Consider the following 72089-nt stretch of genomic DNA (forward strand, 5'->3'; position numbering starts at 1 on the left):
AGATTATCTAGCTGAAACATGGAGAAGAACATTTCTTGACCAAGAAGTGAGGATCATAAATGAGTTATTGTTATCTCTTTAGCCAAAAGACCTCTCTCAAGTCAACCCGTTTGATGATGATCCAATTCTTCATAGAGAGGAGGAAAAGATGCCTTCAGATGAAACTCCTTGTGCTGAGTTTCTTCTTGATGGCTTTCGACATAGTGATGTCTCAGCTAGTATGTTAAAGGACACTCTTCTTAATGAGGAAGAAGAAATTATAGACACATTCCCATCCTCACTCAGACCAGATCATCTCTTCGATGATAAATCAAGTATCCATTCAAATCATATTGAGAATGAAACATTCATTGATAATTGTTCTTTTCATTCTTCTTTGTATGGTTTTGCTGATTTGGATTGTGGGAGAAGTGCTAAAACATATGATGGCACTTTGAAAAGAGAAAAGGATGGAATCTGTAACATCTTTGATGACAGTTTGGTTCTTGAAAGAGATGAAGAAGACAGATACTCAAGGCTTGATCCCATATTGGATGAGGCATCTCTATGGCTACAAGTTGACCATGCCATTAAGGACCATGTGCAAGGATTGAATCTTGATGACAACATTTCTGGGTATTGTGCACCATCTCTTGGTGAGGTTTTAGTATTTTATTTTTTTAAGCTTGAAGTGGAATCTGACCCTATGGATATGAAAGATCAATTCTCGCATGAAGAAGAATGCTATGATGAGCTATGGCTATTCAGAAAGGAATGTTGGATCAGCATATGCATGTGCACTTTTAGTTTGAAGTGTGGCAGTGAAAGAGTTGTCATAAAGCAGTGGTATGGAGCTGCTCTATTAAGACATGGTTTGCTGATATGGAAAGGCTCCTACGTTTCCCAACCCGTAAATGGATTTACATGAATTCTTCTTTCTTTTGATTCTTATGGTAGGTTCTCTTCCTACATTTGTAAATATTGTAAATATGTCTTGGTGTGCATAGTGTTAGTTTGAATAATGTGCAAGCTTTGTGCTTGCTGATAGTGTAGGTATTTTTCTAGTTTGCTCTACCCTGATCCCCTCTACCCTCTCTCTAAGAAACTCTCAGTCTTCTCTTCTTGTTGACTCTATTTTCCCAATGGTTAAGGCACTTATCTTTGGCCAGAGAATGCTAGAGTTCTTTGCTTTTGAATCAAAATCAGTCCTGTAGTTAGAGCCCCTATTGGTACCCAATATGGATACAATTTTAAAACTTGTAATTTATGTTTTTGAACCGCTTTAAACTAATCTTCAAAGTAGTTCAAAGTAGTTCAAAGTGGTTCAATGGTTCTGGTGGTTCAACAATTCTAAAAGCTCATCTCGTATTCCAAGTAAAATTAGTGGTTTGATGTAAAGGACATACGTATTTAGGGGATTCTACCCAAAATGTGTGAAGCTATTAGAACCTCAGGTTCAAAGTTCTCATAGATTTAGTATTCAGATTCAAGGCATGCAAGTTTTAAAGGTTCAACATAAACAAGTCTAGAAGTGTATATGTAACTCAAGCTCAAAAGCCAATACCCAAAGGATTGAATACACAACCTTCCTTAGTTTCATGCATGATGTTACTAGAGAGGTTCGAGCTAAATGCTAAGGGGAAGAAAGACACTGGATCTTTATGTATAAAGCAATAGGAATTATAGTTGTCTATCATGAAATGATCAAAAATTGATAACTTATAGAGATTAAAAGCAGTAACTCAAAACTGTTTATCAAATTCATTGTATTGGTTGTGAAGACCCAGTTCATGGACTGTGCTCGAGAAATGAACTTGAAAAATCTAGAGAAACATCACAATGTGGAAGAAGATAAAAGGATACATTTGAGAAATCGAGTGAATTACTGGACATATTTTATGAGTAGCTAATATGAGACTATGTTTTGATGATTATTATCAAAGTGTATTGGCTATCATTAATATCATCAGGGGTATGCCTTGATTCTGAATAACCTGGAAGTGCTTCCATAGGATGTTTGAATCAAAGGTAAGGTATACAAGGTGAATGATGCTTCAATAATAATAGAAAACATCAAAATTGAACCTCCGATCTAGGCAGAGTTGGAGATAACATGAAGAGTATTTGATAGATACTTGATCCCGCAATTGAATTTGGCCTTGCAACTACCTCGTAAACTTAATTGGGAATAAAATAAAGGATTTAGATTGAGATACTCAAGTTATCTAATCGAGATCGACAATACAAAGGAATGCACATCATTTGATAAGTGATAACTAATATTTTGCCAAGAGAAAACTTTGAGCAGAAGTAGCATGATGAGATAAATACCGCATAAATCCTCAAAGAAGAACCTGATTGATAAGAAGACATAATGTCATCCAAATTAATCAAAGAAAAGAACTTTGCTATAAGGGAACTAGAAATAATTTGTTACCCTATTTGATTGAACCATGTCCATTGGTGCAATGGACTGTATAACACAAGTAGTCAAAATGTTTAGGAGCTGAGCTTAGAAGATCTTGGTGAGTGAAGAGAAACGACACAAATTTTACCAGTGCTATGGCATGCTAAGAGCATAGAAAAAATGACATAAATGATGGATATGTCACATGAGGGATGCATCACTACACCAACACACAACAAGAGCATCACATTTGTATAATAAAGATGCCACAGTTGGACGTTAGCTATATATGAGAAAGCATGGAGAATTAAAGTCCCAAACAAAGAGCTCGACCCCCATTATTGGAGCACCTATAGTACATATTGAGGGTTTGACTAAATGCCAATAGCAAAGGAAACCACTAGAATACACTTCAAGCATTTAATGGAAAAGCATAGGGCTCGAGCCAAGTCTATAAGACAACACGGGAAATTGATAATTCTCCCAGTATTCAATAACTCTTGGCAGCAATATAGAGTTTTTCTTTGTTTTCATCACATGCTTTGATCTAGAGTTAAAATGAACAGTCCCATTCATTAACTTGAAGTCACAAAAGGAGGATGATTGCCATGGTTCTCACTGTTATATGGTAGATATGATCAGAAGTACCTAGGTATATGAATATGAAAGAATCCACAAGGTGTTTGACTAATGGTAACCCCACCACCATGGTTTTGGATGCTCCAAATGTAAAATGTGGGTGGTCATGAGTTGACATGATATATAAGGTTAAGCACAAAGTCATATATATATATATATATATATATATATATATATATATATATATATATATATATATATATATATATATATATATATATATATATATATATATATATATATATATATATATATATATATATATATATATATATATATATATATATATATATATATATATATATATATATATATATATATATATATATATATATATATATATATATATATATGTTTCTTTTGGAAGCATGGTATGTATAATTGATGTCTTTTTCAAACCCGAGTCTCACCACATGATATCAAAAGATTAAAAGAAGGAAGCTCGACTCCAGTTAACATCATGAATAAGAGCTGATCCTCTTGACAAGATAATACCAGATGACAATCATTAGTCAGATTTTCTCTGAGAGCTTCATATCTGTGTTCATCAACGTGATTGATCAAGTTGACACAAATGGATAAAGGCAAATAAATTAGAGTCACATATATGGTAACAACATAATTAAGTCTCTGATTCAAAGTTTGGAGTAAAGTTTAGCATGAATTCAAGTAAGGAAAGATGGAAAACTAAAAATTTTCTGAAGAACCTACTTAGTGAAAGTGGTGTCAGCTTAAAATAAAACATATGATGACCCTTGTAATCATCACTTTTCTTGAATCCAACCTATGGGTGAGAGATAAGATGCAGTAGTGGTTTATATAATAGAAAATCAAAACATTGAAGGGCAAATAGTTATCTGAATCAATGATGAGGCATATATGTGTTTGATAAACTATTTATTTCCTTATAAGCCACGTGTCAAGTGTAACCTTGTTGATGTTAGGATAAACCACAGACATAAATAAAAAACTACATACAAATATAACCAATAATAGAAAAATAATAAATCACACAGAGAAGAACACAAGGCACCAAGATTTAACGTGGTTCACCCAATCCTTGGGCTATGTCCACCAAACAACAAGTCTGATCTTATTACAATCCAGTGATTACAACCTAATTACAATCTGTAATCCCTTACAGCTCAATACTGCCGCAAGAACTAATTTCACATCACAACATAATGAAAAATACCTAACCCTAAACCCTTTTATACAAGTATTTTATCCATTTTAGGGTTACAACATGTCGGCCATAATATGTCAGCTACAACGTAGGCCACGACCCAAAAAAATTTTTTGGATTATGAAGTATGTACAATACTTTCCTGATCAGTCACCATAATCTAACAATCTCCCACTTGGGGACTGATCAGACTCCACACTAAACAACAATCTCCCACTTGGAGACTAATCCTGTAGCAATACCACTACCACATGGGGCTCCCACTGGATCAAACCACCCTGGACTCTGTTGTTCTTTTATTCATGTTCAGTCTAGAAGACCAATCAAAACTGAAGAGGAGTTCAGCTTCTCCCTTGTTACAACCCTTGTCAACATATCTACTGGATTGTCATTTGTATGGATCTTCTCTAGCTTTAACTGTCCATCCTCCAAAACTGATCGAATGAAATAGTACCGCAACTGTATGTGTTTGGTCTTAGAATGCAGAGTTGAATTCTTTGCAAGATGAATGGCACTCTGGCTATCTGTGAACAAATAATTATCCTTCTGAGGATGTCCCAATTCTTCCAAGAAGAACTGAAGCCATATCATCTCCTTGGCTACCTCTATAGTAGCAACATACTCTGCCTCTGTAGTGGATAGAGCATTAATCTTTTGTAACCTAGAAACCTAGCTCACGGCTGCCCCACCAACAGTAAAGACATAACCTGTAGTGCTCCACCTGATATCAATATCCCCTGCCAAATTTGAGTCAACATAGCCCTATAAATAAGTAGTAGAGCCCCCAAAGTGTAAACACTTATTGGATGTTCCTCTCAAATATCTGAGAATCCACTGGACAGCATTCCAATGCTCAAATTTTGGATGACTCATATACCTGCTAACGACGCCCACTGCATGTGCAATATCTGGCCTAGTACATACCATAGCATACATTAAGCTTCCTATAGCTGAAGCATAGGGTACCTTGGACATGTTATCCTCCTCTTCTTGTGTCTTAGGACACATCTTCTTAGTCAACTTCAAATGACTAGGTAAAGGTGTGCTGACAGCTTTAGCATTCTCCATAGAGAATCGTCGCAACACCTTCTCAACATAATCAGCCTGAGATAGCATTAATGTTCTATTCTTCCTATCTTTGCAAATCTTCATACCAAGGATTTGTTTTGCTGCCCCCAAATCCTTCATAGCAAATGCATGTGCTAACTGGCGTTTCAGCCCCTTAATATGATCCATGTTAGACCCAGCGACAAGCATATCATCAACATATAAACATAAAATAATGTAGCTATCATCATCCAACCTCTTAAAATAAACACAGTAATCTAAATGATACCTATTATATCCATGCTCATGCATAAAATTATCAAATTTCAGATACCATTGCCAAGGTGCTTGCTTCAAGCCATATAAACTTTTCTTCAATTTGCACACTAAGTTCTCCTTACCTTTGACCTCAAAACCTTTTGGTTGAGCCATATATATTTCTTCATCTAAATCACCATGAAGAAAGGCTATTTTAACATCCAACTGTTCTAAATGCAAATCTTCAGTAGCCACAAGACTTAAAACAATATGAATAGAAGTCATTTTAACAACAGGAGAAAATATCTCATCAAAATCAATTCCCTTTTTCTATGCAAATACTTTTACAACTAACATGGCCTTAAATCTTTTCTGACCTCCTTCCTCTTCTTTCAACTTGTAAACCCACTTATTCTGTAAAACCTTTTTACCTGCAGGCAACTTGTATAGATCCCATGTCTTATTCTTTAGCAAAGAGTCCATTTCATCTTTCATTACAGACTCCCATTGAATCAGAGTATCCACCTGCACAACTTCATCACAACTTTTAGGTTCACCAGCATCAGTAAGTAAAATATAATACAAAGAGGGAGAAAATCTTTGTGGAGGTCTAATTTGCCTCGTTGACCGTCTAACATTCACTGGTGTGTGTGGTATTTGTTGTTGCAGTTGTTGCACATCATGAGGAATGGCTGGAACATCAACTTTGGAGTATCATCCAACACTACATAATCATCTTCTTTCTTCTCATGTTGCTGCAACAGATCTTTGTACAACACTTTCTCATGGAATATGACATCCCAACTTCTAACAATTTTATGATTTTCAAAATTCCAAAGCCTATAACCAAAATCATTAATGCCATATCCAACAAAGACACATTTCTTTGATTTAGCTTCTAGCTTGGTTCTATTTTCAGAGTCTATATGAGCAAAAGCTTCACAACCGAAGGTCTTGAGAAAATAATAACTCACCTTCTTACCAGTCCATGCTTCCTCTGGAATACCACAGCCCAAAGGAGTAGAGGGAACTCTATTAATCAAATATATTGCAGTATTGACAGCCTCCGCCCACATGTGTAAGGGCAACCCAACATGCAACCTCATGCTCCTTGCGCGCTCCATTATAGTCCTGTTCATACGTTTAGCCACTCCATTTTCCTGCGGAGTCCTTGGAATAGTTTTTTGTCTATGAATACCATTAGTGGAGCAATAATTTTCAAATTCATGACTGCAATACTCACCACCATTATCAGATTTGAGACATTTTAATTTCTTACTAGTCTCATTTTCAACCAAGCACTTCCATTTCTTAAAAGTTTGAAATACATCAGATTTCTGTCTAAAGAAATAAATCCATACTTTTCGAGTTGCGTCATCAATAAATGTAACATAATAATGAGAGCCACCAAGTGAAGATACTTGAGCTAGTCCCCATACATCTGTATGCACAAGCTCTAATTTCTCCTTTTTATTTTCCTTCCCAGTCTTTACAAAACTCACTCTCTTTTGTTTTTCATACACACAACTTTCACAGAAATCCATATTAACGCATTTCAGACCTGGTAAAACTTTCTTTGAATGAAGTACTTTCATACTTTTCTCACTCATGTGCCCAAGTCTATTGTGCCACAACACTGTATCAGAATCTACATCAACTATTTGTTCTCCCTGCTCAACTGCAGCAATTGTTCCTGAACATTCATTTTTCTCTGAAACAATCAAAGTAGAAGGAACAATATGACCTGTACAAAGATATAAGGTGCCTACTTTCACACCTTTTGCTACTACAAGGGAACCTTTTGAAACCTTCCATTTTTTATCATTAAAAGTAACTACACAACCCTCATCACCAAGTTGCCCCGCTAAAATTAAATTCCTACTCAGCCTTGGAACATGTCTTACCTCATGTAGTAGCCAATGATTTCCATTCTTCAACTTAATCTTAATTTTTCCCTTTCCAACAATTTGACAGGGTTCATTATCCCCCAAATAAACAAGCCCAAAATCCCCTTGGACATAATCAATGAAATAACCTTTATGAGGTGTAGCATGAAATGAAGCACTAGAATCTAAAACCCATGAATCATCAACACTTTCTAAAGATAGAAGCAAAGCATCCTCTTTGGATTTGTTACTTACCACATTTGCCTCCTTATCTCCATCTGATTTATCTCCTTCATTTTTCTTTCGATTCCAGCAATCTTTCTTTTTGTGCCCTGGTTTCCCATAGTACCAGCAGTCGTTTGGTCCTCTCGATTGAGACCTCTTCCCCTTTGAATTTCCTCTTGATTTCCCACAATTTCTAGAGTTACTTCCTCTCTCAGTCGTTCTACCCCTGCTTTGTGCATTCAAAGCACTTCCTAATGTAGATCCACCTGAGGATTTCCTATGAGTTTTCTCACTCAAAACAACACCGATCACATCATCATATTTTAGGGTACTAGATCCAAGAACATAATTACTCACCGCCATTACTAAGCCATTCCAGCTTTCAGGAAAAGAACACAAAATCAAGAGAGCCCTAATTTATTCATCAAAATTGATACCCACAGAAGATAATTGACTAGTAATTGTATTAAACTCATTTAAATGATCTACAATAGATCTACCTCCTGCCATTTTCATATTAAATAAATGCTTCATGAGAAATACCTTGTTTGAAGTGGAGGGCTTTTCATACAATGTTGCTAGGGTTTTCATCAACTCTTTTGTCGTCTTTGCTTTTGTAATATTAAATGCCACTGATGGTGCCAAGCATAACCGGATTCTTTTGAGTGCCTTTCTGTCCAAAAGATCCCATTCAACATCTGATATAGTTCCCTAATTCTTGGCTTTGCCTTCCAACAGCTTCCATAAATCCTTCTAATACATATAGTCTTCCATTTGCATCTTCCATAACTAGAAGTTTTGCCCATTAAACCTATCAACCCTCAGCTTACCCTCATCTGTCATTGCTCTCACTCAACCATGAGACTCCCACTCAACCGTGAAACTTTCCTGCAGAGGATAACTGAAAAAATAACTAGGCTCTAATACCACTTGTTAGGATAAACCATGGATAGAAATAAAAAACTACATGCAAATATAACCAATAACAGAAAAACAATAGATCACACAGAAATGAACACAATGCACCAAGATTTAATGTGGTTCACCCAATCCCTGGGCTACATCCGCCAAACAACAAGTCTGATCTTATTACAATCCAATGATTACAACCTAATTACAATCTGTAATCCCTTACAGCTCAATACCGCCACAAGAAGCAATTTCACATCACAACATAATGAAAAATACCTAAACCTAAACCCTTTTATACAAGTATTTTATTCGTTTTAGGGTTACAACATGTCAGCCATATGTTGTCCATAATATGTCGGCCACGACCCAAATTTTTTTTTAGATTATGAAGTATGTACAGTACTTTCCTGATCAGTCACCATAATCTAACAATTGCTTTTCTTCCTCACATTATAAGATTACACTTGTAACCATAAAGGAGAGGAAATTGAAAAGGACATTGTGTGGAAGTGGAAGTTGCTTCAAAATAAAAAGTCATGAAGATTAGAAAGTAATCAAAAGTGATGTAATTTCAAGACTCAGTTATGAAAACTGAATACCGTTCACTTGTGCCTATTTATTATCAAAATATTAAACAATCGGGGTTCAAGTTTTTAGTTTTCTTTTTGAGATTGTAGACTAGGTGCTACAGTAGAAGAGCGAGACAATAGATTCTTAGACTGTAGGGGAGCTAATTTCCATCTGCTTTTCTAAACTTTGTGTTAGGAAGAATAGGGGATTTTGATTTTAAATGTAACAAAGGGAGATCTTATTTATTTTCAGATAATGATATTGATGCAATATGTATTGAAATCTGTGTAATTTTATACATGTTAGGGAAGGGAGGTTTGAGAGAAAATTGTATACTAAAACTTTGAGTTTGTGCAAAGTTTTCTCCATTGACTGTTATCTTGGTATAACTTTCAGTTTTTCCTAAACGGATTTAGTATCACTATTTCCTGAATATATTTGACTTAAAGATACCCTTAAAGTTATGATTCTTCGCTTTCTCAGAATTTTTATTCATTGTGTAATGCAACATCCAACAAATAGACTTTGTGTTATTTGTTGTTCTTTTCTTTTCAGTCATTTAGTTTTCGCATCTGCTCTGTGTTTATGGGTAAATGCTTGTAATCCTTTCGTGCTTTCTAGTTAAAAGCATCCATATCTAAATTTATTGTAAATCATATACAAGGAGCTGTACCCGATAAAATTTAGAGGGTGCTTACACTCTTTCAATAGTAAAGTGACCCAACTGTTAGTACTGATTAGTCTTCTTACTTGGGCATTTGGAGTTATATTTGCATGTATTTTCTTGGAGGAAAATCTATTCACTAAGATGTAGCAACATTACTGTAGCGATGTTACTGTAGTAGTGATACTGAAGCAATATCCAACTTATTCCTTCAATCTTACTCTACAAATTTGGCCCTAGGCCACAAATTTGATACAATGAAAAGACTAATTTGTCTTCTCCAACAACTATAGCCTATTGAAGAATCTTTCAGTAATATGCTCAAATAGAACACCTATATGATGTCCTCCCAATACCAAATTCACTGGGTATTTCACCAACTCAAATGGAGGCACACAAAAGAACTATGTTCTCTAGTGGTAAGTGTTAAAACCCTTGGCTCCACACAACTCATCAAATGTAAATGACAATAATTGGATGATAAGAAAAGACCCTCTCGTGCCCCCTTTATTCTTTCCTTGTGGGAACTCACTCACTTTTCTCCCTAGTGTGGGATAAAAGATATAGTTCCATTTTTAAATTTTTTTTTAAAGTGACTTAAGTTATAATATAATTAATTATATTATAACTTAATAATATAAACTCAAAAGTTAATATTTATTTTGGCCAAATAAATATTGATATCTCCATTATTACTCATCATCTCTGCACTTTGTCTGAACTAGGGGCTGACATGACCAAGCCACATACGACCATTCCTCATTTCTAAAAATAACAGAGGTCCATCTTAATGATTCAACGCTTACTAAAAATAGTAAGTAGAGAAAATGATGTCTGAATTAAGCCAAACAAAGAAAAAACTAAATCTCATTGAATTGTGGAGAAGATAAGAGCCTCCCAAGCCAAGCCACTGCCTTAAAAGACCCTCTACCCACAATAATTAGCCTACAAGGATCACAATAATAAGCTAATCTCTGAAACTCTGATGCTGCCAAAAAATGGGAACATTACGAAAAATTACCCAGGCCAAAAATCATTTACATAGCTCAAATGATTTTGGGTTAAAGCCAAGAGCTTGAAGCATAGACAAAATGAAATGCCATTCAATATAGTCATGGGCTTAAGTAAAATCAATCTTTAAAAAATTTGCATCTCATTTGGATTTTTGAGCCCATTCTATACCTTCCCAAACAAAAGTGATGTTTTCAAGAATGAACCAAGATTTAATGAACCTAGTTTGTTAAGGCATAACTCCTAAAGGACATATATGATAGATCTTAAGAACCAAATCTTTCATAATTATCTTATAAGAGACATTAAGAAAAGCAATAGGCCTCCAATTGCAAACATTTTTAGGATCTCCTACTTTGGGAATGAATTTATTGTTGCCTGTGTTAATAACCTCCCCTAGCAACCAATAATGAAAATATACTAAGTAAACCTTGTGAAGGTTTGGGCCAACAAGGTCCAAAAGGACCTTGTAAAATTCACAATGAAGGCCATCTCCAAGGGCTTTATCATATGCCATAGAAAAAATGACTTTCTCAATGTCGTGAATGGTGAGCATTTGATCATAGAAAATATTTTTCTCCTGTAAGAGCCATAGAAAAGAGAATGATAAGTTTGAGTTGAGATCCTATACATATGATGATTGGGCTGGAAACATTGATGACAAAAAATAGTAGAAGTGGTGGAACAATTTTCTTAGGAAAGAGATTGGTCACCTGGACCGGTAAGAAACAAAATTGTATATTACAATCTACTGTTGAAGTTGAATATGTGGCTATTGTAGTGAATTGTACAAATGTGGTATGGATCAAACAGTTACTCAAAGGAACAATGGAGAAAATTACTGAACTTGTGGTACTTTATTGTGATAATATAAGTGCTATAAACATATAAAAGAATCATGTGATACACATAAAGACAAAACACATTGCAATCAAGTATCATTACTTGAGAGAGTTGGTTCAAGACAAATAAGTGAGAATGAAATATGTGAATACAAAAGAACAAATAGCTGATATATTCACAAAGGCTTTACCTAAGGATACACATGAATATCTTAGAGGTAAACTAGGGGTGATACCCCTATCTAGAGCTACTTGAAAAGCAAGAGTAGTGCCCTGTATCAACTAAGTTGAATGTCATATTTTAAAATTTGGTGCAATGGATCTTACTTTAGGATCTGCCTAAAGTAATGAAGGAGCTGAATTGTAAGATTTACAGTCACATGCAAGGTGATAGAGAGAGAACCTGAATTGATTATATCTACATGAATAGATGACAAGTCTTTGGCATTGTTGTCAAAGAGGGAGATAGTAGAGAGAGTTCAAAGAAGGAGATATAAGGTTAAGGGAGATATAAGAAAGATCAGACCAGAGAAGGAAAAATAAAGAGGCACATATATTGATAGAGGAAGAGATTTCAAATCTATTAATTTTCTTTTTGGTGGTGTTGTTGGGAAAAAGAAAGAGGCGCATATATTTATAGAGGAAGAGATTTCAAAGGTATTAATTTTATTTTTGGTGTTATTGTTGGTATTGGTTTGCCATCAATGCCAAAGAGGGAGATTGTTAAAAATAGATTGTTTGAAGTATAGTACCTATCATGGAAGAATAATTATTTTGTCAATGATGTCAAACTTGGTACTTGTTGGTAAGACAACTACTTTTTGGTCTAAAGGCTACCATTTTTTTGATTGAGGAAGAGGATTTGAAAAGAGAAGATAGCAAGAGTACCTAGAGAAAGGTTGAGTTATTTGGTGTATAAAAGGAGCACTAAGACCAAGTAAGAAATTGATGATATTATGTATTGTTGATCTACTTAAGGCCAAAATAAATGGTTACTTAAGCTAAGCCTAGAAGAAGAGTTTTCATAAAAAGTGTTTGCCAAGCTTAGCCAAGCAAACTTAGTTTAGGCCAACCAGAATTCTATATGTGCTGAGCGTCAAAAAAATACAGTAAGTGTCGAGCATCAGGTAAATAATAGTAGTGACCGAGCAAGGAAAACCTAGTTGATGCTGAGCAACCTAGTGTTGGTCGAGCATCAGAAGATTGTTACTGCCAAGTGAACAATGTGGATGCCGAGTGACAGTAAAAAGAGTTTAATCAAAGATTTGATGAATCTGAGCTGACAAAGTTGATTTCTTGAATTGTGTGAAGCATATGGAAGATTTATATGATAAGCTAGTGGCATAGAATTCAAGATAAACCGTTTTGAGGCAAATTCAAAGAAGATTGTTGAAGAAATTTCTAGAAAGGACTAAAATGGAAAAGTGGGCAGATTCACTAAATCTTACCTAACCCTAAAATGGATAATTTTGGTTAAACGAAAAAAGACCCAAATTCTCTATTTATAGAGATAACAGGCTAGAATCAAAGGTTGTCATGTGTGAGAACCTAAGGAAGACAAAAAGTCTAGGGTGTTGCTTCATATGGTGGCTAGATAGAAGAGTCTACAATTGGCATACAAAGCAAGAAGGCTTAAGAGGATGAATGCTTGAAGGGTGAACAAGTTGTCAGAGATGAAGAGTACGAATGTCAAGCAGAATGGAGGACTGAACTAGAGATCTGTAATCTGCAAGTGAGTTGTGCTTTATTATCATATAAAGTCATGCTATTACTTTCTAACAACTATATCAATATGGATGAATCCTTTGGATTAAGGTTAACCTAATAGTCATTTGTAAATCCTTTAACCGGTGACATTCTAATGAGATGTTCTAAAGTCCTCTAACAAGGTTCACTCCTAATAGGGTGTTTGAAATCCTTTAACCAGGTCACATTTAAGAGTGTGTATTGTAACATTTAATAGGGCATCACTTCAGAATAGTGAAAATGGGTAGCATGTTATTGGTGTTTTTTTCCCAAATTGGGTTTCGACATAAAATCCTTGTGTGTAAATGAGTTTGTGGTATTTCGTGCTTACATGTGCAAACTTATTTTGACCTAGGACAATGACCTACTAAGTTAAGGTATTGGATGTTCTAATAGATGCATGCATGATATGGTTTTATGGATATGAATCTGTTAAGTACTGAAAAGTTTTATTTTTACATTTGGACCTTGGATAACTGATTCATCCCCCCTCTCAGTTATTATAAAGTATTCCAACAAAGACACCATGAACATCCATAGTAGTAACTCCAACATTGACATTAATTATTTGGCCTAAATTGGTCGGAGCCATTGCAAACCCTACCAATGTCATAGTAAATGCAATACGATAAAGGTAGATGTACAAGGATTACTCATAGTAGTAGTACACAACCCAAAACCCTAGTAGAACTCAAAGTTTAACACAAATATATTATCATTCAAAAGAATCTAACTAATTCAAAATAATAATAATAATAATTTTAATACCATGTAATCTAATTGTATGATACACTAAAACAATTTATGTTGTTTTTGGTAAAAATAACAACAAGAGGGTGCTGACCCGTGGTAGATATAGAGAACAAGCCAAAAGGCTGCCACTGGTAACCATTAATAGCACAGTAACGAGTTAATAACAAATAATTTCATAATTAGTGACCAAAGATTGGGTAAAAAGTACCCTCGACCTACCTTTGTCAAAGACAAAGGTCTGAAAGTTACATAAATTATGTTATACAATTTATTATGTAATATTAACTTATATTTAAATTGTTTTGAAATGCCACCCACAATTAATTGATTCAATTAGTCGACAACTTCTTAATTTTGGAAGCACTCTTACGATAGGTTCTTTTTTGGCTACTTAGATTTTGTAAGTAGTAATTTGTGAAATTGGTAGTCCTACTAATGATAATATTTGCTACTTATTTTTAAACAATCTTCTTAAAGATATAAATTTTCAATACAAATAAAATTTGAAAGTAAAAAAGAAAAAAAGAAAAAGAAATACAATATGATAAAGTCACGTATCATTTTTTTCATAATTTATTTCCTTTTTTTTTAAATCATTTTTTTCAATTTTCTATATAATAAAACAATATTCCAATCTATAAAACAACACCATTCAAAATGAGTAAAATAACACCATTCAAAATGAAAAAGATATTACACAAAAATTTGATAAATCTATGAAATAACTTATAATCATTCATAAAAAGAAGTGTGCACATCACCACTTAATCATCCACTCTTGGCCATTTCACACTTAGAATCAATCAAAGTGTGCACACAACACCACTTAATCACATACTCTTAGCCATTTCATACTTGGAATCAATAGAAATGTGCACACATCACCACTTAATCACATTCTCTTACCCATTTCGGACTTAGAATCTATCTTTTAAATTATAACCAACCCTTCTTACCAAACTTTTAAAAATAAATTTCAACCGTCGGCTTGTACTATCTGGAAAAAATTCCTCTGTACGATTGTGCGTCAGCGGAAATGTATCTCGGACCTTGTCTCCTATCCATGGGCACCACGAACTACATGACCAAACAAATCAAAAAACAAAACAATGGATTCAAATAATGACAAATTTTCATTTGATTTGTCAATTCGATTAAAAATCATAAAACTAATATTAGGAAAATTATTTTAAAAATATGCAAATTTTAACAAAGAAATTGGTTTATACAATTGATAGGTAATGGGTTGAAGTCTATTTTATTTATTTTAGTTGCGGTAGGCAACATATTGCATTCATTTTTCTTTTTCACTCAATTAATTTCGACCAATGACAATAGTTTATTTTTTTGATTTTAAAAATAGTTATGAAAAAAAATCTTAATAAAATAAGCACATTACAAAAATCTTAATAAAATAATTATATAAGAATGAAACTAAATAGATATTTTACTAAAATAGTTATCATTTTATATAAAATATAAAATATAAATATAAATAATCATTAAACTAATAATAAAAAATCCTTGTAGATAATTTTTTTAACAAAATAAAATAAAATAAATTAACTAACATTCCTTTCATAATTATATGAATTTGTTTTAGGAAACTCAATTGAAAAATCAAACACGTAATTTATTTTTATAAATATTTATTTTTACTTTAACTGATATCTATTTAGTATGTTAGAATTTTTATATGTATCCTCATAAACTTAGAATTTTTTTTGTTACTATATAAAGATATAAAGATATAATATTATAACAAAACTATAAAATTTATTATTTAACTTCTATTTTCTATTACTATAGAAACTACAACGCAAGTACAAGTCACTATGTCACACTTGTTATTATTATGAGTTAAAATTAAATTATTATATATTGAGTTTGAGTATTGATAAATGAAAATGGTTTTGTATTAAAAAACCTTAAAATTTTAATATTTACATGACAAATTCTAATTCAAGAGACTATAATCAACCATTAATTTTTAATTATTTATTTTGATGGTAAAACATTTCTTATAGTTAACATTATCAGGTTTCTACAATCCATTTAAAATATGCATATTATTTGTGGATTTGATTGCGTAAATTTTTCCATCATCACTATGAGAGAATACAAGAATAAAAGTTATGGTGGATCCCTCAAATTGATGCTAAAAAAACTGTACAATTGAATCCAGAAATAATATACATATTTCTTATAGTGTTCCAAGTAGATTCATTCAAAACCATTAAACTTCACCAACAAACCAACAAAACATTTAATAGAATTGAAATATATAAATTTCTTATCATCTGTTTTAAGATAAGAGCTTATCAAAATACTTTGAAAGAGTAAGAGGTACTCTTAAATTAAAAGAAATAAGCTTCATTATTTTTTTTACTATTTGTCATTTAGTTAATATTTTAATTTTTAAGAATAAAAATAAAAAGAAAATGATTTTTTTTAATTGAGAATATTTTTCATAAGACTATCACATCCATAAATTTTAATGTTTTTTAAACTGAACTACTAAATTTATTTAACCATCATTTCAAAAGATCACTAACATTTTCATAAGACCATCACATCCTTAAGTTTTAATGTTTTTAAAACTGAACTACTAAATTCATTTAACCATCATTTCAAAAGAAAAACCAACAAAACTCATATTATCAGCTAAAATGTTATTGAAAACCCTTTCATAAAACCTTACACTTATATAAGGATGTATTTAAAAAACACATCCACATCTCAAGCTTCCTCCTCATTAAAGATACATCCCTTTCTTGTTCAAGAGAGAAACTATGGATTAAAAGAAGACGGAAAAAGAAAGAAAAAGTAACACTTCAAATGAACCTTTTTACTTACCTAATTAGTGAGGAAAAACGGCACTACTAAAACTACACAAGTATACGACCGCCTTTTTACACAAATTGATTAAAGCTGTTTTGTTGTTGAATTATTCTTAAAAGTAACACTTCAAATGAACCTTTTTACTTACCTAATTAGTGAGGAAAAACGGCACTACTAAAACTACACAAGTATACGACCGCCTTTTTACACAAATTGATTAAAGCTGTTTTGTTGTTGAATTATTCTTAAAAGTAACACTTCAAATGAACCTTTTTACTTACCTAATTAGTGAGGAAAAACGGCACTACTAAAACTACACAAGTATACGACCGCCTTTTTACACAAATTCATTAAAGCTGTTTTGTTGTTGAATTATTCTTATTTTCTTAGTTTAATTTACGCTGGCATCAAGTTTGTCCATATATTACGCTGGCGGCACTAGAATAAAATATAAAAGAAATATGTAAATATAACGCCACTTTTAGTCCGGCTTCTAACTCAAGGATCTAAAGAGAATATTTAAGTCTTCCTTTAGAACACGAAGGATACCGGCAATCCCCAGTTTTGTCTAATCCAATACGCAAATTATTACTGTCTAAACCGGTTTCGCTATGGTTTGTTCGAAGTACAGGGGACCTTCATTTGTGTCTTTTTTTGAATATAGGGATTCAAACCCTCATTTCTTCCAAGCAAAGTTTACATCGCGTGGATTAGCGAAGCGCGGATTAGAGGATTCGTTGCGTTTGTTGAGAAATTTCAAAGATTGATGACCTGTGAGTTTTTCTCCCCGCAGAAATTCATGATTGGAGAGAAATTCAGTTGATTTTCATGTTTTATACAACTTATATAATTTGTTGCTTATGCTGAGAATTTTATAGAAATATTTTTGCTTAATTTTGACTTCACGCTCAGTTAATTTTCTGTGGGTTGGTGATTTGCTATTGGATTTGCATTTTCTACGAAAATTTAGTCGATTTTGCAGCTTTTTTTTTATATTGACATGTATATCGAATACTTGTTGGAAGGTTCGGGATGAATTTGATCTACGCGCAGTGATTTTTGCTGTGGATTGGTAATTTATTATTGGATTTGTGGTTTTAATGGAACTTTTGTTGATTCTGGAGCCTATTTTTGTGAGTGGATGTCTGAATTGATTAATTTTGGAGAGCATTTGGATCTGATATGAATCTTATGGCTGTAACTTATGGAAAGTTTAGCTGACTTTCCTGTTTTATGTAGCGTGTTCTTGATTGATGCTTGCATTGATTGATTACGGTGAAGATTTTGATCCAATTTGTCGTCACTTAAATTTTTGTGAATTGGTAAATTATATCTGAGCCGAGGATTTGAGGGAAATTGAGGTGATTTTGCAAGCATATTTTTACTTTGATGTGTATATAGTAGTTATTGGAATTTGTTTTTGTTTAATTTGGTAAGGGTTGGCATTTTTTTTGAATTGCTGGTTCTAGGGGCTAATTTACATCCAATCTGCCGTCACTTACAGTTCAGTTTTTTGTGAATTGGTAAATTATTTCTGGAGGATTGGAAACTTCAGGTGATTTTGCAGGCCTAATATTAACTTAATGTGTATATAGTAGTTATTGGAAATATTTTTTTAAAAAATTTGCGAAGAGTTGGCATTTTCTTTTAAATTGATGGTTTCAGGGATTATTTTACATCCCTTTGTATTTACAACTGAGATATTGATAAGAGTCGGGTTGAGTATGATCTATAGACAGTAATTTTGGCAAGCTCAGCGCTTTCCATGTTCTCTGTTGCGTACTTTTTTTTTCACTTATATATCGAGTCATTTTTGGATGATTCTGGCTGGATATTTTTCCTTATTTACGGTTAATTTTCCTTGGAATGGTAAATTCTGCCCAAATTTGTGGTGCATATTAGTTGATTTTGCGCTCTCTTTTGTAATAATTTAACTTTTTGAATTGAGTAGTAATTGTGAGAATTTTTTTTAGATTTGCTTTTTATAAATTTATGGTTTGCACAGAGACAAATGGTATTCATTTTTTTTGTTGCCATTTTCTGTTGGGCAATTGAGTAAAATTTGCCAAAAGTTATGCTTATGTTTTATCTTATGGATGATTGATTTGCTATGGATTGGCAAAAGTGCTTTTGAATTACAGTTTCTGGCAAGACACTATTTATTTTTCTCTCAGTCTTCTAAAATTGAGATGCATATTGAATAATTCTTTGTAAGATTCTTGTTCTGTTTTGGCATTCATTGCAAATTATATTGTAAGATTTGTTGTTTCTAGGGAGAGTTGGTATGTATCTCTTATGCAATTGTTTTGTTTCAACTGCAACTTGGCATCTTACTGTTGAATTTGTGGTTTCTGGGATCTCTTTCTAATTTTATTTTCATATTGAGTAGGTTATTGTAAGATTTTTGCTTGTTTTGATCTTGTACTCTGTATTTAGCTCAGGTTTTCTAATTTTGTTGAATTTTGCTTTCTAGGGCAAGTTGGTTGATCATGTTTTTATGAAGTTTTTTGTGAACAATATGTTTTATCAACTGACCTATATGGTCAATTTGATGTAGATTTGTAGTTCTGTTGTCGAATATGTAGCTTCTAGGGAGTTATAGCTCTTTATATGGTCCTAATCATAGTTCAAAATATCTTAGAATCTGTGAGATAAGTCTACGTATCATGATATTTTTTGGCTCCTGAGAAGTAATGTCATCTTCTCTCAGATAAGTCATTGCAGAGAATTTTCAAAATATCACAGAGAACTTAGTGAAATATCGATGATATTTCTCTATTTTATTGCAATAAATAGCAAACTTATTACCCAATGGCCCAGAAAAGGGAAAAGCACATTGTTTTGATTGGAAAAACAGATTTGGAGATCAGAGCAAAGGGCAAAGAGGAGAAAGAAGGTTCCATCAATATCGTAAAAACAGATTTTAAGTTTCCAATATTTTCCCAAGAAGTCTGACTTATCTTTGATATTTTATTATTTTCCAATATCTTTTTTTTTTTGCCCTCGGCGATAAGTTGCCAATAATGATATTTTGAACTATGGTCCTAGTTATATTTGTTTGACATGCATGTGGTAATTATTAATAAGAGTGCCTACTTTGATCCCCTATGCAAAGGGATTTAGTATAGATCATTATTAAGAATTGTATATTAAGATTGTGATTTTTAGGGAGTGTCGGTGGATTTTAATGAATATTTTTAATTTTATGTGTACTGAGTTGTTTGGAAAAGATTTTGGTTCAGTTTTACCTCATGTATGGTAAATTTGCTCTGGATTAGGAAATATGTTTTCTAATTATTGGTTAAATCAGTTGATTTTAATGTTTTTTAATTTTTTGTCTTATAAAATGTGGTTTATTTAGATTTTTTTTTGGAAATATTTAGTTAAATTTGACATCATATACAGTCATTTGGCATGGAATGGTGCGCTGTTGAATTTTTATGTTGTAGGGACATCGTGCTTTTTTATATGGTTTTATATAGTTGCCAATTGGCTTGTTTTTTTTATTATATTCACTAAGAATTTTCCCCTCATGTATGCCAAATTTTCCATAAATTATAATTTAAAGTTTTGAATTTGTGTTTTCTATGTAAGTGGCTTTCTCTAGATTAATTAGTGTGTGTTTGGTTTTCACACTCTATACAATTGTCCTCTAGGGACCAACATGTTCTTCCATGAGACTTAAATTTCTAGTGAAACCACTCCTGTCCAATCAACTGTAGGGATACCACTCCAACTGCAGGGATGCTGCTGCAGCACATGCTCAGGCGCTGACATGCCATTGTGGGCATTTGAAATTGGATGTCCAGTGAAAAGACAATGGAGTAACAATTTGGGCTTCATCTCTTTGACAGTTTCCATGAAGATGGTCCTGTATATTGTTTTCAGTAGTATCTATTATGTTTCTTTTTTAAACATTATATACATATTGAGTAGTTTTTTGAGAAGATTTTGGTTAAAACGGTTTGATGAATGAGAAATTCCATAGGAATTGTAAATGAAATCATTGAATTTGTAGTGTCTAGGGAAGCTAGTGTATTTTAATGGTTAAATGACTTTTCCAAATTTACTGTGCATGTCGAGAACCTTTTTGTAAGAATTTGGTTCAAAACGGTCCCTTATGCTCAATTTGAAGCAAATTGATAATCATGTCATTTTGTTTTTATTTGTCATGCATATTAAATTAGTTCTAGGAAGATTTTGGTTGCATTTTGTGTTTATCTAGGTTGCATGGGTATGTGTACCCACGTACCCAAGCACCGGATACATGTACCAAGTACTGCGTACTCAGTGGAGAGCATCACAGTTAAGGACCTGGTTTAAGATTTCTGATTTTTGTTTTAGTTTTTTGTTTGTGCATCAGCTTGTTGTTTATCAAGCCTAATTGAATACGTAGTCAGTTTGAAACATTGATACAATACTGATTTATATAAAGTTTATTAGTGTTATAGTCAGAAGTTTATCATTTGCAATATGTCATTGTTATAAGAATTACAATCTTCTTGTTCATGTTTAAAGTGCCTTTTCTGTTATGCATCTAAACATTTATCATATATTATTATTACATATTGCAAATCTGAAAATGAATACAATACATACATTTGCAAACTTTATCACTGTTCTTGTTTTGAAAAACCATCGTCATGACTCATACTTTCAGAATTTCTATAAATATTAAATTACATTGAAAAAGAAGTTTGACGTACCCAAGTACCACTGTCCCCTATTTTGAAAAATAGTCGTCCCATACCCATAGCCGTCCTACCCAAGTACGTCCGTCCCCATGCAACCTTGGAGTTTATGTTGTTTAATTTGACCTCATTTATGTGAATGTTTTGCACAGATTGCAAATTCTTTTTTCAACCAGTGATTACTAGATGTGAGTTTATTTAAGGAAGTAGCCTTTTTTCAAATTTGGTATATATGTCTGTTGAATTTCTATAGATTTTGGCTCACTCCGACTTCATATACAGGTAATCTGGAATTGATTTTAATTGTATTCTAAAAATTTGTTTTGCAGGTAGGGGACCATTGTATTTAATGGAGTTTCTGATCTTTTATTTTTTTATTTGCTGTACAATTGAGTAATATTTACAGAGACTTCGGTTCAGTTTGACGTCATTCTTTATTTTAATATGGATTGGTGATAATGGTATAGAATTGCGCTGTTTGAAGCATTTGGTCTTTGATTTTTTTTGATGAACTAAACAGGATCATATTTACAAAAAAGAATAGTATATTTTCCAAACTCTTGAATACATGTGTACATTTTTTAATGCTTGTGAACTTTAATGTTCTTTTTGGTATGCAAGCCTGATTGTTTTTTGCACATGAGAATTTCTTACCTTTTATTGAAAATTTGGATCCTTCTGCAAATCATTTTTCTTGGCATCCTTGCTGTTCAAACTTTTCTGTGCTTGTAACTTTGTATTTGCTTCACTTGTTCAAATTACATAACTTCTGCTCACCTTTCTCCTCTACAAGCTTTGATTGAATGTATTTTTATTGGCACGGTGAATTTCTTTTTGTGTTTGGCCCATCCTCTAGTGAATTTCACAATTTCTTCCTGCTGTCTGATTAATCTCATTTTTTTGCCCTCAGATTTTCAGACTGCACGTTGCATGTGATATTTTGAGGGACGAATTGGGGTATTGGGATTTGTTTGCTCTAAAAGCTGAAAACATGGCAAATGAAGGGAAAAGGTTTGATGGAAGCAAGTGTCGTGGTCAGGAATGGGAAGTTGTATCGCTTACCGCATCAACTTATGCTGCGTGCCCTGGGCCGAAAAAGCCTCACGAATCTGGACCCGAAGATGAAGATGAGAATGAAAGTGTTGTGAAATTGATTGAAAATGAAACCCCTGGTTCTTTGGTTCAGTCCGAACAGTTCATCTTTCCACCTAGTCATCATGAAGGCCTTCCGATTGAGAAAGAAATTGGAGAAGTTACTGAAAGAAATGATGCAAAGGTTGGGAGTTCTTTAGAAAATATTCAGAGTTTGGAAGATGTGAAAGTGGATGATCTTGCTAGCCAAATTGATTGCAGAGGGAAGCATTTAAAGCATGGAGAAGAAATTGCTCAAAATCGTGAAGATTTTGAGTTCTCATACACTATTAAGCCAGGGAGCTCATTTGAAGCCCTCCATCAGAGCACAGAGCATCTCCGGGTCACTGATTTTTTTGGAGAAAATGAGAAACGGGCTCCTCAGATTCATGGTAAGGAAGTTGAAACTCTCAAAAATTTGGACTGGATTGAACCTCGTCGACATTCTGCCGTTGATGATGATGAAACTATCATCAGTGCTACAAAATTGAAAATTTTGGAGAATGATGTTGGAGTGAGTAACACTTATGATGAAAATAAAGTTCTTGCCGATCTGCAGAAAGAAGTTCAAGAACATAATTTCAGTCTTGCCAATGTATTTTCAGATAATGTGCAACAGGATACTGAAACTTCCTTGAAATCCCCAAAAGGTTCTGAAGTTAAGAAAAGCAGTGGGAAGGATCATTCTTATGAAGCTTGGTTGAAACGTCACGCAACCTATTTGCGAGGTCAGTTTCGGCAGTCGAATACACTTTGGCCAATTGCTATTGCAGTTGCTTTGACGGGGATTGTCATTTTGGGACAGCGGTGGCAGCATGAGAGGTGGCAGAATCAACAGCTTAGGTTGGAGCTTGGTGAAAAGGAAGAGGTAGGATTCTAATGTGTTTTTTGTTTTGACTTTTTCAGGTTTTTGGATTCTACATATCTACTGTATAAAAGTTTAGTAATGAATTTTTGAGTGAGCACCATTATCCTGAGAAGCATCAGGATTAGTTATAAGTAATAAATACATTTATTCATGCCTGAAGCTAAAAGTTAACAATAGTCAGAATATCCTGTCTATGCTATATCACTGCTAATGTAATGAATCAGTTACTTATGTTGCTGAATTGTACTTATTATTTTTTTATAGTCTGATTCAATTTTTGATGATAATTTTAGTTGTAATTTTGTTCTAAATGAATGAGATAGGCTAGTTTGATTTGTTAGGCATGTAGGTGAAATAGCTCTCTGCTTAACATTAGTTTTAGAGAAAGGAAGTTTTTAATCGCCATTGACAGATGCCACACAGCTGTATAAGCAAGTGCACATTCTGTTCATATGTGGTCTCACCTTGTGTGCATATATTTAGAAAAAAACATATTCTTCTGTTGTGGGCTGATTGGCAAGCTGCCATCTCCATTGTTAACTACGGGTACGGAATCTAAGGACATGTTTAATTCTTAAACTATAGAGACACTATGGATCTTGTATGGAAGTTTATGCCCTCACTAGGCATTGACCTAAAAAATTACCTTTACCTTAACCAGTTTTTTCATTTTCATTACTTCGTCTTTAGGGTATGTGATTCCTGGATTTTTCATCTATTGCTGTCAAAGATCATTGCAAAATACTATCTTGTTCACCTGTAAATGTAATGTCTAAAATTTGATCAACTGACACCCCTCATACAGCTCTCATAGAATCCTAAAGAGAACAAAAAATGAAACGTGGCACCAGATAAGACAAATCACATCAGCCATAATAAAGACAACACAGTAGAAGATAATAGAACGAAAAGAGATTGTGTAATTTAGAGAAGCGCTTGGAAGAAGATTGCTCACAGCAAAGAAGTGCTTATTTTTTAATCATTAAACGCTAACTGAATTCAAGCTTTGAAAGCTCAAAAGTCCTATTAAGGGTTGTGTACCTTGAGCAAGACAAGGTATATAAGAAGGGCAGATTTAGACAGACAAGACATCAGAAAAGAATAAATATAACGTGGCTCCCTTGAATGTGCTAGCAAGAATATTATTAAATTTAATCAAAAGTTCGAGGCAGTGATTAATTAATAAAGGATGCAGTCTTGCAATGTTAGTTATCTTTATGAAGAGGCGTGACCTTCTCCCAGTAATAAAATATAGAGGAGAGATTATTCCAAGGATTTAATCAATCCACAATTAATTTATATCAATTCAGATCACCAACTTCAGAAAATCAATTTATTTGGCTCTGTATACATGATCATAAATACATTCGAGAGTTAATCTACAAATCATCACACAATAATACTTCAAATCAGCATTCATTCAATCACGTCTCATTGATACATCAAATCACCAATCACTAGATGATCATGAACCCATCATAGGAAGTCCCTCAATTATTCACCAATCTTCAATTGGGAATACATGAATCAATCAAACAAACCAGCAATGAATCAATCAATCAAATATACAAGTCCCAAGCATTCAAAAAACAATCATTCAAGCATCAATTAAGCATCCACATGATTACAAAGAGAAATCAAGCAATCAGCGATAATCTAGTAATATGTCAAGAAATCGGTTTTGAATTTGTGGAAGTGTCTTGAAAATAGGAAGGACAATCAGCCTTCCAAGTTTTTGAGAGATGAAAGGATGACCCCCTTTTCATGCTTTTATTGAGTTGAACAGAAGTTGGAATAGATAACCAGCCTTCCATGCTTTTGGGCTTGATCAATGAGGACAGCAAACCTCCAAGGTGGTGTGAGAGGTGGAAAGGCGGCCCACTTTCCATGCTCTTGGCAATGATGAACACCTTGATATTCTCATCTGCAAATCATCCTTAATATTGCTATTTGCAAGCGTTTCTAGTGAATTCATGATTTGATTAATTATGTGCTACTTTCTATTGATCCAAGTATTACTGACCTTTGACAAGACAGTCCAAAGGATAATTATTGTAGAAATTCAAAATAAGCTTTATCCTTTGAATTACTCGTAGAATTCTAAGCTGAATATATGAATAAAATTTTCATTAGTTTTTGATAAAATTAGATATCAATATATTGTGATTCTCAATGGAATTGTTGTTTTAGGTCAAAATCAGGAATGTACCAAAAAGGGCCATTACAACTATTTTTTAATGATACAACCCTAATTCTTTTCCTTTTTAAGCTCTCTTTAATACCTCAATATTTGTGCAAATTAGCTTAATTCATGTAAACTATGATATTACTTGCATATGGAGTTACCAAGGGCTATTTATATTGTATCCAAGGTTCAAGACAATGACGATTCAAAGACATTTTCTGAAGTGTAATGTTACACAATTTGAATTTCTTATCAAAACTTCATTCTGAAAAGTGAGAAGTCAACCTCATTTCATTAGGAATTTTGCAATATAGTTGTTGTGGGCAGTTATGCCAAGAAGAACAAATAATGTTTTGTTTAATAAATAACAATGTAATAGATTGTAGATCTTAGGTGCCAGTGGTTGGCACTTGTAACCAACCGTCGAGTGCTATATTTTTCTATCTTGATTGGGATCTGGGTGACTCTATGGTAGTATACATTACACGTATCTTTCTGCCATATGGATGTGTTGTTCTTGGATTACTTTATTAAATATGTTAATTGTTATATTTCTGTTTAATGTGTAAGTTAAAGTATTCACCATAGGGAGTAAACATTTGGGATTGTTGCCTATTCAATCTTGGAAATTTGACCCATTGGCACCAGACAAGATGGCAGAGTAATGGGTTAACTGTTTGAACGAGTGCTAGTAACAATAAATGACAATGAAGAAACATTGGAGGATTGGTTGGTGCAAGACATGATATATGTGTGGGATGTTTCATTCGATCGATCAATATATGCGAAGGGAGGCTCGGGAGTGAGCAATCCCTAGGGGCATACTATGTGATGAACTCACAATGAACCATGTGGTCTCCAATCTTGTTCGTAAAATTCCAAGATTGTTGGCACAAAACTTTATTGAATTGCAAGGCTAGTCTGAAGAAAGGAACTGAGAGAAAACATCGACAACATATATTGCAATGCTATGAAGAAATGACTCATAGGGAGGAAGAAGAGTGGGATGCCAACATATGGCGTACCCCTCACAATTAATGCCCTTATGACGAAATAAGGATCAATGTACGAAATACACAAGAGGAGGGAGGAGCAGTAAGGAAATCTCTTCTAAGAGAGCAAAGTGAGAGAAGACAACAATTACAAGGAATCGTTGAAAGTTTGGAGAGTCCAGCAAGGAGGAGGTGTTGAAGTGTGAGTTAAAGTCATAATTGAAGGAGGGAAAGACTATGTACATAGAGAAAGTTGGAAGAGCATGTCGAAAACCTACTACTACTAGACAATGAAGTTAGTGAAGATCTTGCTGACTAGGCAAGTAACCAAGTGAACATACTTTGCTTCAAGCAAGAACTTCGTATCTATAGATAATTTTAGTACCATTAACCCATCTATACAGTCGATATGTGACGAAGGGGAAGAACTAAACATCGATACTTAGGTTGCCAAAATATTTGAAACTACCTTACACCATATTGGGAATTTGTCCCTCAGAGAAGAATCAAGAATAAGAGGGCTTGAGACAAAGACTTTAGGGAGGAGAGAGTATAGAAATGAGGAAGGCAACCAAGTTTTAGAGGCGCACGTGGACGTGGCTTGCATGTGACCGAGTGCAAGAGGCAGTGGAATGTCGACGAGAGCAAAATAGTCCAATTTTTTCGTGTATTCATGGTACGTACTGCGCAAGAATGAGGACAAACACTTTGGAGAGGCAAATACTCCCCAAATTCACAAGTTAGGGATTGGAGGATCCTATAAACCAGTGAAAAATTTGTGTAACCATTTTAGTTTACAGATTGGCCTTTCTTAGTTTTGATTCTTATGCCTTTAAAGCCAACCTATTTATCAATAGTTGAAAAGTTTCAACTCCAAAGTGTACTGATAACAATTTCTCTCTGAATTTTTGAAAAGGTACAACTCCCTTCGTTTGATATGAGATCTATATGCTTTTGACTAACTTCTAACTAAGGGATATGCTTTTCAACTAGAAAGACAAGAAATGTGCTAACAATTATCCATCACTATGGAGTAATTGCCTATCAAATATTAAAATAACTTTAAAGATGAGAATATCCTCACGCAAATGAAAATATATTCCAAACTTTAGTTTCTTAATGTAAAACCTTCAGCCAACAACATAAGTGTAAGTTTTGTCAAATAGGAAACACCGCAAAGAATGTCTAGACTTATCATGCAAAAGCAAAGTTTTCCAACAAGATTCTTCTACCAATGAAATTCATTCATGCATATAAGCTAAAGAAATGAAAATCTTCATTTTGAACTCTATTGAACAACCATTGAAATTTATTTGACACTCAGTTGTCAAAGCAACAGGGGAAATTCTGAAAAATTGTCGATCTTTTGTTTTTCTATTCATTTCAATATACACAAGTCTATTCAACTCCCTAAAGAAAACTATTTAGGGCCACTTGAAATTGATGTCTTTTTTAATACAATTTAAATTAAAGTCTTTAAAACATATATCTCAAAAGCATGAAAATGACTAAAAATAGAAACCAACTGATAACTGTTAAGATGCTCCTCCTTTGCCTTCCTTGGTTGGTGCTACTTGAGCTAATTGGCTCTCTTTATACATGTAATGCTTTGGTGACAATTGTGATTTTTCCACGTTTCAAAATAATGACATTGGTGTTCCAAATTGACTAGTATTACTTCGTTTGCTTGATCTCCTTTGCTTTTGCAATGAATGTCTAATGGTGGTTACCACACCACATTGAAATAACATCTATTATGGCCAGCTTTTTTTAATCTTCTTTACAAAACATGAGGGTTTGTGATGGTATTAATATAATTCTAATAATTCTTTTCAAGATCATCTACTGTAGTAACTTCGTAATTACCCTTTTTATGAATTCACAACCAATATCTTTAAGGTATTCGATTATATGATGAATCATTTCTTTGGCTTCTTCTATCAACTTGTTCATATTGGACACAGTTTTTTGTATGCATTCGCAATTGTATCCTAGATTGAACATCTATTTTTGATAGGGCTCCTTACGTGATTCCAACATACCAAGACTAATAGTTGTATCTACCCCCATGTCAATTGCTTATTGCAATTGATTTAATGGTCATCTTTATGGGCAAATCCCTCCATCTTTGCCACTATAATCTCAAAGATTATGGCATTTTTGACTAATTCCAAGGCACTATAAGATTTAGTCATCCTATCGATGATATACTAACCTTAGGCTTTCTGAAAGCAATTCTACCATGACCTTCAGTTGGTCTTTATCCATCATTATATTCTCAATGCTCTTCTTCACCTTGTTTTTTGAAAACTACCAAATAGACTAATCAACATCAAAATCTAGATCACTTGTATCTATCTTGTTTACACCAATTTTTGTAGGGGTAGCTATAGTAGGCTTCTTTTGAACCTTGGGGTGAGCAATCTCCAAAAACACGACATGCATTATCATCCTTTACAACGCTAGAGGGTGGTCTTTAATTTCTTGGTCTTGGGTGTAGGGGTAGTATGTAGTACTTGAGCCATGGCATCTTTTGAGGGGAAGCTTCTCTCTTCCTCTTATTATCCTGCGTAGCTTGAAGCCATGAAGATGTTGCCATCACTTGAGTTGCTCATTTCAAAGCATCTAGAGAGAAGTAGGGCTCTCTTGACTGTTAGAGTGGTGTTTATGCTTTGGGTGGACATAGGAAATATGTTCTTTGCCTTGTTGGGTTGTGGATCAGGTTGTTCCTCTTGAACAAATTTACTGGTATCCTCAAGAGTCTCTTCTTTTCTTTCTTGCCCTCCATCAAGATTTCCATTCCATGTAGTCAAATCAATATATGGTAAGGGGCTTGCTCTACAAGTAGGACTAGGGCTTGACCCGTTTGCAGGTGGCTAATTGAGCACTTGGGACAAAAGTATGGTGATGGCTAATTGAACACTCTGGACAAAACCAGATGGGATAGCTAATTGAACACTCTGGACAAAACCAGATGGGATAGCTAATTGAACACTTGGGACAAAAGTATGTTGAGTAGTGGAAGAGGTTGATTTATGATCAGACGAAGGTGGATTGCTAGAAGTTGAATTTCCTTTCCCTTCTTCCCTCTTTCTCACTATTCAAGCTTTAGTTCTTTTGAGGATGAGGGGTTGTTCTCACATCCAAAGCATCCATCTCATGGGCTTCCCAATTTATTTGTTCTAATGGGCTATTTTGCACCCATGTGAAGTAACATGGATCAACTAAAGCAAAACCATTATTTGCGACACCAAGAATGTCAAGTGGAAGGTGATACTCTCGAATCTGTTCGATGGTCAACTTGGACCATGTTCTCTTCCCCAACTCAAATGCATCTGCACAAATGGACCAATAATCTTCCAAAATGGAAGTGTGATAGTATGTAGGGTCTAGATGTGAATTATCCTTTACCAATTTGCTCAGGTCAAATTGTCCCCTAATCATGTCATATGTGTGCATAACATATGTATTTGTAGACTTAGTGACATTTATGGCGTTCGAGGAGGACTGTTTAGTACATACTTCCAATTAGATAGGAGGGGGATACTGATTTTGTGCCTCTCAACGCTCCGCTTCACTTGCATATTTGCCTACACAATTCCACCATTATGATTTTGTTGTCTACATTTTAAGGAAACTTCTAGGAAAGTCATCAAATACACCTATTTTAATATAGGTAAATGTGGGAAACTGTATGAAATAGCTGCCATAAGTCTGAATTAGTGTGGTGGCTTCAGTGGAGATCCTTTGTTTTGAGCATCCTTGAAATTCTCTGACCATTCTCATTTTGAATGCATCATTCAACCTCTAGAAATTGGCATAATTGTTCTGTAATTGCAAACTATGGTAAAAATCATAGATTTGAATATCTTCCTCAAATTCTTGGATATGGTCCAATCTTAGCCAATATTGAGCGCAGGCCAAAGTATGCACTAGGTATGAAGACATATAGAAAAATTGGTTAAATGGGAATATGGTAATCAGCTTAAGTGTCTGATGATTGATCAACTGTGTCCAATCTAGCTAATCTCGACCCAACAAAATAATCTGTACAAGATAAATTATCCATTCATACAGGCTGATCATATCTTCATCGCCTCTAAGTTGATGCAATAGTACTATAATATTCACTATTTCTCCTTTTGCAAATTTGTGAAGAATTGTTTTTGGTTTAGATTGACCTTTTCTCGGTGGAGAAATGCATTGTCTGGCAATTTTGTTTCTATTAACACTTTTCTTTAAACTGAATCAAGTCTAGGACGAGAAGCAATCCATCCTCTCATATGCCTATCTCACTTGTAATAGGAAGAAATTTTGTGTTGTTTCTTTATTTAGAGTAATCAACACCCTTTTATTGCAATTTAATGTCCTTGGCATCTGGGTTATACCGATTAATACATTCCATAATTAGGTCTACACGCTAAAAACTTAAGAAGGAATCAGAAACCCAACATCCTCTAACAACCCACTTTCAACAAGTTTATAGGTAATAGGATGTCTATTGGGCTGTTTAACTCTACCTCAGAATTCTCTCAAATTGACATGTCCTAATTTATTATCCCCAATTACAGCTAAAGAGCATTTGGGACCCTTCAAATGATCATACCCCAGATGTTTTAGAGCTCATGTTTTAAACTTAACCAACAATGTTGCCACCTCAGACTTAACCAATTTTTTTAAAAGATAGTGGTAGAAGAACTTGTACTCATAGGTATATATGTCGTCAGATGCAAATGAAGTTGCTTGATGCCCTAGCTCGATGTCTCAGCCTACCAATTCAATCTTCTAAGGAAAATGACCAATTTTGCCCTTCAAATCATTCATTACTCTGTTCTTAATGTCATCCATTCAAGCATTGAATGCAGGTCACCTCATGAATTAATTGTTCAAATTACTTTACTGTTGTTGAGAATACACCAGCTTCCACATTTGAAAATAAGTAACCTTATTTGAGTTGTCGGACTGAAGCATCAAAATTAGAACGATTTGGTGACTTTATGACCTTTCCTTTGATTTTCTTAAGTTTCCATCTATGATGGCAGGTTTCGACAAGAGTTCCGGAACCAACCTTTATTTCCAAAATCAATAGCTATCACTAGTATCTCTTTCTGGATTGAAATAACATATGAAATCCCATTGGGTTTACCATTTCTCATACTGCTGAAATTTTTGTTCTTGAAAGTAGCTGCACAGTTGATCCTCCATCTTGTCTTCTTTTTGCTCTTTTCAGGAGATACAAAGCATCTCTTTACCATATTTTATCTAGTCATTTCTCTTGTGCTTTATGTATGTAACTATGATGGATCTGATAGCACTGGTAAAACTATTTAGCTCATGATATGTAAATCAAGAGTATTTTATAAACAGAGTCTTTTATTTATTCACATTTTAATGCACTGGGACAGCTCACATATAAAGTAATAAACGAAATTTAAGACATGATATATTTTTTCATCATGAACTCATTAGCAGAAGATAGATAGATACTGAAGTCCAAGATGAACATACAATATGCTACTGTGTCAATCTCCTGTCATAACTGACACCATTTTTTGTCTCCTTCCCAATGTATGGCACACTTACCAAAGGCAATCCAAACCTCCTCTATAATTAATTATCATTGAGACACAACTCAGGCATATTATAGACAGATTAGACTTATTGAGGATATATTATTCAAGAGTCCCGTCTTGTGGGAATTCATATCAGCCTTGAAGTTTTTGAGCCAGCTCTAGAAGTCAAACTTAAAAATAATTGAGTTAGTGTGGCATCTTATTAGTCATCTTTAGAGATGCATTTTCATAGTGGCCAATGATCTGCCTGTTAAGCTTTGTAATTGTGATTTATTAAAAAAATATTACAACTATTTCAGTGTTAATTAAGCCTTGCTATGTTATTTCTTTTTGTTTATCTTATTCCATGAATTGTTATCTTTATCTGTTTGTAGAAGAATTCAAATAGAATAATTTTCATTATTGTCTTCTACTGGGTGAGCATTAAAATAGGTGTGGCATGTGTAGCAAAGTGTTGTGGAATCTCGAGTTATAATTGAGTATGCCATTCTTTCTTCACTGGTGGTGGTTCATGTTCATAGGTTGCAGGTTTTCATCTTTCAATTTTCCATTGAAAGCTTTAAATGGTGTGGGAATAATTTCCTCTCAAGCATTTATTGCTTGCATGCCCCTATGAACAAGAATTTTTTATCATAGTGGTATGACTGTACATGTTTGCAATTTGTTTCGAAATAGCCTAAATGGGGATGGTCGGTCCTTGTAATGGGTAAATTGAAATGAGGACAAGGTGGTCCTTTTACCTTTCCTTGATGCCTACCTTTGCTCTGCTGTAGGAAAGTTTTTTTTCAAACACACCACTTGAAAACAATGAAAAAACTGAGAATTGGTGGATATTGTACAAATACAAATAGGATACCATGTTAATATAAGAAATAGGAACATGTACAGAATGACACCCTATAAGATATTCCAAGCAAATGCTATCTTTTTTCATTGGGTCAGCCAGGATGAGCTATTATTGTTCTGAATATAGAATAAATGATGCAATTTGTATGCATGGATGTCAAAATAGGAAAGTAACATACATATATACTGTAATGACCCTCCTCAAATCTGCTCTCAAAAATGCTGACGAAAGCTCAAGGAATTTCATCAAACAATTCACATGCAAGGGACGTATGACTGATATAGTATTTTAGCTGGCTTTAAATGACTCTTTCTTCAATTTGCATCAATGAGAATCTTGTGCTAGAAGACTCCAAATGGACTACACAATGACATAACATGAGTGTGCAAATAATTTTGACAATATTCAGTACATATATATGATCTAAGCATGAGAAATGAATACCTACAGCCAACTGGCGTTTTTACAAACAGTTGGTATGCAAACTAACTAACTGATAAATAATGATATTGAATTACTTAAATGACACCAGCAACTATTATTTTCTTAATTGCAATGAAATTTCAAATACAATGCTTATGAAATATGGCCAAGACTTTTGGCATCTACATGGATTACAAAATGATAATGCTGGTATAATGCACACTTACATCTAAAACTTATAATACTCCAAAAACAATACTAACAAGAGAACCTGGTTGTAGATAGCTGTAATAATTTCCTTCAATGCTGCCCCTTCTGCTTTGCTTTTTCGATTTGCTTTTTCGAACTGCTTTTTCGGATCTGCTTTTTCAGCTTGCTTTTTCGGTTCCACTTTTTCGGACTGCTTTTTCGTATCTGTTTTTTCGCACTGCTACCATGTTAAATCTCAAGACCATATCTTTCAATGGCATCAAGATTTCCAGCTTGAAGGGATTTCGTCCTTCAAACTATTGAGACATAATCTTCAAAAAAAATTTCAATTTCTTTGATTTTTACTAGCATACTGAAAAGAAGCTCTTCCCTTTCTTTTATAGTGTTCTCACAAGAGTTCAATCTTTCGTTTTCTCAATGTGGGATAAAACATCACTCCCTTGATGTAACTTATGTCTCCAATGTGTTATAAAATAAAAGGGACTCTTTTAATTTAAATATTTCCCACAAATTATACTCTATGTATTAATAAAGTTAAATATTTAAATTTAACTTTATAAAATAGCTTTATCAATGCATAACAAATCTTATCAATGATAAACAAGTCTTTTTGCCGATTTTAAACAATTACCATCGACATATCGCTGCCACTGGATGTCTGACCATATCCAAGATGACTTACTATAAATAGTAAGTATGCCCAAAGTTGCCTCAAAACCCCTCAGAAAGACCTGCAGCTGAGACTATCAAGGCCAAATGGCCTCTAAGTCCCTTTAATGTCTTGGTTAGCCTACGGGACCGTGGGGAAATAGGCTAACGACAACATCATGCTATGAATGCTAAAAAGGGAACATTATAATATAAAATACACACACACACACACACATTTGTATGTTGGAAATAGCAGCAAGCAACCAGTGGGAGTTGAATCAGTTGCTCATAAAACACCAAACTTAAAACCCCTTAAAGCAGTAAGCCCTTATTCGCTTATGATTTGTTACTGATATGCATTAAGTAAAACATGTAAACATAAATTAGTAAGCAGTAAACACCACATAATTCACAAACATTTTAATTGTGGAAACCCAAATTGGGTGAAAACCACGATGAGGCTAATACCCACAATAAGTCTACTATTGTGTTATAATTACAGCTTATTACAATAAGAGGAATGCAAAAACATTGAAGCACACTTCTCAGTCACCTTAGGCATCCACCCAAGGAAGTCTCACTGACTTACAAACACAATATAGACTACAATCTGTTACATGAAATGACGTGTGATTAACATCTCATTATGCCTGGTCCTGTCCCCTTGATGTACAGTCAGATCCCTTGCTGAATTGTTTTTGCCACATGCAGACAAGCAATTCAGCCTTTAATAGATTTGAAAAACAAACCCCTGGCATATGCAACAAAAACATCTTCTGAAAAACACCCAAATTCAAACCTCAAGGCTGATGTTAGAAGTATAGCTTATTACAATAAGGGGAATGCATAAGCATTCAAGCACACTACTTAGAGAACACTACTCAATCACTTTAGGTACCCACCTGAGGAAGTCTCACTGACTTACAAACACGATATAGACTACAGTCTGTTACATGAAATGAAGTGTGATTAGCATTTCATTATGTCTGGTTCAGTCTCCTTGAAGTACAGTAATGTCCCTCGCTGCAGCTCTTTTTGCTACATGCAGACAAGCAATTCAGCCTTCAATAGATTTGAAAAACAAACCCCTGACGTCTGCAACAAAATTTCAAAAACATCCTTTGAGCAACACACAAATTCAAACCCTTCATCATATTTAACAAGAACTAGGTCAGCAAAACCTAATCTCAAAACATGCAGCTCCTAGCGCCAAAATCAACCATAAAGATCTCCAGTGCTTTATAAACATATCTCTGATCCATCTCTCAGCCTTAACCCTAAAATGTTTTAGCATGTAGACCTCGAAAAAAAATATTTTTTTAAGTTCATTGAACTTGGTCACTTTGATCAATGTAAACAGTATAGACTACTAGCACATCAGGCACATAATTGTAGATCATAACAAGGCATCGTTAAAGTTCAAACAAGTAAACAAATTGATCACCCTTTATGAATTTGCTAGTAATTCTTGTCCTCTCAAGAGGACTGTTAACCCCTTCACAGAAATACTTGTAACTGCCTTGCAGATTATCAGAATCACAAACCCTTCGAATGGTAGACTTGCAGCTATGTCCTTTACAAGTTCCCAACTGCGCAGCCAAAAATCCTCTCCCATGTTCTTGCTCAAACTCAAATACTGCATCTCTGTAACTCAATTATACTGTGAGATAGTGAAAGAACTAGTCTCCATCTGAGATGCCATACCTTACACAAACCATCATGTTAGCATCTTAAACTTTGTATACATCATCTAGACAAATTCTACAACATTCCACGAGGTCCACAACCCCTCATCTTCAGTAACATTCACATGCAACTCATCCGAGTCAGCCCTTGTTATTGGTGAAACAACATAACATTCATCTATGTAAATGAACATTGAAACTTGATGATAAACAGATTATCATCAAATGATAGACATGTTGACATCAATGACAACACATCCAACTTGCCAACAATCTCCTCCTTTGGCATTGATGACATAATGTAATGGGAAAAACAAGAAATGCAATAAGAAACCAATAGTTCTATCAATCAGTATCTAAAATACATAATTATCTTTTAGTCTCTCTAACTCATTTTGATACAGGGTAACATGGGGACGCACACCCTTCTCCCAAACCTCAAAGTACCTGTCCCTGAGACGTCTCTGCATCGAGTACTTGAGTAACCAAGTATCCCACCTCCGCCATTCCGCAACCATGCTGGCGCTGGGATGGGCACTTGCATTTTGATTTTCAAATGTTACTATTGGGTATGTGGTATGTAATATGTTACTATGTTGAATATTTAATAGTTCTAGTTCATGTTGCAATTTTGCCATGTTCAAGTATTTTAATTTGGTATGTTCTACTGAAACATCATTTCATAATTATCATTTTAAGTTTTATATGTATACTATACAACACCCCTTCCTGCCCCATCCTCCCCTTACCACTGTCCCTTGGTTGCCCCCCTGCCATCCCAAAAATGAGGCCCATTTCCCCATCCCAGAAACTCGTCCCAACGTCCCATAGTCCCGACGTACCCTAGTACTCGTGTTACACTGTTCAGATACTACTTTTGAGTCATCCAATCCAAACTTTCTTAGCAATTCTCTGACATACTTGGCTTGAGTCAGAGAAATTCCTTTGTTTGATTGTTTGACTTGTAAGCCCAAGAAGAATTTCATCTCACCTATCAATAACATTTCAAATTCATTTTGCATTTCTAATGCAATTTCTTTGCTCATCCTATCATCTCCTTGAAAGATAATATCATCAACAAAGACCTCAACTATAAGAATATTCTTTTTATCAATCTTAAAAGTACAAATTACTATCTGCAGTACTATTGTTGAATTCATTACTCATCCTAGTAATAACAAAAGACTTGTTTTATTGCTTAACTAGATGAAAGTTGGTTATGGCATAAAAGATTGTGTCATGTAAATTTTGATAACATAGTGGCTATAAGCTCTTCTTCCGTTGTTAGAGATTTTCCCTTAATGAAGATGCATGCCAATAGTTTTGCAAGGAATGCCATTTGAGTAAGCAAACTAGATCCACCTTTCACTCAAAAAGGATGAACTCCTAGGTGTCAATGAGAAGACAACTCTGGTGGTAAGATAGAAGGTAGAGGTTCTATTACCGTGAATGGTAAAAACAACACTGATGATGTCTTATTTGTAGAAGGATTGAAACATAATTTTTTAAGTTTTGGTCAACCGATGGATAATGGCTTCACGTTGCTCTTCAAGGATGATATGTGCAAGATTTTGAATGATCATGGAAAAGAGATTGCCATTGGATCAGAAACAAAGAGGTACTGCAGATAGTAATATGTACTTTAAGATAGATAAAAAGAATATTCGTACAGTTGAGGTCTTTGTTGATGATATTATCTTTGAAGGAGATGATAGGATGTGTAAAGAAATTGCAGATAGTAATAACCAATCTCCCTCTAAGACACCATAACTTACTCAAATCATCATTTCAGCATCTGAAACTCAACTGGTGAAACAACATAACAAACATTCATCTATACGAATGGACATATAAACTTGAAGATAAACATATTATCATCAAATGATAGACATGTTGACATCATTGACAACACATCCAACTTGCCAACACCGAATGTATGCAAAAGATTATATCTGTTAAGAAGCACATGTTAGAATCGCTAATAGACGCATGTTTAGATTCATAATTAAATATGGAATTAATATTTTAGTTACTGCTGCCAGTCTGTTCACTGAATTTATTTTTAAAAATTTCTACAATTTTCCAGATTTCTGACAGTCACACACATCAGACACATCCTCGTACTTTTCAAGCTAACATTACTTTGAACTAAATAAAGTTACATTTGAATATATTTTTCTTGAGAGTTTGAATGGTTTGATTTTAATTATCAATGTCACCCGTTAAGACTTCCTTCAGTGACTCCATGATTTCTAACTTGCTTAGATTTTACGAGCTTTCATAAAGGGATAATATGATAATACATTGTTTAAATGAAGGAAAATAAATACAACTTAATCAAATATCTGTGAATTTAGAATTGAAATATTGGTTTTTCAATATACTTATTTTTTTCTGCTAAGAGTCAAATAAGAGCTCTCATAAAAGTAGAATGTATTGTTCTACATAGAAAATTTTGTAAATACTGCTTAATCATATTTGTTAAAGTAGTATTGCAATATTGCTTTTAGTTTCCTCTAAATTCCATTGCTTAGAGAAGAATCTTTAGATTGGGTTTCCGGATTTAATGATTTGGTGTATCATTTTATATGATGATATTTTGAAGTTATGGTGAATTGCACTACAAATTTTTGTATACAATTTCAATCTTCCTGCTTTTTAAAACTTGCCACCACAGTTAGCTTGTTTGTCAAGCTGATAGAATTTACAGGAGCGAAGATTCCCTTAACGGTATAGCTATAGCTATTTATGGCTTAAGGGATTTAGTTGAATTATTTCCCATATTCCTCCATTGAGTATTGGGGGCCATAAATTATTTTCAATACGAGTTGATATCTGGCGAGATTGATTGTATCAATGTATTGGTCTTTTCCTTATCTTGAAGCCGTACTGATTTTATGAATTCTGACAATCATCATGATTGATTTACTATAAATACTTGAATGTTAAGCCAAATTTATTTTGTTAATTTTAACAATCCTTGTGACTGAATTCTAATAAATACACGAGCAGAAACTTTCATTCTATTCACAACCTAGTTCAAAGTTCATCTGGTATTTTTATTATTTTATTTTAATTGGTTGACTGACATGGTAATTCCAGAAGATTAGGATAAAAAGAATGGGAAAGGAAATGGACACGAAAATTAATGTTAGTGAATGATCAAATTGGGTTGGTAGGGATTGAAAGATGGGACAAAAGTGGGTCTAGGTAGATAAATGATTGGGTAATATTGTATGTATGTAAAGGATAGGGCAAGCATATTCATATTGTCTTAGATGTACATGTAATGTGTTATGTTATGGCACCAAACTTATTTTCTGAGAATCTGTATCTGTCCTGGGGTTTCAGGGAAGCTATTCTTATGTAGTGTGGTGTGGTACATGTGTAAATGGCCTGATATCTGGCAGAAAATAACATTGATTCCTTTTTTGACTTCCTGGCAGAAAGTAAGTCAGATGATGCATCAGGTGGCTCGGTTGAAGGAAGCAATTACTGGTCGACGAAAAATACCAATGACCAGAAGTTTCTCTGGATAAATAGATACTTGATCTCTGAGATAATGACGAAAATGTTACCTTTTGTATGGGATGAATGATGGCATTGATGCCTGTGGTACACAGGCTTGCAATGCTTTAAGATGCATGTGTACACAGTCTGAAGTAATTTAATGAGTGATAAGAAACATGTAGTCATGGTTCTACTATAGTTTAGTTTGTCTATACAGATGTTTTGTACATGATCTAATTAGAAACATACCACTAAGATGTATTTGTGTATATGTGGTTTGTGGAATCTATTTTCATGTATTTAAGCACCAATGTAAGATTTGACCCAATTCTTGTATGCATGCAAAATGGGCAGCAACACCAATGAGAGTGACAATGAACTAGTCTACTTTCACGTATATGGAGGTTGTATGTAGATAAACGTATATTAACATTTTTTTAAGTTTCAGCCATTTAACATAAGTTGATGTCTTGCTTTGGAGTAACACTGCCGATTAAGTGTTTGATAAGTTTTCAGATTTTTGACAAGAATGTATGTTTTTTTTTTCTACCTTTAGAATGCCAGGGCTAGGTTTTAAGTTTTAACCTATTAGTTAACATATTTAGCAAATTGTCTTTAGCAGCCATTGGTTCACAGTAACAACTTTTACCTTTAACTTCTTGCTAAAGGGCTTACCAAAATTTAAACAATTTAGATTATAGGATATTTAAAAAAATTGAAACAAGAAAACTGTCTTATAGTTATATATGGTTCCTGTGTTATAAGAAATGAATGTGAGTCATATTTTTGTGAAAATCTGTCTCGGGTGCCCTGGTAATTGAGTGTGTTTTGGGTAGGATTTAAGATCAGTTAAAGAGCAATTTATAGAATGGTAATATGGCTTTCAAAAGTTTTACTGGCACAATGTCACTGAATTTAGTAAGTGTGGTCATGTTAATTTTGGAAACAAATGCTAAAAGAACTCATGGAAAATCTACCAAGACCCAATAGCAAGGAAGGGTTCTGGTTTGCACTCCTGTGCCCTTCACTGCTTCTTGTACCATTTTGCAATTTTCATAAGATTTTGTAATCTTCCTTGCATTTATTGTACAAGCTTTTAGGGTTTCTCATCGTTAGGGTGATTACCCGTCTATTTAAAATTTAAATACTGCCAGTGTTTTTACTTCGGTTGTTACTGCTAACGCAATAGTTATTGGAATGAGCAACATAACCATTGCAAATTTATTCCATGTTTCAGCACAAGAGGTATGGCTTTTAATAACACATTGGATGTTGTACTCAATTGTTTTGTCAGTTGTATATTGATATTTATGGAAATGAGCTTCTAGGCTTATAGCATTGGACCGTGAATAGGTTCAGCTATAGTCATGATTGGTGAGTTGAGCACTTGAATTTTGTTGTTTTGTTACAATGGACTGTGAAGTGTGTGTGAATGGACTAGGTTTAATGATAAAAAATGATTTCTTCCAACAATAACTGTAAATTACAGAAATGGCAACAACACAGCAAGCCATTTGGGGCTGAAAGTGTTGGACATGGTTGGAGGGCACCTTGCATTTATTGTACAAGCTTTTAGGGTTTCTCATCGTTAGGGTGATTACCCGTCTATTTAAAATTTAAATACTGCCAGTGTTTTTACTTCGGTTGTTACTGCTAACGCAATAGTTATTGGAATGAGCAACATAACCATTGCAAATTTATTCCATGTTTCAGCACAAGAGGTATGGCTTTTAATAACACATTGGATGTTGTACTCAATTGTTTTGTCAGTTGTATATTGATATTTATGGAAATGAGCTTCTAGGCTTATAGCATTGGACCGTGAATAGGTTCAGCTATAGTCATGATTGGTGAGTTGAGCACTTGAATTTTGTTGTTTTGTTACAATGGACTGTGAAGTGTGTGTGAATGGACTAGGTTTAATGATAAAAAATGATTTCTTCCAACAATAACTGTAAATTACAGAAATGGCAACAACACAGCAAGCCATTTGGGGCTGAAAGTGTTGGACATGGTTGGAGGGCACCTTGTCCAGGGAATGTCCAAACTAACAAAAGATGGATAGAAATGTTGTTGGGAGTACCTCTAGCCAAAAGGTGTTGGACATGGATGCTGGCATCTTAAGTCCAGGTGTTTCTGCTTGTTCAAAGATTGAGGCTGACTGTTACTGTTTGGTCTATACTCCTGTAACCCTCTGTTGTATTTGAATTTGCACAAACAAAAATGAGGGAAAATGGCTGTGATGTATAAATTCAAACGAAAACGAGGGAAAATTGTTGTGATGTATAAATTCAAACGGAGATAAGGAAAAATAGTTGTGATGTATAGGGGCTTGGCTAAGTCGAGCCCTTTCCATATTCACAATAGCTGTGATTGATGACAAAGAGAGCTTATCCTTTAAAGGATAAGGATAAATAAATAATGGCAATGTTGAATTTGTGATATGAATATCAGGATTTAACTGTGTGATTTTGAGTCAAACTCGATGACCCATGTTTCATGAGTAGTGATTCAACATGAATTTGATAAGATTATATCTTAGGGATGTTAAAAAATGGTGATGCAATGCTCTTTAGCATGTCCAAATGTTATTGCAATAACTTGATTACAGAACACAATCAACATGAAATGACTTGAATGTAAGTTGTAGATTGCTCCTCAAATTTGAAGTCTTTGCTCCTTTGAATGATATAAGGTTTGCTTCATACAGGGTTCTTAATGTATTTCTGAATGTAAGTTGACAAATCAGGACCAAATGATAGTTTGAATTTGGGTATCTCCAACACTAACTAAAATTTGCACAATCAAAAGGGTGGCAGAGTACTGTGACCATAAATATAAAACCTAGTCTCAATATGATAACTATTAAGTTGCAGGTTTAACAATTGAATTATAGGGCAGTAGGGGCCAAACAGGGTTAAAATGATCTTGAATAAAGCACACTAACGTAGGGACTGAAGTAGAATGTGAAATTGTAGAGGGATACAATTTAATACATTGCACATGTTTAAAAGTAAATTGTATAATTGGGAAATTATGCCCACATGTTTAAGTTGGAATATATTTTAGAATTTAATCAAAGAACTTATCGGGTAGTTCTTTGTTAGTTTTCTCTCTTTGGGTAAGAGAGCTTGTCATGTTTGACTAATATACTCTTCAATTGTTTTTGTGGGTGATTGGTACCTTGTTTACCATTCCTTTACTATATTGCTTGTTTACTTGTGAGGATGACCTGTATAACGAATGGAAAAACAAAATTGCTCGAGTGTTTCATCATGTTTGTGGAAATAGACCTCCCCAAAGATTTAAACAAAACTCCTGACCTACATATGTTGACGTGTAGTTTTTTTCTCACATTTGTGAGTCAACCTAACTAAATGCTGTTTCCCCGTTAAGATTTTTTTATGGGCGTTTGCTTTTCTAAACATTCTGTCTTCAGGAGATCAAGGAGGGTTTTTTTTCCCTTCTAGTTGTGTTGTTGTGTTGTGCGATATGGCTAAGTAGTATTTGTTTGAGGAGTAATCACGGGAAAGTCAATTTAGTGTGGCAATTTTGTTTTTTTGGGTAGTGGTTGTTGGAGCCTTCAAATTCTTTTATTGAAGTAGATCTACAAAATTTATCTTTAATTTGTTATCCATAGAGAGATAAACATCAATGATCATGAAATCATCACAAGGAACACAAGATTTATCGGGTAAACTCCATTTTGGAAAGAATTACAGAGAAGATCAATTCTCAAACAAATGGACACCTATTAGGGAGCTGTAGGTTAATGTGATTTTTAAGGAAAATGGTTCATTGCTAAAAAGGCTTATTGCTAGAAGAAAGAATGCTCACTCTTGAAGGGCTTATTGATTAGATGAAGAATGATAAAAGAGAATGTGCTCACTGTCGAAGGGCTTACTGGTTATATGGAGGATGATACAAGAGAATAGATCCACTAATAAAGCACAATTGCAATACAATCGAATGATATATTGATGCATTTGACACTCCTCTTGATAGCCAACACATGAAACTGTTCACTGCTCTAGATGACACTTTGCACTACATGTATATGGGGAGACAAATTGTCTTTTATACATAATCATCACCAACACATACTTTTGTGGCACTCACACAACTATATACATGCCACACATTTTCCTCAACAATTCATCCTTTATTTATACCATATTTTCATTTATAAAATCACCATCAAGTAACTGACCATACATTTAATAAGGTTGGAACCAAACATTCTTGCAGAGGAAAAGAATGAGAAGTAGACCACATTACATCTTATGTAGGACCAAAAACATCATACATGTTACATTCTTTGAGACAATTAATTTTCATTATAAATGTCTGATGTTAGCCAAAGCTAGAGTAAGAACGATGTCGAACTCTGAAACACATCTCTAGGACTCAAAATATTGAGCCAATTGAACTAAATGAAGTTGAGGACATTGAAATTCAATTTTAAATCTATATAAAAAATCATTACGCAAAGAAATGCAGAGCATGCATTCCACTCAAAAGACACTATCAACCACAATCGTACTTAGACAAATATCAATTTCATTACGCTACAATTTGAAGCACAAAAAACATGAATCCAATTTCTCCAAACTCTACTCAACAACATATTAGAATCTTCTTGATAGATGTGCACCATGAAGGATATGCGAAGTAAGATTCTTAGCATTACTGCATAGGAAACAAGCACCAACAATAACAATAACAATAACATGTTGCATCAATGACAACTATAGCAACTCATCAATCAACCAGATACACTCAACCAACAACACATTTTGCTCAATTATGCAAGGATCTACCCCTTTGTCATTGATGGAAACACATCAATGATGGCAACAAAAATATTCAAAGAAAACTCTTCCCCACAGTTATCATTCACTCTCCTCATTTGACATCAATGGTAAAGGCTAGATATGAAAGTCACTAACTCATTTTGCTCAACTTCCCCTTGAGATATACATATCAGCTCACAACTGTACACAGCTCCCTCAAAGAAGCAACCACCTTAATTAGTCCATATTCAAGAATATGCATGAAGTTCACTGGACTAATCCGCTTCTATCTGCATATGGGAAAGTACCCTCAGCTTGGTAAAAATATCAACAATCTTCTTTTTTGTAGGATACATAATGAAGCTTTACTTCAATTTCAAAAATCATTTTCTCGTAAAGTGATACTAGATTGAATGCAAGTTTCACATCCATCTAATAAACCTTGAAGTCCACATCTTTTGCAAAATCCATAAACATTATGATTTCTTTCATTCTTTCTATAGGAGTATAAGTCTCCTTGGAATCAATTCCTTCCACTCGAGAATAATCATTGCATACAAGTCTCACCTCGTTCCTTACTATATGTCCATCTTTATCCAGTTTGTTCAAGAATACCCATTATATACCTATTCCAAATATTTTGACAATTTGATCATCTCCAAATGTAAAAACACACCCATCATGCTTTTCAAGGTTTAAAATTGTACTCTTATCACTAGTCATGTGGTTAAAACATACCCTATCAATAAGTTATTCATCTCTATCTCTTCTAACATGAGAAGTAGAAGAAACAATATCTACAATTTCAATACCAACATCTGGAGATCTCCTTTCAACAATTTTGCCAGGTTTTGTTGAGCAAGATTCTTTTTTATCAACCAAGAAAAAAGATTCATCATCTTCATAATCAAATTCATCATTAGAAATACTAGCATCTCCTCTAACATAATACACTTCATGAAAAGATGGACATGTTTCTGGGAACTGTAAAAAAGTTGACCCAACTTCTTCAAAGAGGTCTTGACAAGTAGTTTTCATTTATTTAACCACAATTTGGATATTTTGCTCCTACACACAAGAAAAATTGGTTTTGTTTATTGGGGGAGAGCTTGCCTTGGTCAAGCCCTAGATTTGAGGAATCAACCTTGAAATGAAATGTAATATAAAACATGAAAGGAAACAATAAAAATGTAAATTTCTAACTTGCTTGATGAAACCCTTGTCAATAAGGATTTTGCAATGATTGTATGTTGTCAATGTTGAATTTGTAATGAAGGATGTAGAAAATCTCCACAAATGCAATGGATCTACCAAAACTACATGATGGAGCCATGTATGTAAATGTGCATCAATGAAAATGATAATGAATGCCACAATGTAGATATCCTCCCTTTATGGCTAACAAAATGCTAGGTCTTGAAGAGGAAATGCTCACAAAGGATCCTTGAATCTTGAATGCCTTGAATGTTTGATAGACGCTTGGAAAGATTTTCTTGCTTGAGTACTTGAGTGTTAGAAATTGTTCTTTGTAATTTCTATATTGACAAGGAATGTCTAGTGGATATGAAAATGAGGTGCCTAGGCTTCATTTCATACTAGTTTTCAAGTGCGAAAACAAAGCAAGCTGACAAGGTCACTCGATTTCTGAATTTGCAATCTTGAGACAAAAGTAGCCCCATGACCTAAAGTCCCCGAGAATAGGTTGACTTGGGTCACCCTATTCCTAAATTGGTCAACCTAATATAGAGTTGGCCTTAAAAGAGATGACCCCAATGTCTCAAAAACTGTGTAGATGAAAATACAAGAAGCAAGACAAAATAGGAGAAAGAGTTGATTGAACAAAAATCCATCTACGGTCTATAAAGTCACTAACAAGTAGGATCTAAAAGGTCTTCAATGATAGATTCTTCCATTTTAAGGCAATACATGTAGCCCCCACTTTAGCTAGTTTATGAATTACATCAAACTCATGGTAAAGTAGATCGAAAGCAAGAGTTGATCTCATTATGACTAAGGAGATGAAGAAATTATTGAGCCCCCAATAGACTTGAGTCTTTATCATATCCAAAATCACAACAAGATGGATGCCACAAACAAGAGAAAATGTATAATCAACTCGCCTAATAAGGTTTGTGTTCATTATTGTCAATTACAAGATAAATGGGTGTTGCTGCAAAAATTGGTGTTGAATGATCTAGCCAGTGTGTGTGGCATGCTAATCAACCCAAAAAAGATGAGTTGAATGGTCTATCAAGTGTGCATGGCATGTTAGTCAACTCATCAAAGATGAATTGAATGGTCTAGCAAGTGTATATGGCATGCTAGTCAAGTCATAAAAATATTCATTCTCAAGGAACTCCATGTCAAAAAAGAAGCATAAAAAATGACCTAGGCATAAGGATGTGTGTGTCCTTAGGGGATTGCAAACAAGATCACGCTTTCCTAACTGTCAATAATTTAAAGAAGGACACAACACTGATCATGCCTTTTGGACTGTTAGTAATCCAAAGAGGGATAAAAAGCAAGGATTGAATTTTCTAGACCAATAGTAATCTAAAGAGGGATCAAAAGAAAAGAACAAGGATCAAGCCCCCATAAATGTTAATAGTTTGATAGAGGAAAAGTGCACGTGCACACAAGTGAGGAGAGTGTATGCCTCCACATTAAAGAAAAAACTCAATGACAACAATAACTTAAATGGAAGCATACATGCATCCACTATGAAATGGCCCCAAGAGAGAACCCGTCAAGGAAAATAAACACATGACAAAAATAGAGCACAAAAGAGAACTACTAACTTTGGGGTTAGTATGCTCATATGATAATATGCAATATTATATCAAGTATGACATTTTATCATTACCTAGAGGAAGTAAAACTACAACACAATGGAGGAAAAGTACGTAAGAGATATGAAGAAGAGTCTTTTTGGACTAGCAACACAAGGACCAAAAAGGATTAGTGCTACCATTTTGCAAGTATCCAAGCATACTACAAAAGGGCACATGTACAAACAATAACATGTGTACCACATGCCATGTAATGACATATAGAAGAAGAGAGATACAAACCAAAGAATGCAAATGACATGTTTCATTACTTTATCATCTCGAGCCAATGAAGCAACCAGAATTGTTTAAATTAGAAATCTAAACAAACTATATAACAAAGAGCACATCACGAGGAAACCACAACACAACAGCACAAAGATTATCGTGCTAGAGGAGTCCACTTCAAGCATGCCATGTGCTCCCCCCTCCCCCCATAATTAGGGAAAGTGGCCAACTTGCAAGAGAAACAACATATAACATAGTAGGGACTACAAGCAAGGATTCTGGTGGGAGTCATTGTGCTCGATAGTAGGAGTAAATGTTAACTATTTAGAAAGCATGCAAGCAAAATCATAATACATATCAATATTTTCGTATTCATCAGCACTAATATGTGCATTAGAATCACTATCATCATCAAAAATATCTTCCATATCAAGATCAATAGAATCTAAGATTCGAACAAAATCATTATGTTTATCCATTTGTTTGTTATTGCTATGATTAACTTCCTCCAAGGACTCAATCATGGGTTGATAGAAGGAAGACAAGGGTTGATAAGAAGATAAAGTTTGAGAAATAAGAGCATGGGCCTTGGCCTTAGTTTGATGGTTATTGCTACGCTTATGATCATGTTGATTGTGACTAGTTTGATGAGATAAACTTGGAAGATTTGAATCAACTAACATAGGTTCAAAAGAGGGAACAACTAAAGGTTAACAAATGTTATACAAAGAAATAGGTGGGGTAGGAAAGATAGTTGTAGGAGGACTAACCTTAGGAAGGCTAAGTTCAAGAATGCTATCTATCTTGTATCGCTGATAGGATCGATAAAGACGATCGAGATGAGTAGGTAGTTTTTGAGGGAGAGATGTCCAATAGAAGTCTATCTCATCACATTCTTAAGGACATGACAATTCAAAAAGAGATTGATTTATAGTGAAAATGGTGCATGAGCACCAATATATAAATTAATATTTGATCATGTTCTATAAATTAATATGGATAGGTGGTACCACCTTCACTTAGAAGGTACTTAACCTAAACCTCCCGAATACCTACTATTGATGTCAGTCCATAGAACATGAGATTAGGGATTGCCCACTATTGGAATGCAATCATCCACCAGTCCCAGAAGCCAAGTCGGCTTCGGCCGTGAAAAAAAAATGAATGAACTACTATTCTAAAAAAAGGCAAGGGTTTCGCTGCGGCTAAGGCAGGCTCTTTGCCCCTGGATAATGGTTGACCTAGCTCAAGCTTGGTGTTATTAGAGCCTTTAGTCCCCTTGCTCCCACTACTAACTATTTCAAACCTTGGTGCTTAGGAGACAACAAACGTTCATAACCCCAACCCTTGCCCTTTATGGGTTCAAGCACCACAAGTAGTGTTGATGATTTTGTTACAGACCCTTTTTCGTTCTTGCAACCCAGAAGGCTGCAATGAAGTTCATGATAATGGGGAGAAGATATGGCGAGTCATCTCTCTTGGAGACCCTTCATTTAATACTCCCACATTTTTGAACAACAACTTCTCCTCTCTTCAGGATGAGGAAGACATGCAAGCTAGGTTACCATGAATTGTCTCTCATGGAATGTGCGAGGGCTAACAAACCTCCCTAGAAAATATTCTGTTTGTGATACTAGGTGTCAGCTTGGTCATCTTGATGTTATTTGTCTTCAAGAAGTTAAAGTTGTTGGATTTTTTCTCACCTCAACTTGCCAAGTTATTTGGCCGGACAGTGCCTTATTTGCTTCCCAACATGAGGCCGAACGAGTTGGCATTGTTACTCTTCTCTCTCCTTGTTTACTTTCTTCTATTATTTCACATGGCTCTAACCATATGTAGACGATTGTTTGGATTTTTCTATCTTTTTATAATCATTCTTTTGGTATTGTTAATATTTATGCCCCCAATGATGTTGTTGAACGTTCACACCTATGGTGTTGGTTGGAAAATCACTTGCAACTTGCGACCTGGGTTTTTTTGTGGAGATTTCAATATGGTTGAGCTAGCTACTAACAAGGAAGGGCTTCTTCCTTTTCGATGGGCAATTGGTGAGAGAGAGAGGTTTGGTTTTACATGCAAAATAAGCTAGGCCTTTTTTATCCCAATGCTAACCGTCACCGATCTGATGGGGTTTGGCATGCTTGGTCCAACTTTTGAGCTGGGTCAGATAGAGTATTAAAGAGACTTGACAGGGCTATGCTTTAAACTCAATCCTTTTTTTCCTTTTCACATGAGCATACTCTACCTGTCACCCCTTTGGTAGATGTGACCTTGTCAGATCATTACCCCATCCTCTTTTTTATCACTTGGCACATAGCTTAGCCTCATCCTTTCAAAATCCAATTTTATTTCAATACCTCATTACTATGCCATCTGTTGACTATTTCCGACATTCTTCGAGTCTGGAATCTCAAGCCTCGACCCCACACCCAGGTTGGGTGGATTCAATGGTGGAATGACACCATTCTTCGTATTGCAAGATTTCTTTGCATTTACAATAGACAATTGGCCATATACCATAGAAGATCTTATGAAGACACTGCTAAAGATTTGCGTACAACATCAGAAGCGCTTGCCATGAATCCATTTGATATAGATCTTCAGGTTCAACTTGCCAATCTTTGACACCAGAAAGAAGTTGCAGACAACTATGCTATTAGGGGAGCTTAGATCAAAAGCCCGTCTCCATTGGCTAGAGGTTGGCGATAAGACTTCCAGAGAATTTTTCAATGTTGTGCGAGCTCGCCATTCTACGGTAGGCATCAAATCCATAAGGGCAAACCAACAGGTTCTTTCTGATCTGCCTAGCATCCTTCAGGCTTTTGTGCGTCATTATGAGAAGGTCTTCACTGCTTAAGATTCCTATGCAGTGCATGATCAAGCATTACAAGCCTACCTTGCTACTACTCTCAGTACACTTGCTCCAAAATAATATGCCTTTTGTGAGAAAAAGTTCACGCTTGCTGACCTCAAGGAAGCTGTCATCTCCATGGTTGATGATAAGGCCCTTGGTTGTGATGGTTTCTCATGTGAATTTTACAAAATCGTATGGGATGATATTGGCCCTGATATGCATCAAGTGTATTAAGAAGCTTACAATTTTCATTCCCTAGGCAACATTATTAATAAGGGTAATATCAAATTCATACCTAAAATTGGTGATCCCGAGGAAATCTGTAATTGGAGGCCCATCACTTTTTTGAATGTCTCTTACAAAATTATTGCCAAGTCTCTCTCCCTTAAAATCCGACATCTACTCCCTCAGATTGTTTATCCTAAACAAAATGGTTTCATTAAATCTAGATACATTTTGGACAATATTATTGTTGTTTGGGAAGGTATGGAGTGGGCTCAACAATCCAAGCAGTAGGCCTTATTTCTTAAGACTGATTTTGCCAAAGCTTATGACCGTATTGAATGACATTTCATTTTGGTCATGCTCCAAGTGCTGGGGTTTGGCCCAGTCCTTTTGCAATTAGTTTAGATTCTTTTTGGCGATGCCTCTACTTGTATTACCATAAATGGTTGACCATCTGAAGCCTTTGGGCTCTACAAGTCTATCCGTCAAGGCTGGCCTTTAGTGCCTTTTCTTTATGTGTTGGTGGCTAAAGGATTTGGCTATCTTCTTGCCAATGCTATCTCTTGGGGTCTAGTGCATGGCATTTCTCTTTTGGATTCCACTATGCAGCTTGTGAATGACCATTTTGTTGATGACTCATTTCTTACCCTTATGGAGGATGAAGACAATATTGCTAACGCCTTAGAATGCTTTGATACTTTTTGCCTTGCCTCTGGGTCTGCTATTCAATGGCACAAAACCCTTTTTTATAGACAATCCTTCTTGCCAGGCCCTCAATGGCTGCAGTGCTATGGGCAGAAATGAGTTCAACATTGAAAAATCTTTAAGTTTTTGGGCATTCCATTTTCTTTTCAAGCTTCCCTCGTGGAGCTGTGGAATGCTATCCTGGCACAGATTGAGAAGAAATTGGACTATTGGATCACCAAGACTCTCTCCCTTTTAGGAAAATTTTAGATATGTTCTTAAGTGATGGTTGCTACGCATGTATACTACTCCTCATGTTGGGCCCTTTCCAAAGCATCATACCTCAAGCTTGAACGACTCCTAAGAGATTTCCTTTGGGCCTCTGATGCTGTGCGTCATGGCTTTCACAGAGTTGCCTGAGACTTTTTTTGTTTTCCCAAAGATTTTGGTGGTCTTGGATCACTTTCCACTTGCAAATAGGGGATTTCCCTCTGTGCTAAGTGGGTCATTTGGGCTCTCATTGGCGATGAGGCTTGGAAAATCTTATTGTGACATTGCATATCTTCAGGCTTTTCGGTTAATCGACCTACCTGGAAGGGGATTGGCTTTCAAACCCTTCTCGTGACTACTGAACCTGTTCAGATTTAGGGCACTTTTGTTGCTAAAAGCATTTGGAAAGCTTGGGAAGCCATCAAGCCGTGGCTTCGCTAGGCTGGCAATGGGTTCAGAGATGGGCTCTCTATGAACCAACAAAACTTGTGGTGGTCTCCCTTGTTTGTTGTTCAAGGTGTTCCACTGGCTAAAATTCAAGGAGCTAGCGTGCTGCATTGCGCTTATTTCGAAGGGGAATGAAAACACCCAAAGATTTGTTTTCCAAGGTTACTATGAGCCTTCACTCATGGGAGGACCTATAGGTGCAGTTCAAGCTTATCCGTTGTGATCGACAAACAATTGATCTTCTAGTTTCTGTGGTGCCTCCCCATCTGTTACACAAGCTTGGTATTCACTCATCTCACCCATGGTGGAAAGATTGGAAGTGGTATCCTGCCACTCTGATGACTAATTACAAACCCAAGTTGGGCTATCGGTGGCTGGTTCCCCACCTTCCAATGGTTGATACTTTCAATTAGCATTGGCATTTGCAATCGTCTCAGAAGACTTGGAGTCTTAGATTTGCCAGAGTTTGGAAAACCAACACAAAGCCAAAAATTACTCACTTTTCTTAGTGTCTCCTTTTCCAGCGGTTGCCATTGGGCTCTCAACTTCAACATTTGGGAGTCTTGGATCCTAGATGTCTTGTGGCCAGCCAGAAAGTTTCTTGCATATTTTTTGGTTTTACAGGCGAGCTCAGAATTATTGGTTCTGGATTTTTTTAAGCCTTTCCACCCAAAGGCTTTTACATGACATATCGTTGTGATGGGAGATTTGCCTAGGCTTCCTTTTAAGTACTTCCAGATATGACATGTTTTCAAAATGGAGATTTTATTTACTATTTGGAAGGACTGCAATATTGTTTTATTCTCTCATAGCTTTTTTGATATACATATTGCTATGTACTCTAAAGCATGTATTTGTAATAATGTCATGATGTAGATTCAAATACTGACATATAAGGTCACACTAGAGGTTGCTCACATGCAGGAGCTTTTAGCACATTGGGGAAATGTCCCTTGTATGGTTGCTTGGGTGCCACTAGATGCCTTATCCGGTGATCGTACTCCTCCTCGTGGTCACCAAAGAGGCCAAAGTAGATATGTGTGCCACTCGCTCACTCCTAAGTCGCAGCCTCATCGCCGCTCTCCTAGTGGCGGTTTCAGTGGTCGTAGCCGCTTGGCCTCACCTCCCCAGAGGTTGGGTTTGGGTTGGTCCCCTGTGGCTCCTCCCGGTGCCCTTGATGCGGGCTGACCTTCTGCACATAGACCCCAAAAGGGCTTTCCCTCAGCTGGACTTAGCTATCTCTCCGCTCAGGCCAGAGGGAGAAAAAGAACCCAATGATGTTGTTGCCCCCCGGCTAATGGTTGGGTTCCCCCTAAACCAATTGCCAACCCTAAGGACTTCTAGGGTTCTGATGATAAAGACTCTCCCTCGGCTAGCACTGCTCTTGCAGCTTGAGGGCTTTATTTATTATTATTTTTTTTAATGAATAGTTGTCTTATCTGGCTTCATGCCGAGTGAACTCACAGGTGATCTTGTATCTCCCGACCTCTTTTTTTGTGCATATGTATCTTTAATATTTATTTAATAGGAAATATCTATTCATCAAAAAATTACTTATGTATTTAATAGCACAATCTACAAGACTGATAATTTTTCATCATATGGCAAATGTAATTAGGAATATTTTATAACTGAAAGAGAATCCAAAGAGTCATTTGTTAATGTCCATCAAATTATTATAAAGGGCTAAAATTGATGGAAGAGAAAACAAATCACAGTGAAGAACCAAAACGTAAAATTTATCTCAACCCCTGACTATCGAAAGCCATGGTGATATTTCTCAGTTTTGGTAGATCAATTAAGTTTTAAAATTTAGTTTTCTTATTCTCGGTATTGGTTTTTCTCTGTTTTGTTGGTTGAGTATTCAATATTTAGATTCTCCAAGAATAGTTTACGAGAGTTGTTTCATAAGATGAATAAATTATTCGCTGATTTGAAACGGAGGATCTTGGTCCATATCGATTTTGGAGTTCGTTTACAAATCAATTTAAATTAATTTCCAAGTGCTTGTACTGGCCTTCTAAACCTCCGGTATTATGAGTCGATAGATGGAGTCTGACAAATAATTTTCCATAGTATGAAGCATGGAAATAAAACTCCAATTCAAGGAGTACGACATCGATTCCCTATTCGGGTTCCATATCGACTCAGAGACCAACATTTAGAAATTAAAGTGGAAAACCACAAATTGGTATCAATTACAATTGTTCACTCACGGTATCGGGTCTCTTGTTTTGTTGCAGTAAATACATGTTGCATATTCTTTGTCATTTCATGCAAACAGAACACATAATGGAATTAAGCTTGAAGTTGATACTGGTATTGGTTTAAGATTGAGAAACGAAACATGACTTATATATTTTGTAGTTTGAATCTCCTTAGAATGATCTCACCAACCATGGTTTCGTATTCAAATGGGGCTCACGAAGAAGTCATAAATTGTTCCAAATTCTTGAATGTTGTTTATTATATTCCTAAAATGACATGGGATTCTAAAGGCCCAAGGTGAAATAATTGAGTTTTATAGGAGAATGGAGAATTGGAATTAATTGTTTTGATTGGTTTAATAGATCTTGAACTCCCATGATATTAGTTATACATCGATTGGTTACTTTGCAAAACCAGATTTAGAAAATGTGAACTTAGTCTTGTGAAATGAGTAACAAAGTATTGGAATGGATAACTAGTCTAGGTCTATTGGTTGAGCTTCTAAATTGTGACTTCAATTCAAAGAGATTGCAGATTATATTGTTTAGAATACGTTGTTTTACCTCTTTCTGTCAATGAATGAAGGGAGAATATGCAGATTTGGAGATCCAAGTATGTAGATAATCTATTGTTGAGTCTCTTGAGTGTTTAATTTCTTGAGGAGAGTTTCAATGTTGATACTTCTACATCAAACAACTTCTTCAGTATGGGGAAATTTAATACATTTATGAATAGAATCTATAACTTGCATGAAAGAGAGCTACATAATATCAAGCTCAACTTGAAATTGATCAAAAGTAGAAATGACAAAAAAGGTAGTGTGTAGTCTTACCAAAAAGGGTCATAGGAAGATTGATAGAACCTTGTGGACGATAAAGGAAACCATTACAAGTTTGAATCCAAACATCAAAGTGTCATAGGTATCCTTAAGCAATTGTTTATTAAAAATATGCTCTTCAGTAATGACATTCATAGAGGAAGATGGATCAATCAAAACATCATGAGAAGGGATATGAGAAATATTAGCAATAATATAGAGAGGACTGCTAGGTGATTTAAACATCCTAAAATGATCAAAGGTGACAGGAAGAGAAGCTTTAGGTTAGAGCAAATGCAAAATGAGGTTGAGACTCAACATGATTAACAATATAATTAGATTCTTCCACCTTGTCATGGTAATTGATATTAGTAACAAGAGAACAAGGTTGATTAATGATATTTGTTGAATGTGAAGGTAACGGGTTAGTGTAACTTTGTAAATTTTGATTAGGAGGTGAAATAGAGTTATTTATACTATTAACCTTGACATCAATAGATATAGCATTGAAATCAATAAGGCCTTTGAATATAATTCTTCAAAGTGTAACAATTTTGAGTATCATGACTAGGTAGACGATGGTATTGACAAAAAATATTTTGATCAAATGATTAGGCATTGGTTTGCTAGTGTTAATACGATAGATTATAGGAAGCTTAATAATGTTAGCATTCATCAACTTTGACATCACCACATGAAAAGGTTTAGATAAAGTAGTGAACTTATGATTAGGATGATACACAAAGGAAAAATTAGCTATACCTCTAGATGTATTCCCCACTTGATCATATACTACATTTTTTGTCTCATTGATTTTGATGTAGTTGTTACACTTAGAAAACTTGTCTTGATGAACAATGACATCACTCTTATCAATAGTAACAAGAGCCATTAGAGTGGTGCTCTCAAAATGAATCACTTGCAATTAATAATGGTGAAGCACTGCACAAAGATGTGAAGAGGAAACTCAAGTAGGAGAATCTTATCTCTAATGTTATTTTGCATATTAGGAATAAAAACTCATTAAATATCATGATCAGACACACAATAAGATATTCGAGCATACAAATGTTTGAATCTACCAATAAATTCATTACCATTTTCTTTAGCATTATGTTTACAATGCATTAAATTAGTTAAAGAAATTTGACAACCAATATTATTTTGAAATTGTTGAATGAAGGCATTAGAAAATGTTTGAAAGGAATCAATAGATTAAGGTGGTATTATCCCTAAAAGTGTGACTGATCAAATTATCCATGAGCCTATAGTTGTAAGCAAAATCACTAAGTATAGTTTGGAAAGTCTTAACATGAATTACATGATCACCTTGTTGGAAATATAAGAGGAGTAATTGAGAGGGGAGGGGTGAATTAGTTACTATAAAAATAAATCTCTGATCCCTTAGATGTCAGTATAAAATGCAAACAGATAACTGAACACTGTTGAAGCTCAGTCAACACATAGAATGTTGTAACTTGGTAGTAACTAGATTAGCTTGGTAAAAGATTAACATATAAACCTTGAGATGTTATCTATGATTACCATTACTTTAACTTACTTGCAAACATATAAAAGAAAATAGCATAAACACATTTGACACTAGGATTTAACGTAAAAACCCAATTTGGGAATGACCACCAATAGCAACTAGTTACTGATTTTCACTCTTCTGAAGTGAGCCCTATTAGGAGCTAATCCCGTTAAAGGTTACAAAACACATTGTTAGGTGTGACCTTGTTAGGAGACAATCATGTTAAAAGTTACAAAACACACTGTTAGGTGTGACCCTGTTAAAGGATTTAATCACCTTGTTAGAGGATTTGCAAATATCTGTAAAGACAACTCTGTTAGGAGATTTAGATCACTGCTACAATGGTTAGAGAGTAACAATGAGATGACCTAATTTGATTGCAACTAATTTTCTGATTTTATATCTTTGTTTTGGCTTGTACTTGATCCTTCCTGATCAAATATGACTTTGTTGCACCACAAGGATATTTTGTTTATCCTTCAAATTCACTTCCTCTGCTCATCAATAGATCTTCAATCATATCATCACAATTCACACATTCTCTTGCACTTCACACTTTGAAATCACAACTTGACCTTATACATATATCTTCCACTTTGTCAAGTAGGCTCAAATACAACTTAAAATAATCAATATTTATCACCTTAGTCAGATAGAATCAATAGATAAATTAATTAAGCTTAATACAAAAAAAAATAAAAAATCCTTCGTTAGCCGACCCTGCTTGGTAGAAACTAACTTTGAAATGATTTCCTTTGTTAACCAACACAATCTTGGTTAACACTTCAAACTTACGAAAATCCTTTGGCAACTGAGTGAGCTCGGTTAGCTCTGATTCCATCCAACTTTCCTTCGTTACCCGAGTGAGCTCCGTTAACACTTTCTTTCTGTAACTTTTCCTTCGATGCCCAAGTGAACTCAGTAGACACTACCTTCTAAACTAGGCAAACACAGGAATGCTCGATAGACACTGAGAACTATCTTCACTGCCTGAGTGAGCTCGACATATATTGACTGATAATGATTATGACATTTATGTAACATCAAAGACAACACACAATTAATCAATTTTATCCAACACACCCTTACCATTATAAGTCTCAAGATGAGGTATCTCAATATGTTGTGGGATAACAACACGAAGGGTGTCTAAGGAAGGGGATTACCAATACCACATTTAAGGATGTTGTACTTAGATTTAGTGAATTGAGCCACTTGTCAATTTGAACCAAGCTACTAATGGTGGGATGAGAAGACACAATAGTTAACATAGATGCATAGGATGTGTTAGCAGATTTATTTTAGGAAGCAGAGAGAATATGCAAAGATGTTGATGGAGGATTGGAAGGTACAGAAAGATGATTAGAATAAATGAAAGGAACAACATTATATGACGGTAATGAAGAAGGTATAGAAGTAGGAGGGATAAGTATGAGAAGTGTGGGGCTAGGAAGACCAACATTTAGAGAATTAGAGACTTGTGTAGAAGTTGTCATGAGAGGTGGCACATAAGTGGGAATGTTGGGAATAGAAGTTGAAATAGTAATGGAAGGTTAAACAATTGTGGAAGGTGGAGTGTATCCTAACTCTTGAGCATATTCCACCAAAAGCTTAGCATGAGTATTAGTAAGGTGAGATATACCACACAAAATAGAAATATTGTTATCATAATGAGTAATAAGCTTTTTAATAACCTCGATAGTGATAACAATATAAGGATTTTGGTTCTTTTGCATAAGCCAATTATCTAACTTATCAAAGTCATGAGAGATCTTATTAACTTGGGAAGAAGAAACTCTTGAGACTTCACCTTCATCATGGGAAGAGTGAGAAGAGTCATTCTCCAAGATGGAGTTGAGATATTGAGGAAAAATATTGGTATCATATTGGTTTTGAGATATAGGTAAGATCTCTTCCTTTCAAGGGTCTCTTCTCACAAGCAACATATCCTTTCATAATTTATCTACTTTTCTTAGCTTACAAGAGTCAACGCTCTTTGCTAAGTTTGTGGCATACAATGTTGTTAGTGGATATCTCCTTATTTCTAGAAGAAACTATCCATGACCCTCTTCCTTATAATGTCTATGGCTATATAGCTATCATAAGGATTGAGGCATACATACACCCTCTTTGTACTATAGTTTACCCTTTTATGCAATTTTAATTTCTACTATTTACATGTCACTCCTCAATAGATATGTACCATCTTAAATTGGAAGTGTCTCAATTTAATGACAATTTGCCACCAATTTAATCAATTCCATCATTCATTTTTTGTCCTCCCCTTTCTTCTCCTTTCTCCTAGGTAGAATTAGTGTAGGGCGTAATACATCCTCTTTAATGCTTCTATTTTTGTGGCATGAAGCTCAAGGTAAGTTGGTCTGCGAGAGAAAGTAAATTCTAAGCTCTTTATAAACCCATTCATTTTCTCACTTTTTCATCTCATTTCATACCAAGAATCCATCACAAGAACTAGCTCTCAAGCACTCAAGTATTCTTGAATAATCCAAGGCATTCAAGCAACTTCTCCATTGAAGATCACAAATTCAAGCATTCAAACAAATGAAGGAGTTTATGGATCTATCATTTTCAACATCCAAGATCTCTCTTCATACATTTCAAGATCCTTTGTTGCATCTTCTACATTTATCTTTGTAACACCTACATTCATTCCTAAGCTAGATTTCAAGGGCATTCATTCATGAAGGTTTTGGTTTCACTTTGATTTCCTTTCCTAAGGGTTTTGAAGTTGAGTCAAGGCTACTACATCAACATACTTGATTACATTTCAAATTCATGAGCATATTCATAGATTTACATTGCTTCATGTTAGATCTATCTCTAATATTAATCTCAGATTGGTTTGACATATGAGTGACAATATACTTGAGTCATTTACTTAGTTCATGCCAAATAAGTAATACATGTTGAGCATAAGTTATCAGGTAGTATATGTCAAGCAACAGATATTTAGTATGAGCTGAGTAGTAAGTACCGAGTCACTCAAGTGCTAAGAAGATGGTATGTACCGAGCTATTCAGATGCCTAGTGATCAATGGATGCCAAGTCATTTAGAGGCCAAATTACAACATTGAAGTTGTAGTTGACGTCGAGCATCAAGGACTTCAAGTGCCGAGTTACACAGTTTTGATATAGATTTTTGTAATGACACAAACTTCTATATAAACCATTTTTTGGCCGACTTAGGAATTATTTTACGATCTTAGATGATAAGTGTGAATCTTAATTGTGAATCCCTATGCATTACATGTATCCAATCAGAAAAAGGGAATGATTAAGTGGAAATATGGGTGAATCACTACCATTGATTCATACCTAACCCTAAGCCACCTATCTCTTCTTAAGGAAGAAAACCCTTGAAATTTTATGATTGCTTTAGGAGAATTGAGGAGAGTTTGCATGCACAAATAGAGCATTCATGGTGACTAAGGTGTTGTGATTTGAGTTACATTGCAAAATCAATTAAAGGAGAACATAGGAAAGGAATTAGAAGATAGCAAAGATATATCTGATCAGAAAGGACCAAGTATACATCAGGAAAGAGGTGATCTGACATCAAGCAACAAAGTGCTAACTGAAGGATCATTGTTGAGACATTCTAACAGGTGAATCAATTAAATCTCTTAATAGAGTAGTCTTGACATGCTATTGTAAATCCTTTAACATGGTGCTTACTTCATTATAAGTTAAAGTCCTTTTTCTAGGCACACTTCTAATATGGTGTTAAAATCCTTTAATAGGGTAAGATCTAACAATCTTGTAAGCCTTTAACAGGGCATACCTTTCACAAGGTAGATCGTGTTTCATGATAAAAAATTGTAGCCTTCATTGGATACAATTTATTACTATAGTAGTGAGGATTTGTGGGTGTCATCCCCACCCCAGTTTTACCTTATCCTTGGAGGGTTTCTAGGTAACCAAATGTCTTGTGTCATACATGTGTTGAATATTTTACTTTCATGCTATGGATGTATATGCTTAATTTGGTATTTTAGTTTATATGCATAGATTGTGAGATGGATGTGTGGTGAATGTTTTTGAGGTTGAAAGTTTTAAGTGCCGATTCACTCCCCTCTTAGAGTTTACTTACCTATTGTATTTCCAACAATTGGTATCAGAGTTGAGTTCTCTAGAAAGTAAAGCTTTGCAGCTTTGAGAAAATATCTTGGAAATGGAAGTCTATAAGTTGGGAAAGACTATTGAGAGCCAGAAGATTGAAATACAACTTTCCCTACATCAGCTGAATGAATCAAAAAATGAGTTAAAGAAATCAACGAGGAGAAGGAAGGAAATTGCAATTGAAGAGAATGACACACAATACCAAGTGATTGACACTATTGAATTATTTGCAGATGGAAACACCAATGACTTTGATGTAGTAGTTGTAGATCTGATGGAAAAGAATGGAACCCAAACTAAAGAGGTAAAAAATCTCAAAAGAGAACAAGAAGTCCAATTATTATTACTATGTGAGGTGACCGAGCAAAAGAAGAAATTTGAAGAGGAAAAATTCATGATTGAAGATGACAAAAGCATTTTGACCAATAGACTGAAAGAGAAAACATCAGAGGTAACTAGGATTGCTAACATGCAATTGGAAACTTTGGGTCAAATGATGATTGCAAATCATGAACTGAATACAAAGGATATTAAGATAACAACACTGAAGTTGCAGAATGAACAATTGAGAAATGATTTGAAAAGAGAAAAGGAGTTTGCTAAAGGTTTCAACAAATCTAGTGAAGCCATCAAGTACTTTGAGAGATTGATGAGATCCCCTAGATCTAACAATGATACTTCTGGATTGAGCTACACTAGTACTAAAGAAGGAGAATCATCCAAAAGTGATGAAGAAAGAAGTAACAAAGGTAAGAACTCCATACCTACTTGTCATAATTGTCGTAGGATAGGTCATACTACTAATGTTTGTAGGAGAAAGACTACAAATCAGAATCCTAAATAGAAGTAAGGGATTTTTTTAGTGGCGATTATTTGCCACTTGGCGAATATGTCCCGATCGGGCTATAGAAATTGGTGAAAAAAAACACTGTATACTAGTTGACCGATTTGCCCAGATTTTATAAAATACTCATATAGTGGTTAGAACATTCGCCACTATTATTACATAATTTTAGTTTGGTAGTTGGGTTCTTCACCCATATTTCTCTTTAATGTTTACTCTTATTCACCACATAATTAATTGAGTGTCTCTTTCGACGATCATCATTCGCCAAATTCCCATTTTTCTATGTGTGAATTTTTTTTCCTAGGACCCAATTCACCATGCATCACACATAATGGGGTCCCGAATTCCTGCCCTATTCGCCCACTCGATTACTTGAAATTACGTGGGGTTTGCCAAATATTATTTCTTATCATAGGTAACGGTCGACCATTTGCCAAAATGAAAATAGTTTATTTGTAGTTGTCTATTTAAGATATACGAGTTTCATTATTGAAACATGTCGAAAGGAGCCTTCTTCATAGTATTGCGATTAGTAGAGAATCGGAATGACTACAACTACGAGTCCATAGTATTTTATTGCAGCCTTAATTTGATGGAGATGTCACAGTCAAATTTAAATAGGAAGAGGAGTAGGACTAATGAAGGTGGAGATGTCCAAGAGAGGCCAATGAAATGTAGAAATATATCTTCATACTTTGGCGGGGGTAGATGCAACAGTGTTGTTCAAAGTAAGGAAGGTACATCATCAGAGGAGCCTGTACAATCTCAACCTACACAAGAGTCCATTCAACAAATTGGGGAGCCTAATAAATCTGGTCACAGAGTTGCAGAACCTGATATCTCTAATGAAGATGACCTTGAAGAAGAATATCTAGTAAATAACCAATACCAGGACGAATCAATCGACTTCGGTGATGATGATGGTGCAATTAACAGTAACACTAAAGGGAGAGGAAAATTGAAAGAAAAAATTGATCGCCAATGGGAGATGGCTCGGAGATTTAAATTTGATTGGGCAACAAAGTATCCATTCATTGAGCCTTTGGACAATCCAATTGTAGGTGAGCCACCAGTAGAATGCAGATGTGCAATTTGTAGTTGGAAGTATAAAAAGGAAAAGTGGTTGTAGCTTAAACTAGACACCATAGAGAAACATGTTGGTAAGATTTACGAAACCTCAACTATAGATGGTAAGGAAATAAAAGTGGTAAGATATAAAAAAAAGGAGCAATGTCAACATAAAAGGAATGTTGAAGAATATTATATGTTTCAGAAATTTCAGACGAAGCCTAGTGAAGTTCAAGGTTCTATTAATGCTATTTTTGCAAAAACAAGTGAAGTAGAAGAACATGGAAAAGTTGTTCAATTAAGTAATGTTTTCCATATTTTGAGCAGAGGGCATCCAATGACAGACTATCCAGAAATGAGTGGTCTGTTACACTTTCTAAAAGTTCTTAACTATCTTGTCAGTCATTGGTCGATAAACAGTGGATGGGAATGGGCAAGTTGTATTGCGCAAGTTGAAATAGAGGATGTATAAAGAAAAATAAAAGAGTCAACCTTTATTGCATTGTCCTTAGATGAAGTTACGACAATAGATAATACATTGTGAGTATGCATGCATGTTTATACTGTACAGAATAATGTCCACCAACCACATCTAATATCTGTTGCTAAATTGAGAGACAATGCGACAATAGAAACTTTATTTCAGTTAGTAAAGAGAAATTTAATTGAATATGGAGCTATGGATGAATTGACAATAGCGAAGAAGTTGGTCTATGTTGGAGCAGATGGAGCTTCAGTAATGCAAGGTCAAAGGAATGGTCTTTGCATAAAGATGCAGGCTTCTTTTTCACCATATGTTGTTTCCATTCACTATATGGCCCATAGGATGAATCTTTCTTTTAGAGTTGTGAAGAAGTTTCCTTTAGTAAACAAGGTTGAAGATTTAGTAAGAGAGTTGTATGCATATTTTTGTCGAAGTCCCAAGCATTTTAGGGAATTTCGGCAATTTGTTGATGGAATTACCGATGGAAACAAGCTTCTAAAAGATGTTGATACCACATGGATCTCTTTGGATGGACCAGCGCATCGAGTATTTTTCAAATATCAATCTTTAATTGAACTGATGTACGAAAATGGGGACAAAGCAAAAAATTAGAGATGTGGCGACCTGCTTCGGAGGTTAAGCAATATAGAGACACTTTTGACTTTGGCATCTCTTCTTCCCATGCTAGAAGAAATGAGGTTGATTATGAAAAAGGCCTAGCAAAGAGCCATGTATATTGCAGAATATGCTTAGTTGCGTAAAATGTCATGCCGAGCCCTTGATAGTCTCTATCGTACTGACCTAAATTTATTCGATGATAGATTTAATCACTGGCAAAAACTAACAGATTTGGATGATCCTGATAATTATTTAAAAAATCATTGAAAATGGAGATTTATGTGTTTGTGTAAGGGGATTTCAGATACCAATGTACTACAGTACCCAAAGAAGCGAGCTACAAGAGTTACAAGGGAAAAATTTACCAAGATCGTCGAGTCTATAACATCTACTGCAAGGGACATCACCTATAGAGTTTCCTCTGAAATAATATCACGATTCCCATATGATCAAATTCTTGAGGCCATGGCAATTGTGTTTCCTCAATATTGGTCCTTCAAGAATAAGGAAGATTATCATAGAAGGCTGTTGATTTTGATAAAGGAATTTTGCATATCTATAGAATTTAATGGAGTGACTATCAATGAAATATTAGATGAGGGTCTTCTTAGACAACAATTAGGCACCTTTGCAAGGACCATGAAGCATCAATATCAATTAATGTGTAACCCACATGAAGAGGGCTCGACAAAAAAGCTTTGGACAAAACTAAAATAGAGCACATTGTTGCGTGAAGAAATTTCATAGTACTTCAAGCTTGTTGATCTATGTCAAACCATGATATTGGGTTTAGTGGAGGATGAGAGAGTTTTCAATGCTTTGGGCTTCCTAAAATCAAAGCTAAGAAACAAACTAGACAAGAATTTGGAATCATGCTTGAGGGTATACACATCTAGGTATGATGTCAATACTTTTCCTTATCAAAAAGCAATGGAAATCTAGAAGAAAAGATGCAACAGAAGAGGGGTGGGAAACACCATTAACCAATCTCCTACAACGACTCCAAGTGGGACAAGTACAGTTGGCAGTGGCACTAGCCATGGGATTGGGAGTCATAGAAGCGGAGGTTAGAGTGAACTTGAAGTTGAAGAAGACACAAATGAAAATGAAGAGAACAATGAAGCAACTGGACTACCAGAATTGGATGAGGATGACGACATAGAGATGAATTGGAAAATTTAGGAAATTTATGCTAAATTAGTAGTGGCAACCAATAGGTATTTTTTGAACTTATTAACTACTATATGATATCCTATGATTCAATGTTCATTTTAGAAAAGCAAGAAATTAGAATGTATTATGTTTCATCATTAAAATTTGAGAACAAAGAGTATTGTTACTGTAGAGTGTAGTTTATATCATGTCATCAATGATCATTCATATTTGAATTTGAAATTCCTAAATGAAATTTTGTTTTCTATTTTATTCATTTATTCAACATACATTGAATTGGAAAACATGAAAATTAGATAGAATCATAGATTCAATTCCACAATTAATAATTATTAATGGTTTTCATTTGCAATATTCAGATAATATGGTACAATTCTTGTAAGCCAATGACCTTGAATTCCCTTTTATAGAAACAAGGGAGCAACAAAAGCTTCAAGTCGATTTTCCTAATGTGAAGTCTCAAAATCTAAATAAGTAAGACATCTACAAGTCTAGAACATCTCTACAACTTTAGTTGTACATTTCTGCATTTGATAGGCCGATTTAGTAAATTAGCAATTTAGCATAGGCAATAGCATTTGCAAGACTGCAACATGATCCTGTTCAAAAAACAAAGTTCAAACTTGTTACTTTAAACTCAATTCTAGAGTCTAGACTGTAGTATGTAGGATAATATGAAATATATTCATATATAGTAAAGATATAGAGATGATTGAAACTGAAAGTACTTTCACATACAAACTATAAGTTTCTGTAGTATGCTCCATTCTTCTTCGGTTGGAAGGGCAAAATTTTTGATGTTATGGTAAATGACCTGCATTCTCGTCAGCATTCCATACTTGGAAGAGCGAGTTTCAAGCAATGTTCCTTCCACTAGTGCATGCAAATTTGTGAATGTTTTGATGCACTTTGCAATGCCTTCATGAGTTCTGTCCTGAGGAAGGTTGCCTAAATCAGAGGTTATTTGGTCCTCCAACTTTTGTTTGTAAACTTCTCTTCCAATGAAACTCGTTGTTGAGAAATCAGGTCTAGGACTCGGTAAACCAAGAGATATCAATTTGGCTATTTTATTGTTCATCTTCGCGAGCTTTGGCCCAAATAAATCAAGAACTTCTTCTGCTTCTATTAGTTTTTGACATTTATGAAATACAGAGGTCGCCTTTATTATTGAACCAATGTGGTCCTAAATTCTCTTGCTTGCCAAATGCCTATTAGCAGTGATTTCTTCCATAATTTTCTTTGTAGTTTTCTGTCTCTGACCAAAACTTTTGTTCTCCTCAAATTTCTCTTTCAGCTTCCCAAAACCATCTGTAAGAGCTTCATAGAGTTCGAACCAATCACACAACCTATCAGCATAAGTCTTTATTTGCCCCCAGAAGTAATTTTTTATTTGCTTTACTGTATTATTTACATAGTTATTCAAGTTTTTTTCATATTTTTTAATAGTATCATTTTCCCTCTTTAGGTCTTCTTTCATTTCTGAGTACTGGTGTTCACTATGTTTTTTTATTTGCTCTGCTTTATTTTCCCACCCTTTTGCTTTCTCTTCCCACTCTTTTGTTTTTACCCTCTCATTTTCCAATTCGTTATTTAACTTATTGTTTACATTTGCAGCATTCTCCAAGTTTCTGTATAACTTTGTTGAAGAGTCTTTTTCATCCTGAAGTTTTTTTTCCATTTTTTTCTAAATTTTCCCTCAGAGTTTTCAGTTTTGCATCCATTTGTTCTTGCTGTTCAATTGCTTCTTTAGAGCTAGAGGATGAATTTTTTATCCTTTTCTCTAATTCTTTGCACCTATTTACTACTGCTTTCTCACTTGCCTTTACATTTGCCAGGTCTACCTTTAACTTATCTATTGTTCCCTAAAGCTTTCCTTTCTCTCTCTCCAACTTCATCACTGAACTGTAAACCACTTGGTTGGTCATTTTGGACACATTTATCTTGTCCACATTTTTAATTTTGGATAAATCCATTTGGAGGGTGCTAACTTGAAATTCAGATGGATCTAACTGACTCTTTGGTGGATTTTTATCTCTAGCTGGGGGCATAACAACCATGAATTCCATCATATCTTTATCTGGGTCATATGTGGGAAATAACCTGTTGGTTGCAGGTTCTGCATCACGAGCTGCAACAATTGCTTCCATCTTCATTGTGTTACTATTTTGTCTATTCTTGTTTTTTGATTTGTCATAGTTAGTTACAAATTCATTGTAACGAAAATCAGGAATTTGTGAGACAATTGAATGTTTGAATGGTGAAATAGTAGTAGCACTTGCCTTGATGTATGAGATTCAACCAATACCATGAGGATAACCAACACCTAGACCCATTAGTGGGGTTTGTGGACTATTCTGAGGGTTTTTTCCTGAAGGATGGGCAATTGTTGGACTCACAATCACCATTGGCATTGTTGTACTAGTAGTACTACTAATACTTGTCATAACCTTCTGCTTCTTTACACCTTCTTGATCTATGGGACCAAATTATTTTGCATCTATATACAATGTCCTTTTTGGACCACTAGTTGTAGTTGTACTCATGATATCTATAGTTGTGGGAGTGACAGTTGATTTAGATTGAATCTGAGTGCTTGGAAGTGGAACTGTAAATGAAGCAGGAAAAAATTTAATTAACTGAAATGAATCCAATGTGGATGGAATTGATTGAGTTGATGATTGATCTCCATGCCCAAGGCCTAGTTTCTGACCATGTTTTGGTGCTACAGCTGGTGGTTGAGGTGGTAACCAAACCCCTTCTCCAATGGGACCCAGACCACCAGAACCTTGGTAGCCCATTTTTTCTACAACTTCTACCCCTTTGCTATATAGAAGTTTGGTGGATGCATCAACTCCTCTCTGAATTTGTGTACTGGATGAGGGATTCAAAGAATCATGGACATTGTAATCATCATCAGTATCATTGTGATGTGCTTCAAGTGGATGCTCCTTTTTCCACAATTTGTCAGACATTGTATCCTCTTCAACCTCATCACGATCTGCAGAGGTCTTTGGCTCACTGAGATTCTTCCTCATTTCCCAAAATTGAGAAATTTTGCTTCGACTCCATCCAACATCTATATATTCATTCATTATATCTTTTGGAATAGGTTTTGTAGATGGTTTATCATTTTTCTTGTAGAAATTGGACGATGTCATGCCCTGCACTTTTCCTTTCTGTTTGTGCAATGCCATTATTTGTGATGACAATTCCTGTATTGACATATTATTTTCAGCAGCATATTTCTCCATCTATTTTTTGACCTCCTCCCAGGAGTCCATGTTTTTAAATTTTTCAATAAAAGGCATACTTTCATGTTGATATTTGCTTGCAAAAGTCCCAATGCCCTTAAGCCTTACTCCAATTATGTTCAGTGGATCATACTGCCAGTGACTGTCAACATCAAATCGAAAAATTGAAAAAAGGCTCTAGCCACTTTGAATCCTCTTCTCTCAAATGCAAACCCTCCAAAGGAGAATGGCAAGGAGGGAAATATCATTTTCTTTTGCTGACCATGAAAGAGTACATCTGTACTCTCCATTTGTTGTACATATTCCAATGCAAATACCCTCTCTGTTACATGTATTGGAAGTTTGTAGGGTTCTACCTATGAACCGTAAAACCTTAACACAGTGTACTCTTCCGTTAAGTACCAGTCAGCCAATTGTAGTTCACTTCCGAGTTGAATGCAATTTCTACAAGTAACAGGCAATCTAGGCATTGGAGTGCTTGTAATTTTATGGTACATTGGTGCCAAAAAGAAGTCTACCAAATTTTTGTAGTTCCTTCTGTTATCAATCATCCTTATCTGAGGTGTCCACTCATATATTGGATTTTGGCATTGAATCTGACTGCAAAGCTTGTTTGCCTCAAATAATGCATGATGCTTTGCTAGGAGAAGATAGCACAAGTAGGTTGTGAATCTAAATGTCTTCTCTAAACCTCTTTGAATCAATAGTAATTGATCTTGCATGCAACAAACAATGTGCTCAATAAAATGATATCTTACTAGTTTTTTTAAAAAATGAATATGATAAAGCATTTCAAGAATGCTGGCATCCACTTGTTTGTTACTATCCAATCCCAAACAAAATGCTAGCAAGGAAATATTGTCCTGTGCCCATGACACAAAAAATTCAAAGTCATAAGGAGGCATGTGATTTGGACTCAGCCTACAACCGCTTGTTATTCCTCTGATATAAGAATCTCTCTATTTTGCATCTAATTTTTCATAATCAAACTGCTAGCTTTCCTAGGTCAATATGTACATTTGACTGTTGTTGTTGAAACCCTAAGTTCAATAGACTAGCAAATTCACTCTCAGTTATGGACAAAATTTCCTCCTGAGTAATTTTATTCACAATTGCTTTTCTATTTACATCATAATTTTTGGCACAGAGCATAACAATTTTTGGGCAAGGGAATACTTGAAGTAAAGCCATGTGTGCCGACCCAGCTACCCATGGTGCAATTTTATTTGCAGTTGCATTTACACTAGGGTTAAATGAATAGAATTTTGAAGCCTTATTTGGATTGTTCCACTTGTTTTCAAGCGCAAATCTTATTTCCATTATACCCTTATTTCCATGAATAACAGGATCATGTATATCATGGAATAAATCACTGAAACCTAGTGTTTTAAGCATATTGTGGAATTTTGTTATTTTGCGCATCTTGTTATTCTAATTTCTTGGTATTTGTTTTGCCCATCATGGTAAATATTTAAACACAGCTACAAGCCTACAAGGGTGATTCAAAATTAAAACCTTACAGACTAAATTTTTTTATATAATATAAACATTAAAGTTGTAAATCAAGAGGCTTGAAAAATTTAAAATGTGGAATGTAAATTTTCAGGATTTTAGTAGTTACACTTACCTGTTCACGTTCATGTTGCCCTTAGTTTCAATTTTTGCAGAGAGCTGAGAGACTGTAGTTTGTTGCTTTCCTCAGACCACAATCCTCAACCTAGAAATTAAGAATTCGTAACTTTCTTGTGCTATAACTTTGTAAAATGTAACCCCTTTCTAATTTCTAAATCTACAGACAACGTATAACTACAAAATTAAAGAAACTTAACGTGCCAAAATTGTACAATCTGTACTCTATAGTCTATAGTCGTAACACTTGTCACACAATACACTTTCAGTTTAAATGTGAGTGAAATCGTGGACCACTAGTTACTAGACACGTGTTAAGTGTTAACTAACCCGTCATAATGTATTAATGTCATTCATAACGTCACTGTTAACTACAAGTGGAATGTGATTATGTCAATGTGTTAACTAAGCAGTGACACGTGTCATGATTCTGGGACACGTTTGAAATGATAGGGTTTCTTTTTCCTTTCAGCCCAAAACTCAACTTCAGTCGTTGATCTATAAACATCCAACAGCGCCAGTGAATGGTGTGGTGGCCCCGTGGGTCGTGGGTCCCACTCCCATTAACTAAGCTAGTCAGGTATCAGGATGACTCACATCACGAGTTAGACGTGTCATTGTCACGTCATCACCAAATTGAAATGACATTGTTATTTGTTGGTCGACCAAGGAGTTTAGTGACACACATCATGATTCTGAGACGTGTTTGAAATGACAAGGTTTCTTTTCCCTTTCAGCCCAAAACTCAACTTCGATCGTTGATCTATAAACATCCAACGGCAATGGTGATTTGTGAACGGTGTGGTGGCCCCATGAGACTACTGAGTTGCATAATTGCATATACAGAGTAATTTAAGATAATATTACTATTTAATTTTAACTAAATATTTGGGAAAACAACTAGCTAGTACAATCAAAACTAATATTAATAGATTTTTAAGACATTATCTATACATTAATATTTTGAATTAATATTAATATTATTAATCATCTCAAGATTTAATATATAAGTGCTAATCATATAATTAACATGGGTCAATGAGTTTGCCTCAAATCCTCAAATCAAAATTACAATTTAATATATTTGTTAATTTATAAAAATTAAATTAAATTTTAATATATAGCTAAAATTAAATATATTTCATAAGACACAGATATATATCTAAAATTTGTATTAAAATATAAATATTATATATTCACAAATTATATCTCTAACTAATATTATTTATCTTTAGCTATAATATTTCTACTTCCTTTTCACAATAGGCAAGGACTCGTGCTCCAACAGAGCTCTTGTAGTTGTTATTATTATTATTTTTTGGTAAAACTTTATTTAAAATCAAAAGAAGTGGAAAATGGATTTCTACGCAAACAACAAAATACATAAAATAATAAAATTTTACCTAACAATTGTAATGAAGGCAGAAATGCAATTATTTACATGATTAATCTTGGTAGTTTAACTTTACTATTTGGACATTAGTTATTAGTGCCTACCGTAGGAACTATAGGCAACGAACTTTTTAAACCAGTGTTTGAAATAAACAACTTTAACCAATCAAGTTTCACATAATTTTTTAATAATAAGTAATAACATATTTTGCTATTAGGTAAAGTTTGATGCAAGAACTACATTGCTTTGCAACCTTGTTTCTAGGGGAAATGTATTAGTGATTATCATTATAAATAATATTTTATATTCACATAGGCTTTTATAAACAATTCAATAGAAAATTCAAAAATGCAAAATATTGCAATGTTGCATAAGTAAGCATAAGAAGTTAAAACAATGAAATACAATTTTATATTGAACTCAAACTCCAAATTTTTTATTGATATTTCTTGAAATTTACAAATTTACAAAATTAGGGGAAAACCCTAGACTCTAGTACTATGGTACTATTCATTGTAGAAACCACCAGAATCAACCATGGTTGTGAATTCTTGTAGCTAGTGGTTTCCATCTTCCACTTCATCCAGGAAAAACCATTTTCGAAGAAAATTCAACCCAATTCTTGTGCATTTCCTATGGTGCTTCAACTACCCAGCAGTCAAGCCCAGTAAAAATGGTTGCAGAAGCACATTCTGGCTAGGTTCCAAAAGCTTGTGGACTTCACCCATCCAAGGGATCCCCACTCCTAAAACTACATGAGCAACAATTTCAATGTCATCGCCCAAATATACTACTTTAAAATCCTTCCTCATGAGTAGCACAATTTTGGCCCTTGCTTCTCTGAGGACAAGTAGGGAGGCTAGAAA

At 34.7% G+C, this 72089-nt stretch overlaps 1 protein-coding gene across 1 annotated transcript; it reads left to right on the plus strand.

The window, feature by feature from the left end:
• Positions 1-17593: 17593 nt before the first annotated feature.
• Positions 17594-40193, plus strand: ATI2 (mesoderm induction early response protein). The gene is made up of 3 exons (XM_089795424.1): positions 17594-17739; positions 22568-23656; positions 39669-40193. The coding sequence occupies exons 2-3, from the start codon at positions 22649-22651 to the stop codon at positions 39759-39761; spliced, it is 1101 nt and encodes a 366-aa protein (XP_089651550.1). The 5' UTR covers positions 17594-17739; positions 22568-22648; the 3' UTR covers positions 39762-40193.
• The last annotated feature ends 31896 nt before the right edge of the window (positions 40194-72089 follow it).

The sequence above is a fragment of the Cupressus sempervirens genome, chromosome 8 (assembly GCF_028749045.1).
Source record: "Cupressus sempervirens isolate cs-2001-9-10 chromosome 8, ASM2874904v1, whole genome shotgun sequence".
NCBI classification, from domain to species: Eukaryota; Viridiplantae; Streptophyta; class Pinopsida; order Cupressales; family Cupressaceae; genus Cupressus; species Cupressus sempervirens.

Bases quoted from the DNA above. Each gene is read 5' to 3' on its own strand.
- ATI2 (XM_089795424.1), top strand. From the start codon at position 22,649: ATGGCAAATGAAGGGAAAAGGTTTGATGGAAGCAAGTGTCGTGGTCAG. The intron at 23,657-39,668 runs GTAGGATTCTAA...ACTTCCTGGCAG, and splicing joins AGCTTGGTGAAAAGGAAGAG to AAAGTAAGTCAGATGATGCA.